We start from the raw sequence: 72,089 nt of genomic DNA on the forward strand, positions 1-72,089 counted from the left end.
ATCTGCACGAGATCACTACAGAAGAGGCGGTGAAAAGTGCATTGAAGGTGCACTGTGATCTGGGAGATGCCCCGATGTCAATCCGGATGAGGAAGGCGTACGGCGGCATGCAAACGGTTTTGGACAGTCGCAGCGAACAAGCTGTTGGAGACGGGTAAGAGCAAGGTTGGGCTGGTCGGTGAGCTCAGTGAAAGTCACTCCTCAAGTTACCAAGCAACTGGAGCGATGCTTCAAGTGCATGGGTTTCGGTCACCAGGCGAGGAATTGCAAAGGCCCTCCCACATAAACGCGAACCATACCATAACCTTACAGAAAATGATTTAACAATTGTTTATAATTCCTGCTAAACTTTAACTGAAATGGTTATGGAACTTTACATGAACGTTTGTGTGATAAAGTTTTAACCTAATGTATTATGGTTTTTTAGAAATGAACCTTAGAAATAATGGGTTGTTAAGAACCATTACCATTCAAAATAGTTGTTGTCTCCATACATTTTCGGAAAGAGAGCATACCTTTTTACTTATGGTTTTTTATTGATAATGGTTATGGAAGTCAGTAAGGTCCATTATTTTACAGGCAACCTATTCGCGATATATTCCGCATAAAGTTGATTGTTAATACAAAATCATCCATGGACCTTACCAAAAACATTACCAATAAAAAACTCAAACCATAAGTGATTAGTCCCGGTCCCTTTCAAAATGTATCATTATTTATGTATGGTCCTTATATTTGAAATGACTTTTCACATTCATCTAGTGATGGCCGATTTTAATTCGAATAATAGATTAATCGATTAACGAACCGGAAAGTAAAATATTTGTAATCGGTTATATCATGCCTATATAAGCATTATATTCTCCAGAGGATCATTACCCATCGTTTCAAACATGTGCTGCACTCTTATTGGTGGAAAAATGACAGCACAGCGAACAAAAAATAATCGATTAGTTGTTAATCGAGTAATTAAAAAATGGGACATCTCTGATTTTGGTGTGATTGTTTTGATAAAAAAAAGAGCGCAAAATTTCATCTCTACCGAGGGAGCAGCAAAACCACAAAATTACCTTGCATACGGTATCCATTGGATGTTATACCCCGTTCACATTACAGCGTATATCACGTGATATACGCTGTCTTGCAATGAGCACTCATACCTCTAGTTTTCACTGGAAATCCTATGTATGAGTGCTCATTCCAAGACAGACTATATTACGATATATAGGCTGTAATGTGAACGGGGTATTAGGGACCGTGAAAGAGGACACTAAAATAGCAAGTTTTTCTTCCGACTGTTTCGTCTTATACCCCGTTCACATTACAGCGTATATCACATGATATAAGCTGTCTTGCAATGAGCACTCATACATTTAGTTTTCACTGGAAATCCTATGTATGAGTGCTCATTGCAAGACAGCGTATATTACGTGATATACGCTGTAATGTGAACGGGGTATTAGTATTCTTATTTGAAAAACACGTTGAAAACACCAATTTTAGACATGTTTATCTCTTAACTGTAGCTAAATATTACTTACTAGAAGTAGAACTAATAAGTAGAAAGTTTTCTAAGCAATTCAATGGTGCCAACTAGAGTTAAAGTTAGAGCGAAGACAACAAATCAAGAAGACTGTCAACTCTTCCATTTTCTTATACGATCGCTATGAGACAGGTACAATCGCGTCATCTGCCGCTCAAACACGGATAGAAATCTCCTTATACCTTTGGCAAATTTCTATTGCTGATTATTCATAAAATGTATAAGTCAACTAATAAGCAGATGCCTTGCAAAAAGTGAATTAAGATCGTGTGTCAAATGAAATGTATATGCAGTCACACATATCTTTTATGCATTCTTATAGGACCTATGTGGGCTGTCTTATGTAATGTATAAGGCTGATGTTTTGGCAAAAATGTATAAGTGAAACACATGAATAAAATAATTGATTTTCGTTTCGTGAAGGTAAATGCATCCAACGAATTTAATAGCCAAGATTACATCCTCAGAAGAAAGGTTTGTGTATTTGCTCATTTTTCTAAGCGTTGCTTCCACCTTCATTCAAACGCAGCGCTATTGTGTCTGTCGCTTGGATTCTGGCAAAGTTTCCAGTCTTCTTGATATGATGTCTTCGGTTAGAGCCAATTTAAGGCAACCATAGACCAAAACAGAAAAAAAAGTTCAATCACTCAGTATTCTTTGAGATTTGATCATACGCGTAGACCTTTTTTTCTTCAACAAATATCACCAGGTATAAGTTGGTTTAATTTTGTTTTATTTTTTTCTTTAGTGAATGTTGGCACTGATGATACCTAAATGTACACTCAAAAAGTTCGACACATTTTATTGGCGAATTTCCATGTAAAATTCCACATGATTTTCATGTGTCCACACATATACAGTATCCACTCAGAAGTACACATGAAATTTATGAGTCAAATGAATAGTATGTGTGGTTACACATGAATTGTATGTGTACACATAAGAACTATGTATCCGACACATATATCTAGATAGAGCTGGAATTAGGGCCTACACAAACCAACATATTCATCGGGTAGGAGAAGTCTTCCTCTACTCGATGGTGATGTCGATTTGCCAGGGAGAGCCATAACTTCCGAGAAATCATCGAGCGAAGTCATTGTTTACAAAAGCTGTTACTCCCTAATTCCAGCTCTATCTAGATATAGAGCATTTCCAGCCCAAAACGCAAACCGGTTGGTCATGAGTGTTTCCGATTTGAATGAAACATTTCTCACGTGTTCGCTGCTACTAATGGTTGCATTTTTCATTTAAATATGATTTTTTCCTCCAGAGTAACTTTTGAAAAGGGCGTATTAAAAAATGGATTATTTTTTTTTCAAAAAATCATAACTTGAAAACTATTGATCTGATCAAAATGACATATCAGAAGAAGTTTTAGGTAGTTAAATTATCTTTGCGGAAAAAAAAACACTGGAAGAAAAACTTAGTAAGTTAGTATTTAAAAAACGTAAAACGATGATTATCTCAAAACACCCCCCCTTCGATCTTTATAATTTTTTTTTTCAAGAAAACTGAAAAAAATGCCCCTATATTTGGTGAAGAGTGTATGCTGGTAACTTTCTTAAAAAAAAATCTATAATTTTTGAAATTTTTGTTGGTTTTTACAAGTTGGTGAAATTGCATATTTTTTAGTAAAATAGTTATTTATTTGGATTCCACGCATAATTTTCAAAAACTTTGCATATAAAAACTTTTTTCCTAAGTCCAGCCGTTCTCAAGTTAATGCAATTTAAAAAAAAAATTATAATAATTTTCTACATTTTGGGCCATTTTCAAATGTTAGTCATGATGTCCAGCAACGAGATGTTTTTCCATGAATATATATTAAAAAACAAACAATTCATTATCAAATATGGTAGCTGTCAGACTTACCCGTTTCTATTTAGACGCAGCAGAAAAGAAACAAGTTTATAAGTAAATACTCTCAAATATACCCAAATAATCAACAAACCCACTCATGTGCCTTTTTTCTGTCCTCTATTAGTTGTATACCTGGATAGAAATGTGTATGTCATAACAGAGGCTCAAAACATAAACAGGTAAACAAATATGTTATTAAACCTGTAATTGAGATAAATTCTCTAGGTACTTCTCTGACGTATACCATATTGTGCCTTAAGAGCTCATCCCGCGATATCACAACTACATAAAAAGGCACCCCGTGGAGGCTTCTTACACTCACACTTAAAAAAGTTTGCTATAATCAATTTCACCTAATGAAGATAGGTATAATGTCAACATTGTAATTATTCTGCTACATATATTTATATATATTGGGACGTTCTTCACCTGTTCTGTATCCGCTGATTTGCCGCAGATCCCGCCTCTCAAGGGTGAACAAACTGGCTGTCTACAAACAAATCATAGCACCTGCGATCCTCTATGCAGCTCCCCTGTGGGAATCATGTGCACAGACTCACAGGAACAAAATCCAAATCACTCAGAATAGAGTGCTGAGGATGGTTCTTGATCGTCCTTTCGACACTAGAAAAACAAATTTACATGAAGAGGCAGGCATTGCCAAAATAGATTCCCGAATTAACGAAATTAAGAGTAAATTTGCACAAAAATGTATTTTATCAGAACATATATATAGTAGTTGTAGGTTAGTTGTAGTTGTAAATAGTCTCCTTTTTTCAAATTTTAAACAAACCAATCCCACCAAGGTGGTCATTCTTAAAACAGGCCTGATAGGACTAGGAACTGTAATTAATAATAATTTTAATTGAAAAGGAACTAAAGCTGAAAAGACGCATCTGTGTCACTTGATAAGGTATACATGTAAACCACACAATACAAGAAATAAAGATCATTTAAGTCAAGTTCTTCACCTGTTCCATTCAGTTCATCTCTTTTAGCGTTTCAAGTTAAAAAGCAAGTAGTTTTTTACGATGGATAACAATTTCAAGTGTTGTAAACCTCTACCTAAATCAATTTCAAAGCATGACACAGTAGCAGTTCAGTTGTTTATCTCAAAATTATTAGAATTTTTAAAGTCGCAAATAACAGTCCAGAAGTGTATTTTTATGTTAGATAGAGCAGCATCACAATACAAAAACATATAAAAATTTGCTAGCCTTTGTGGATTTAAAGATAAGCATAATGTAGAAATGGAATGGCATTTTTTGCAACTTCACACGGCAAAGGTCCTTGTGATGCGATTGGCGGTACCCTTAAGAGAATGGCAACCAGAGCAAGTTTAGCTAAGCAACACGAGCACCCTATAACGAACCCTAAACAACTGTACAACTGGGCAAATAGTCGTAAAGAAGATCTTCAAACAAAAATGTCATTTTGTTATGTTTCTACGGAAGAATACAAAAAGGCTAACACGGAATTTGATCCAATTTTTAAGAAAGTGAAACCAATTCCTGGAACTCGAAAATATCATTGCTATATTCCAGTTTCAAACAACCAAATTGCAGTAAAAATATTCTCTAATTCAAACGATACACCCAAATTATTCAATGTATTCAAATAATATGAGTTGTAAAATAAAATAATAAATATATACTGTTTCTTATCTCAATAAATCTTTCATTTGATCACATCAACGAGCTTCTCTTCCGCTGCCTCTAGATAGAAACGGGTAAGTCTGACAGCTACCATATCTGAGAATGAATTGTTTGGTTTTTAATATACAATCATGAAATAAAATCTCGTTACTGGACATCTCGACGAACATTTGAAAATGGCCTAATATGTTGAAAATTTTTATAATTATATTTTTTTAATTCGCATTAACTTGAGAACGGCTGGACTTAGGAAAAAAGTTTTTATATGCAAAGTTATCGAAAATTATGCGTTAAATCAAAATAATTTATTATTTTTTAAAAAATATGCATTTTCATCAACTTGTAAAAATAAACAAAAATTAAAAAAATTATAGCTTTCTTTTTAAGAAAGTTACCAGCATACACTTTTCACGAAATTTAAGAGTATTTCATCAATTTTCTTGAAACAAACAATTATAAAGATCGAAGGGGGGGTGATTTGAGATAATCATCGTTTTACGTTTTTTAAATACTAATTTACGAAGTTTTTACTTTCAGTGTATTTTTTCCGCAAAGATAATTTAATTACCTAAAACTTCTTCTCATATGCCGTTTTGATCAGATCAATAGTTTTCAAGTTATGATTTTTTGGAAAAAAAATAATCCATTTTTTTATACGCCCTTTTCAAAAGTTACTCTGGAGGAAAAAATCATATTTAAATGAAAAATGCAACCATTAGTAGCAGCGAACACGTGAGCAATGTTTCATTCAAATCAGAAGGGGTCGAGACAAAATTGACATTTTTTTTAACGATTTGAGCTAGAAATGCTCTATATCATTTGTTTATCACATTGCAAAAATTCATGTTTGGGACACATACAAATCATCATTGAATTTTTATTAGTGTAGTAGGCGAAATGCTCTACTTACTACATTCAAATTTTAGTGGAATTAAATGAAAACACACCCTCACAATGTTGCTTTAATTAACAGTCAGAACTTCAAGGGTGCAAAATTCGTGGCCATGCTGTGACACAGCACCTCTATCCCGAAGCTGAGAAGCGTGTTTTTTATAGCTTTGCAACGCACTTTTTACCCTTGGGGTTCTGAGTGTTAAGTATTCCACTGATAATCCCTTCTTTTAATTTCATAAAGTGAAATCATGGTATCAACAAATCAACAAGTGGAAAACAAAACAATATTGCCACCAATTACACATCAAGCCACAGAAAGCTGCCGAAAAACCTATACATTTCAATAAGCAACACAGTATTCTCCTCATTTGTGCGTTCAATCAACGTATAAAAAAAATGGTACATAGGATTTGAGGTAATTGGTAATTAGATAGGAATTACTTGGACAGCTTCTAATAATAAATCTTAAATTAAAACCTCATAACTGTAACTTAGCTATTCACTTATAATTAGTAAACTACGATCACATGAACATATTTATCATGAGCCTTCTCCTACCTTTTAAACCGTTTCGGATGCTATGTGGCCTCTATTGGTGTACTGATCCTCAAATGGTTAAACACATTTTTCAAGATCGGCTCGTAATAAAACCACATAAACGAGACGAATACTGTAATGTATGCATAACGAAACGTGTGAGCAGGCGAGAGAAAGTTGATTGATCTAATTAGTTGCTTTGTGTTTTGGGTGTTATCGAGGCGTCTGGTGAGCTGTAAGTGATGCATCCGACCGGAAGTTAATTAATAGCATATTGGTGGTGTAAGATGAATAAGTATTAGAATTTCTCACATTAGGCTTAGGCTGGATGCGAAGTAATTCTTTATTATTATTTATTCCAACTGGCTTTATTGAAAGGTATTCAAAGTAAATTACAAGCGGCGCCGGTGGTGTAGTAGTAAGCATGATTACCTCTCAACCCAGCAGGCCTGGGTTCAACCCCAGTCTGCGCCGCCGGGATGTTCTGAGGCATAACATCTCTGATCACGCCTTCTTTCGGAAGATAAGTTAAGCCGTTGGTCCTCGGTTCATGAGTTGAATCGGAAAACCTCGACCTTCTCCGATTTGCTTTGAATATTTTTCCTAGAAAGACAATATTTTTCTCTATAACTTTGTCTCAGATTTCGTTTGGTCAGAAATGCCGTTTCTTCTTTTTTTTTAATTTAAAAGTCGCAATTTTGAAAATTTTGTGAGATCCAAAATGGCCGAATTTTAGCGATAATGTGAACCATCCTCTAAAACAAAGTTTTATACGAATTGGAGGAGGTCGATTCAAAAATTCATTTGTTTTTCGCTATTTTGTCTGGAACTGCTCATGAGGTAAAATACCAAAGAATAGTACCAACAAATATGTACATGCAACATACTTTCTAAATATCAAAAATTGATATTTAGACATAAAAAAAATACCTGTGTGAGATCGTTTTGGTACTGCATTCGCTAAGTTTGGTGTTGGAATGAGATGGTGGAATTTTTTTTGATATTATTCTTTGGTATTTTACTTCTTATGTCAGGCTAATCCATATCAATAGAGATTAGAGAACGCACGCAAATTAGAGACTGCATTGCCATGTAAAGTTGATTACTATTTTCATCTAAATAACCTAAAAAATATGAAATTAGATAGGGTAAATGGATGTTATTTCGGCCTAATCGCCCCTAATTTGGGCCCATACATAAATTCAACAATCGACTAAAATTTCAATAGCGACCAAAAATATCCATTAGTACCGTCCCAATGACGCGTTCATCTAGATAAAATTGATAAATAGTAGATTTTTAGGGATGGGCCCAATCTTAGATCCATAGATTTGCTTTGTATTTTGCTCGGATTTTCATTAACACGATCTCACATATCTCACCAATACAACCGGACGTGAAAATCCCTATTTAAGGTAACGAGATATTCGCTCCTGCTTAGGTACTGATGGTGAGGCTCCCATACACGAGTACGGTTCAAGAATTCTCGACAACAGATTCCCATAAACAAGGTAGACGGCAACATAGCGATGTGTTTCAGTTCAGGGTCAAAACCAGCTTTAAATGACACATATGACATGGTTGTTACTTCCTATTAGCTTTTATTTACCGTTGACATACGTAATTCACCACCGAGTGAATTCAAAATAACAACAAACATTTGCTGTTCTTCATTCTAGTGAAGGAGAGCCACAACCGATCGTGATCAGTGATGTTGATGTTAATGTTCGACTTCACTTCATTCATATTCTGAGCTGAAGGTTCCAAAGTAGCTTTCCGCAAAGATCGTGATGCAATCACGAATACTATAGTGTAATTCATGTAATAATGCCATAGCAATTTGTTGCTCAACATCCGCAATTTCTTAAGAAATATCCCTAGCAGACCAGTTCCACACCAAATGTCAAATCGGAAAAACCCGACCATGTCCGATTTGCAGGAAACTTCGCATTATTTTTTTTGTTATGTGCAATCATTCACATTTTTGCAAAAAATTGGGTTTGCCATTTTGAATCTTGCAATTTTTTTTCAAAATGGCGTTTTTTTACATTTTTATATAAATTGTAGCACAAAAACGTCACTTTGTGAAATGTAAAAAATATAAACGGTATATTGTTTTAATAATTTTGCAAAAAAAAATCCCAACATAGTGATAAAAACTCAAAAATCTCAAAAAGCATATCTTCAATTTTAATAAATGTTGTATAGAAAAACTGCAATCTTTTGAAATATTTAAAACGATGAACACTTAAAAATTACCCTTTTTATGTAAAAGGAAACTATATTTGAGACATTTTACATTGTTTTATATGCAACAATTACATAAACAAGCTTGCTTACATGAAGTTTGCAGAATATTTCCTAGAGTTGATGTTCTACGATTTTCGTCAATCTTCAAGGGTACAAAAGTTTTCATTTTACGTGAGCTTTCTTCTAATAAAAATTTATTAAAAATGGAGATAAGCTTTTGAGATATCTGAGTTTTTAGCATTATTTTTTAAATTTTACTCAAAATTACTAAACAAAAAATACTGTCTTTATTTTCCCACGAAAGGCTTTACTTTTCTCACCAACTTAGTCTCAAGCGACATTTCGAGCAGAAGTAACGATTTTGTGCAACAATTTATTGAAAAAAGTCAAAGACGCCATTTTGAAAAAAAAAAATCGGAGAAGGACGAGTCCAAAATTAGGAATAGCTTGAGCTATTTGGCCAGGAAATGCTCAACAGTTGATGTAGATTGTAAGTCTTTAATTTCAGGCGTGCTTTATTTAAAAAAAATTGATGGATTCCTGATAGGCCACCCTCCAGTTCGATTCATAACCCCAAAATATGAGCCTGTGCAAAAACTGGCAAAGATTTATGAAGGATTAGAGGTTTCGCCAATGTTTTGAATTTTGTATGGAGATTTGGATTATTTATTATGGGAAACTTACATTGCTCTAACTTTGGCTTTAGTTGTTCAAACGTTTAAAAATAATATGTGGTTGTAATGACAATGATCAACAAGCCTGTTGGAAATTGGCATTGTGTCTTGCTCATTCAAAATTCATCTGTCCATTTACCCTAATTGACTGTAACAACAATAGTTAGAGCGATATAATTGATTTTTTTAATTCTTCCATAGTAAGTCCCATAAAAAATTCAAATCTTTGTGATTTAGTGGTGCAATTTACAATTATGGGATCACATTAAAGTTAGAGTCGGTGTATAATGAGTCACGCCAAGAGTGAAGCCAAGTCTACCTATTGAACTGTCAAACCGGCTACCTATCTTGCAAAGTACGCAAACATTACGATGCTATGAAAGATCCACGAAAGGTATTGCAATAACATATAAAATATAATCGAAGAAATGATCATAAACACGCAGTGAGCAATAAATTGTCATGGGATACATTTGATAATGATCACTTATGAGAATTTCTACTATTTTTGGTTAAGATAATCTGACTAAATCACTGATATAATGATTTACTACAGCCGCTATTTTTTTTTCTCGCTGGAAGTCATTTGAAGTTGATGTAGAAGTCCTCTGTTGCCAAGTGAAAAGAAAGGGAATCTTTCGAAAACTGTGATGCGAGTTCAACTGTTTTTCTCTTGGCGTGACTCATTATACATCGACTCTAATTAAAGTTAGTTCAACGCTTCATTTCTATTAGGTTCTTCAGCGTGACGTCACAAATGAACTCAGTGTTAATCGGCTGAACCTTTTTGACAGTTTAGTGGTACACAGCAAAAAAAGTTGTTGAATATTACATCGAAACTGCTGCAACCAGGTCAATCCATCGGTTGTGTAATATCACATTGCACGATGTACATCGATTTTGCGAACAAAATTACATCCATTGATGTAATATTGCATCTGCTTTTTGCTATTACATCATTATTTCATACATCAGCTTGAATAACGTTGATCGATATTACATTTTTTTTTTTGCTGTGTACTGTTTAGAAGCACTTAGTCGTTAAAAAAAAATATTTTAAAATTTTCGAATTTTAGCTTAAAAATTGTCGAGGAAATGTTCGGTGAAAAGATGTTGCTCGTTGTCATTACAGAAGTGTGGTTTACATCTCACTGCAGTCTGAAAAATTATCGAGAAAATCTGCCCAAGTAAAAATTGACTAAGTCCACGTAAACAGTACCACTGAACTGTCATCAGATTGAGGTTAACCCCGACGGTGCAAAACCAAATAACGCCTAGCTAGACTATCAGCAAGAAAAGAAAATGAAAATGAAACACGCTTAGAAAGAAAGGCTGCCTGTTGATCTTCTTGTCGTTTCTTTGCTCATCGCTTTCAATGTAAGTAACGTCGATTTAGTTAAACGAAGCCTCATTATGGCTATCAATCTCTTTTACCGACACTCATCACCGCTCTTTCAATTTGTTTAATACGCGTTATGTCCTGTTTTCGTTAAATTTTTTTAGATAGATATGTGGATGGAAGATAAATTATGTCACGAGAGAAATTTTGTCACGAGAGAAATGCTTTAAATATGTCTTTTCATTTTCCGTCATATAGGGTTTTTGATCTAATTTCCGTCCTACTAAGGACATCCCGCACTTTACCACGCTTTTTGGAAAGCGTTTGAACAAAACATGGAATGTTTTCATCAAATATAACTTCTAAATTTATCCACCTTTCCATACGTACCGTTGGATTTGATAAAGAGTCAAACAATTTTGAGATATTATTAAAAATCTAACACTGCTTCTTGCTTCTAAATTCGTCCTACGCGTTTCAATTCCGTCCAAACGCATTGAAACGCCATTAGATTTTCTTCGTCCTACGGATAAACGGAGAAAAAGGGGATGCGCTAGGAGCGCTTCTTTTGTTTTGAGAACAATGAGCGTAAATATGCATACAATGCGCTCTAACAGGGTTTATGTCGTAGCTAATGAACTAACGCATCGGAACAAACGTATTATTGTTTTGTGCATGGTGAAATCATTGATATTATTGATGATTTCTGCTCGATAGAACGGAAATGGGCGATTACGACGAAGTAGCGCTCTTCCCTACGTTTTGAAACCTCTGTTGATGTGTCTCATGAAAGACGAAACTATCAAAGTCGAGCGCTCTTTCGTTCGTCCGTTGCACCGAATCTTGAAAGAAAGACCATTGCAGCGATGGAAGAAAGAGAGAGACAAGCGATTGAACATATGTTTGTGGACGCCGACTGAGGTTCTAGAATGCTCGAAGATGGTCGACTTTAACAGAAAAAGAAAGCCAGCAGGCTCTTCGTCTCATCGATTTAGTCGATTGAAGCTGATATTGTGACGCCCTGCCTACGAGGCTCTCTGTTGCAGGAAAATACATTCACGAGTTTAAACGAACATGTATACCAGCATACCGCGCTGTTTCGGTGGTAGATCTTACCACGAAAAGGTAATGAGTTGAATTAGTCGAGTTTTTTTTTTATTAAATATGATTTTTTACAATAAAAATTACCAAACAAAATTACCCTACCTTTCACCATAATACCACAAACGAAGTGACAGACGACTAACTGGCGAAGAAATCAATTAAAATAATGTGGTTCGCTGTAATAGAATTTTCTTAGAAGCTTGTGCCATCATCCACCAGATGGGATAGTATTTTTGTTTTGGTTTTGCACAAAGTTGATTTTGTGTACAATGATTCTTTGACAGTGTGCAAAGAGTGTATATCATTTTGTATTTTTTTTATGCATTCCAGTTTTGAGTAGAGTGAAAGAGATAGAACCAAAACATTCTAGTACATTTGGTGAAAATGCTAGTTCAATCCAGTAGTAGTGTTGCCATGTGGTACAATCCAGTGGTAGTGGTGTTGCCATGTGGTACACTGAAAAATTGCAATAGCAGGTTAGTCACCAAAGTTTTCGAGCCGCTCCGTCTGTCACTTCGTTTGTGATAATACCACTATGTAACTTTGAGGCTTTGGTCAAAATTTGAGCAAAATCGGCCAACATTTACCCATTACCAGCAAATTTTCCGTGTTGAAGTTTATACGGGAAAATGTATAAAGAAACACAATTTATAAAGCTTTGCGCCTCGCTTTGCGCTAGGTGGCGTGCAAACGTCCCAAATATCACCAATATTCCTGTAGAAACTTATATCACAAACGAAGTGACAGACAGAGCGGCTCGAACCCTTTGGTGACGCACCTACTATTGCAATTTTTCAGTGTACCTCATGGCAACACCACTACTACTGGATTGTACCACATGGCAACACTACTAATGGATTGTACCACATGGCAACACTAAATGTACTAGAATGTTTTGGTTCTATCTCTTTCACTCTACTCTAAACTGAAATGCATAAAAAAATGACAAAATGATACCACAGACGAAGTGACAGACGACTAACTGGCGAAGAAATCCATTTAAATAATGTGGTTCACTGTAATAGAATTTTCTTGGAAGCTTGTGCCATCATCCACCAGATGGGTTAGTTTTTTTGTTTTGATTTGAACAAAGTTGATTTTGTGTACAATGATTCTTTGACAGTGTGCAAAGAGTGCGTATCATTTTGTCATTTTTTTATGCATTTCAGTTTTGAATAGAGTAAAAGAGATAGAACCAAAACATTCTAATACATTTGCTGAAAATGCTAGTACAATCCAGTAGTAGTGTTGCCATGTGGTACAATCCAGTAGTAGTGGTGTTGCCATGTGGTACACTGAAAAGTTGAAATAGCAAGTTAGTCACCAAAGTTTTCGAGCCGCTCCGTCTGTCACTTCGTTTGTGATGATACACTCTTTGCACACTGTCAAAGATCATATTGCACACAAAATCAACTATGTTCAAATCAAAACAAAAATACTAGCCCATCTGGTGGCTGATGGCACAAGCTTCTAAGAAAATTCTATTACAGCGAACCACATTATTTTAATTGATTTCTTCGCCAGTTAGTCGTCTGTCACTTCGTTTGTGCTTATATGCTCAACAATTTTGCCATATACCGGTTGAGTCTCGTTCATAAAAATAATGATCAGTCACTTTTAAGGATCAACTCGAATCGTCTTTCGGTATTTGACGCACCATATTTGCGTGCACCTCCAGGTATAAGTGCGTGATATTTAAAATGTTTTGTAGTAATTTAGGTAGGTAGTTTGAAGGCAGGAATAATTTGAATTTAAATACTTTTATTATTATTATTATTATTATTTTTATTATTATTATTATTATTATTATTATTACTATTATTATTATTATTATTATTATTATTATTATTATTATTATTATTATTATTATTATTATTATTATTATTATAGTCACTTTAACGCTCTTGGGTCATTCGTGACTTAAATTAATGAAAATTAATCTAATGAAAATAATTTAAATGTATTGAAAATATTTGAAACATCAAATGTTGTCAGTAACGGCGCCGGTGGTGTAGTGGTAAGCGTGATTACCTCTCACCCCAGCAGGCCTGTGTTCAATCCCAGTCGGCGCCGCCGGGATGTTCTGAGGCATAACATCTCTGATCACGCCTTCCTTCGGAAGGGAAGTAAAGCCGTTGGTCCCGGTTCATGAGTAGATGGGTCGATAGGTAGGGTCCAGGTGTGGGAGCTGCTTCCCTTGCGTCGGTAGCATTAGTGCTCAGCACGGAAAACAAGATCGACGGAAAACAAATGCAGGAAAAAAAATGTTGTCAGTAATTAAAATATGTAGTTAAAGTAATGAATGCAGTAATGGCAAGATTTAAAAATCGTGCTACGTAGTATTGAAAGACTAGTGCGTGCCCCTTGTGATGAGCATATATTTTCCCATAGGAATATTGGATTTGGCAAGGTTTGGATTGTTTGCAACGCCACCTACAGACAAAACTTTTAAAATCGGGTTTTAAACAATAATTTTAAACTTTGTGGATGTGTACTCAAGCCTGTCCATGTTAAATTTTTGACACTAAGATAATGTCGGGGGAAAATCATACATAATACAACAAAACCGATTGATATTTCTGTAAAATATACTTATATCGATAGCAAACGTACACACATTTAGAAATATCTAATTTTACACGTGACAGAATCCATCTTTCACATAAAGGTTCAGAAGTAAACACATATTTCATGTAAAATTGAGTGCTTCGAGTGAGTTCATTACTAGATGAAAAGTACGTTTGATTTGGTTGAATTTCACGTCTGTTATGACTCAATTTTATGGCAAAATCGACGCTCGTATATGTCACTCTCAGAGCACCTAAATTTACATGATTTTTTAAAGTGTGTAGCTTATTTTAATGGTAATTCTTTTGTCTGTAAAATTCTTGAACTTTCTGTGGGATACCCACCATCAGGTTCCGTACAGTATTCTCAGATACCTTAGTGGCGGCGTACCTCCATCTCCTCTTGAAATCATTGATGCCAATTCCTTGTTTCAAATAGTTTCCGCTTAACCATTGGTGGATTGGCTGTTTTTGGCACATATTTGATCTCTTGTGCATTATACAATTCCAGGACGGTTTTTGCATAGTGACAAGAGGCCAAACCAGTTCAAACCGGCTGGAGTGTTGTGACTTCTGATGAATGGTAGCAACAGCATTTGCCAACATTCTTTCAGGTACACATCTTTGTTGATAGTGCCGGTATATATGAAACTTTTAGATTACCGGCCACAACTACATATGGCCTTCCAAACCAAATACTTTTTGGGGAATTTCCAAAGCTTTTTTGTCCGGAAGCACTTGGAAATGGCATTCCTTTGCATTGCAGTATAAAAAGTTAAACCCGGAAGCTGTTGAAAGTCTTCGAGTACGTATATTTCGTCGTCCATTGTGTTATAAGATTTTTTTTTGCAAGATCTATGTTTAAAGCTCCTTAGCACGACTTTTACAGTGAAATGGTGCTTATCATTACGATTGGGCTCCTTTTTCACGTTTTTTTTTTACTTTCCTTTGCACTTTCAGTCCATGCTTCACTTTTTGTACATATGATTATGATTTTCCAAATTGGCGAACCCCATTTCGAACTGAAAGGTTTGGATGTTTCTCAATAATGGCTACCACCTTGTGGTCCATTTGTCGAGAGCATACTTTTCGATTTGTTCCACTTCCAAACTTCCGATCCATAGCTAAACACTGGTCAAACGATTTGCACACACTAAACACGTTACTCTTCGGCAGTTTTAGCTTTTTGGCGAGATCACGTACCGACAACGTTGGATTTTGCTGCCGTTCGTATAAAATGCGTTTGCCTCCACTTGATTCGACGCCATTTTAAAAAACTTAACAAGAATGTAATCATATTGTACCACGAATTGAAGTAAAGAGCTTCAGCTGTCATATAAGTGAAACGTTTAAGCGGTTCGTGAAATATTTCAAAAACTACACTGAAAGAAATGTGTCCGAAATTTAACGTGGACAGACATTAATTGGAACAATTTCAAATGTGATTTCACGTTGTACTCGACTAGACCGGACTAGACTTATAACCAACAGAAGGTCACTTGAAAAGTTCACTCATTTTTTTATATTTGTTACACTGTGTAATCATGAAAATTGACTTTGACGCTAAAACCGATTATTTTCGATCAAATTTACGAGAAATCGAGACGTTTTACCACGGAAAAAAGTAAAAGCGTAAACGTAAAGGCACTGTACCCGAGCAGGAACGAATATCTCGATACTTTAAACTGGTATGGATTAGACTTACATAAGAGGTCAAATGCCAAAGAATAATACAAAAAATAAATCCCACAATATCAGTCCAATACCAAATTAAGTGAATGCAACACCAAAACGATACCACACAGCTATTCTTTTGGTATCCCAATCAGGAGTAGAGTTAGATATTCATATCTTATTTTCTCTTGCTTGGGTACACTTTTCACTTCAACAAATATATCTAATGTATTATTATTTAGCTTTATTAAGGAGGCTTTCAGCCTTGGGCTGGTTCGCCTCCAATCTATCTAATGTAGAAAACAACATAAAAATTCAACATTTGGATAAAATAATAATCATTAATCAGTTTGGTGATCACTTCAATGTGGATTGATACGATCATTGTCTGTTCGGTTCCATTAAAATTATCTTTGAATCGCCAATCCATTGATGCCAAGCAATGTTTCGTAATAGCACAGCGATAACGGCAATCTTTCTGATTCATCTGATTTAGTTTAAACACACTTATTATAATGATCGTAAGAAACATGTTGTGTACCAAAAGAGAAGAATAGATAAGTCAAGTGTCAAGAATAATTGGAGTAAAATAACCTTTTATTTTCACAGTTTTTATTATCACACAAGGCATTACGTTTGAACGTGTGTCAATCATGTGAACATAGCACATCACATCACAATTAATTTATACGTGTGTCACTTAGTTTTCACTGAAGATGAGTTGCAGGAGGTGTGTTCAAAAGTGAAAGGCAGATAAAAATGAGTTGATTTTAGTCGATGCTTAGCTCGCTAATGTACTGTAAAGGGTGATACGGTCAAAATTTGGTCAATATCAACTTGACGTATTTCTTTCAATTTTGCATTTAAAAAACCTGAACACCCCTGATTTTGAAGGTGTGTGTGTGTAGAATGTTGCTCCTATTTTGATTTTGGAATTCACTCTTCAGTTGTCAAAATGCCGTCCAAGCAAGAAGAGCAGCGTATCAAAATTTTGCTCGCGCATCGCGAAAATCCGAGCTACTCGCACGCAAAGTTGGCAAAATCGCTAAAAGTTGCCAAATCAACCGTTACAAATGTAATTAAAGTGTTTGGGGAACGTTTGTCGACAGCCAGGAAGTCTGGATCGGGGGAAAATCGAAAACCGGAAGCCGCTGAGACGACAAAGAGAGTTGCCGGTAGTTTCAAGCGAAACCCTAACCTCTCTCTCCGAGATGCCGCAAATAAGCTGGGTGTATCGTCTACAACCGTGCATCGAGCCAAAAAACGAGCCGGACTATCGACTTACAAGAAGGTAGTGACTCCAAATCGCGATGATAAACAAATACGACGGCCAAAGCGCGATCCCGGAGGCTGTACACGACGATGCTGACGAAGTTTGACTGCGTGGTAATGGACGACGAAACCTACGTCAAAGCTGACTACAAGCAGCTTCCGGGACAGGAGTTTTATACGGCAAAAGGAAGGGGAAAGGTAGCAGATGTTTTCAAGCACATGAAACTGTCAAAGTTCGCAAAGAAATATCTGGTTTGGCAAGCCATCTGTACCTGTGGCTTGAAAAGCAGCATTTTCATAGCTTCCGGGACTGTCAACCAAGAAATTTACGTGAAAGAGTGTTTGAATAAACGTCTGCTGCCTTTCCTGAAGAAACACGGTTGTTCCGTACTGTTTTGGCCGGATTTGGCATCTTGCCATTACGGTAAAAAGGCCATGGAGTGGTACGCCGCCAACAACGTGCAGGTGGTTCCCAAGGACAAGAACCCTCCCAACACGCCAGAGCTCCGCCCAATTGAGAAATACTGGGCTATTGTCAAGCGGAACCTAAAGAAGACCAAAAAAACTGCTAAGGGCGAGCAGCAGTTCAAGGCAAACTGGCTTTCTGCGGCGAAGAAGGTGGACAAGGTGGCTGTACAAAATCTGATGGCAGGGGTCAAGCGTAAGGCCCGGCAATTCGGATTTGGAAAAGCGGAAGCCTAACTGAATATTTTTCCTGAATTTTATACTAATTGAACTTGAAAAAGAAATTTAATTTGATTTTTTAAATAAACGATTTCACCGATTTACACGCGTTTTCCCTTGACCAAATTTTGACCGTATCACCCTTTACTGCTTTCGATCAATGAAAATGTCTAAATTGAAAAATTAAGCCTTTACAACAATGAAGCCTCATAAGATATTTGTATAAGCTCAAGCACAGGGAATAACCATTGGCTTTAAGGTCGAGGTTCAAGCCGCCGTTTACCGAAGTGTTTGTATGTGAAGACTAATCACTTTTACATCTTCGTCATTATATGAATTTATAGAGTGGGTCATCAATTGTTCATTTTTTAAATCAATCCATACTTTATACTTACACGGCGGTGATGGTTGTGTGATAAGCGTCAGGCTAAGTCGTTATGATTTTTAAAGGAAAAACACCTCTGTTCACCTCTTCCTTCCTGGGAGATTAATCACTTAATCCCGGCCCATACATTTATGAGTTCAACATGTATGGTTTATGTGGTGTTTACACTTACGCTATTTCACTAGCGCTAATGCGCCAGCTGCTAGCAAAAAAGGTCACCAGCATGATATTTCAGGAACAACTGAAATTCGTGCTAGTTGGCTAGTACACTCATAGAGGTAACTCTAAGACCACTGGGTCCCGAAGAAAATCATTATTATTTTTGGCTCACTCAGTACCAGAACAACGGTCCCAAGCAGTCCCAAGCTATTTCACTCACCCCTGCATGTTCTGCATGAATCCACACACCCCTGATGTTATCTGTCAAACTTTCATAGCGAATCAAAACAAACATAGTGTAGTAATAGAATTTCAACTAGAATAGGGTACGTTAATCGTTTGCTTGGGACCAATAGGCTACTAAAGTGGTGAGCCAATTTAAAATCGTTAGTTTCGTATTGATTGTTGGTACACTTGCGCTAGCAAATCCGCATAGATGTAAACACCCCTTTAAGATGAGCTGCCTCACTGTAGTTGGTGATTGGTTTATAGGTGGTAGAATAGGTAACGATGAATATCTAAGTTGAGAGCAGTGTTGTGAAAATATCAAAAGATCTAATCTCACCAATGTGCATAATCTCATTTGAGTATCGTAAACCAAAAACTCAACACGCAAACAACAGCCGATGATATTACAAGCTGTGATACGGTTACTATGATATCATGCTAACAAAACTCCCCGGCTACAATTCTCACCCAACTGTGTTGCTTTTGAGCTTCAAGATTTTTGCTGTACATCCGAACACGAAACGAAACTTCCATCACTGCTGGCAGCAGTAACTTCGTGTCTGCCATCTGTGAAGCGTAAAGAAAGATAGCAAACTATGCTTTCTCTTTCTAAGAAAACGATGTGCAAAGGAATCATTTTTTTTTGTAAGTCAACTCGTGGCTGCAATTTTACATGTTCTGAATAGACTCGCAATATCAAAGGAGCTTGTAAAAACAATATCATGCTTGATATTTTATTCCAATATCATGCGTGATATTGTGAGCCCTTGAGAGCGAAACAAAATCATTTGAGTGAGGATTATGCCATCACTGGTTGAGAGTACGCAATAAGCTAATATGCGATAAGCAAAAATCTTGAAATGCATAGACTAAGAATAAGAAGAAGAAGAAGTACTGTAATAGCTACGTTACAATTACATATTTAAACAAAATTTATGTTTGGCCAAATGTTATGGGGGTTTCATATTGGTATATTTTTTGTTTAATTTTAGTAAAATAATATGAGCATTTCTAGCTCAAATCGTTAAAAAAAATGTCAATTTTGTCTCGACCCCTTCTGATTTGAATGAAACATTGCTCACGTGTTCGCTGCTACTAATGGTTGCATTTTTCATTTAAATATGATTTTTTCCTCCAGAGTAACTTTTGAAAAGGGCGTATAAAAAAATGGATTATTTTTTTTCCAAAAAATCATAACTTGAAAACTATTGATCTGATCAAAACGGCATATGAGAAGAAGTTTTAGGTAATTAAATTATCTTTGCGGAAAAAATACACTGAAAGTAAAAACTTCGTAAATTAGTATTTAAAAAACGTAAAACGATGATTATCTCAAATCACCCCCCCTTCGATCTTTATAATTGTTTGTTTCAAGAAAATTGATGAAATACTCTTAAATTTCGTGAAAAGTGTATGCTGGTAACTTTCTTAAAAAGAAAGCTATAATTTTTTTAATTTTTGTTTATTTTTACAAGTTGATGAAAATGCATATTTTTTAAAAAATAATAAATTATTTTGATTTAACGCATAATTTTCGATAACTTTGCATATAAAAACTTTTTTCCTAAGTCCAGCCGTTCTCAAGTTAATGCGAATTAAAAAAATATAATTATAAAAATTTTCAACATATTAGGCCATTTTCAAATGTTCGTCGAGATGTCCAGTAACGAGATTTTATTTCATGATTGTATATTAAAAACCAAACAATTCATTCTCAGATATGGTAGCTGTCAGACTTACCCGTTTCTATCTAGAGGCAGCGGAAGAGAAGCTCGTTGATGTGATCAAATGAAAGATTTATTGAGATAAGAAACAGTATATATTTATTATTTTATTTTACAACTCATATTATTTGAATACATTGAATAATTTGGGTGTATCGTTTGAATTAGAGAATATTTTTACTGCAATTTGGTTGTTTGAAACTGGAATATAGCAATGATATTTTCGAGTTCCAGGAATTGGTTTCACTTTCTTAAAAATTGGATCAAATTCCGTGTTAGCCTTTTTGTATTCTTCCGTAGAAACATAACAAAATGACATTTTTGTTTGAAGATCTTCTTTACGACTATTTGCCCAGTTGTACAGTTGTTTAGGGTTCGTTATAGGGTGCTCGTGTTGCTTAGCTAAACTTGCTCTGGTTGCCATTCTCTTAAGGGTACCGCCAATCGCATCACAAGGACCTTTGCCGTGTGAAGTTGCAAAAAATGCCATTCCATTTCTACATTATGCTTATCTTTAAATCCACAAAGGCTAGCAAATTTTTATATGTTTTTGTATTGTGATGCTGCTCTATCTAACATAAAAATACACTTCTGGACTGTTATTTGCGACTTTAAAAATTCTAATAATTTTGAGATAAACAACTGAACTGCTACTGTGTCATGCTTTGAAATTGATTTAGGTAGAGGTTTACAACACTTGAAATTGTTATCCATCGTAAAAAACTACTTGCTTTTTAACTTGAAACGCTAAAAGAGATGAACTGAATGGAACAGGTGAAGAACTTGACTTAAATGATCTTTATTTCTTGTATTGTGTGGTTTACATGTATACCTTATCAAGTGACACAGATGCGTCTTTTCAGCTTTAGTTCCTTTTCAATTAAAATTATTATTAATTACAGTTCCTAGTCCTATCAGGCCTGTTTTAAGAATGACCACCTTGGTGGGATTGGTTTGTTTAAAATTTGAAAAAAGGAGACTATTTACAACTACAACTAACCTACAACTACTATATATATGTTCTGATAAAATACATTTTTGTGCAAATTTACTCTTAATTTCGTTAATTCGGGAATCTATTTTGGCAATGCCTGCCTCTTCATGTAAATTTGTTTTTCTAGTGTCGAAAGGACGATCAAGAACCATCCTCAGCACTCTATTCTGAGTGATTTGGATTTTGTTCCTGTGAGTCTGTGCACATGATTCCCACAGGGGAGCTGCATAGAGGATCGCAGGTGCTATGATTTGTTTGTAGACAGCCAGTTTGTTCACCCTTGAGAGGCGGGATCTGCGGCAAATCAGCGGATACAGAACAGGTGAAGAACGTCCCAATATATATAAATATATGTAGCAGAATAATTACAATGTTGACATTATACCTATCTTCATTAGGTGAAATTGATTATAGCAAACTTTTTTAAGTGTGAGTGTAAGAAGCCTCCACGGGGTGCCTTTTTATGTAGTTGTGATATCGCGGGATGAGCTCTTAAGGCACAATATGGTATACGTCAGAGAAGTACCTAGAGAATTTATCTCAATTACAGGTTTAATAACATATTTGTTTACCTGTTTATGTTTTGAGCCTCTGTTATGACATACACATTTCTATCCAGGTATACAACTAATAGAGGACAGAAAAAAGGCACATGAGTGGGTTTGTTGATTATTTGGGTATATTTGAGAGTATTTACTTATAAACTTGTTTCTTTTCTGCTGCGTCTAAATAGAAACGGGTAAGTCTGACAGCTACCATATTTGATAATGAATTGTTTGTTTTTTAATATATATTCATGGAAAAACATCTCGTTGCTGGACATCATGACTAACATTTGAAAATGGCCCAAAATGTAGAAAATTATTATAATTTTTTTTTTAAATTGCATTAACTTGAGAACGGCTGGACTTAGGAAAAAAGTTTTTATATGCAAAGTTTTTGAAAATTATGCGTGGAATCCAAATAAATAACTATTTTACTAAAAAATATGCAATTTCACCAACTTGTAAAAACCAACAAAAATTTCAAAAATTATAGATTTTTTTTTAAGAAAGTTACCAGCATACACTCTTCACCAAATATAGGGGCATTTTTTTCAGTTTTCTTGAAAAAAAAAATTATAAAGATCGAAGGGGGGGTGTTTTGAGATAATCATCGTTTTACGTTTTTTAAATACTAACTTACTAAGTTTTTCTTTCAGTGTTTTTTTTTCCGCAAAGATAATTTAACTACCTAAAACTTCTTCTGATATGTCATTTTGATCAGATCAATAGTTTTCAAGTTATGATTTTTTGAAAAAAAAATAATCCATTTTTTAATACGCCCTTTTCAAAAGTTACTCTGGAGGAAAAAATCATATTTAAATGAAAAATGCAACCATTAGTAGCAGCGAACACGTGAGAAATGTTTCATTCAAATCGGAAACACTCATGACCAACCGGTTTGCGTTTTGGGCTGGAAATGCTCTATATCAATTTAACTCAACCATTTCCATGACATTCGTAAATATATAATTGAGGAATATATTCACATGCTTAAATTGTTTTCGTTGCTAAAATGTGAATGCTGAAAGATAGGGAACAAAAATCACGATTTTTTGGCCCAATGTCACCCCCACTACGATACCCAAGCTTTTTCGCCAAAAAAAAAATTTTAGAAATTTTCTCTCATTTCGTCATTTGTTGGCCAATTTTGATGAAACAACTTCCAACCGATCGGGAATTACCGGTCAATTACCACTAACAATGCACAGCAATTAAATAAAAAAAATGAGTTATTAGGGTTTTTGATCTAATTTCCGTCCTACTAAGCACAACCCGCGCTTTACCTCTTTTATTTTTAACGGGTTTGAACAAAAAATAGAACATTTCTCTCAAAGATGATTTCTAAAATTATTCATCTTTCCATACGTACTGTTGGATTTGATAAAGAGTCACAAATTTTTGAAATATTATTTAAAATCTAATACTGCTTCTTGATTCTAAATTCGTTCTACAAGTTTGAATTCGGTCCTAATGTATTGAAACGCATAACCTAAGGCAAACGCAATCGGAAGGTGATTACGTCGAAAAGCAATTTGACTGGTAAATAAATTTAAAAATGGAATTTGATCCTATATTCGGACAGTATATAGTGTAATAGCAGGAGAAACTGATAGCTCGACTTTGTTTACCTTTGTTACATTCGACGTAATGAAAATTTGCTCTTGAATTTATTTATTTTGAAATACTCTGCACAACATACACACACTGAATGGTCCTGGTTGAGCAATGGTTGTGATTTGATCCAGAGATTTAGCAGGATTGCAGGAAGGCGGTACCGGTCAGATCACGACGCTTTTTATCAAAGTGTATGTTTGTGTCCGTTATTCCATATGGTTCAAAGCCTGTCAAAAATCTAATGTTAAAAATTATATATTTAATAATAGTTACTGATTACCAATTGACATAAACAGATGGATCAAGCTCCTGATCGAGAAAATTCTGCTGTTCCGGTATTTCGTCTGCTTCCACATAAATAAACCTTCATTAAATTAAAATTGTTTACCTTTAATGAGTTTTACCTCCACAACAACAATGATTCCAGGAATGATCCAATAGTTCAACTTTAGCTGCCACTTTTATCTGCAACCTGAAAAATACCCGCTGATACGCACTTGTCGAATGAGATTTTAAAAAATGGCGATCATGCAATAATCTGTTTTTTTTTTTAACTCTTTATTTGTTCCAAATTCAAAATAAATTACATTTCATTTTTAACCTAGGTGCTCCAGTTACTGCAGTAACGTACCAGCCTTAATTGTTATGATATATATCTAAGTGTTTTTACATTGTTCATGTCTTGGCAATTAAGTATTTTAAACAGGTTTTTTAACCTGCATGTCAGTATAACAATTGATATCTTAAAACTAAAAACTAAAACTAAATCTTATCTAAGTATAAAGGGAATTAATCGTTGCAATTGAGGATTGCAACGATTTTTGCCTGAAATTATTAATTATTTTGTTGGACATTTGTTCTAAAGTCTCAACATTCGAAATTCTATGTACCTCGGTAGTACTGTACCAGGGAGGCAACTTCAAAATCATTTTCAGAACTTTGTTCTGAATCCTTTGAAGTGCTTTTTTCCTGGTAGTGCAACAACAAGACCATATTGGCACAGCGTAAAGCATGGCCGGTCTAAAAACTTGTTTAAATATTAGAAGTTTATTCGTCAGGCAAAGTTTGGATTTCCTGTTTATAAGAGGATACAAATATTTTATATATTTGTTACATTTGGCTTGAATGCCCTCAATGTGATCTTTAAAAGTTAATTTTTGGTCAAGAACTAATCCAAGATATTTCACTTGGTTTGACCAGGAAATTGGAACTCCGTTCATAGTGACTATGTGACTACTACTAGGTTTCAAAAACGAAGCTCTGGGCTTATGTGGAAATATTATAAGTTGAGTTTTGGAAGCGTTTGGAGAAATCTTCCATTTTTGTAAATAAGAAGAGAAAATATCTAAACTTTTCTGAAGTCTGCTGCAAATAACACGAAGACTTCTTCCTTTAGCGGAAATGCCTGTGTCATCAGCGAACAAAGATTTGTGGCAACCCTGAGGCAAATCAGGGAGGTCCGAAGTGAAAATGTTATACAATATAGGCCCAAGAATGCTACCCTGAGGAACTCCTGCTCTAACAGGTAGTCGATTAGATTTGGAATTTTGATAATTTACCTGCAGAGTTCTGTCAGTTAAATAATTTTGAACTAATTTCATAATGTAAAGTGGAAAATTAAACTTTTTCAATTTAGCAATCAAACCTTCATGCCAAACACTGTCGAATGCTTTTTCTATGTCTAGAAGAGCAACTCCAGTTGAGTGGCCTTCAGATTTGTTTGAACGAATTAAATTGGTAACTCTTAAGAGTTGATGAGTAGTTGAATGCCCATGGCGAAATCCAAGATGCTCATTTGCAAAAATTGAGTTCGTATTGATGTGAAGCATCATTCTATTCAAAATTATTTTTTCAAAAAGTTTACTTATTGAAGAAAGCAAACTTATTGGACGGTAGCTAGAAGCTTCAGCTGGATTTTTATCCGGCTTCAAAATTGGAACAACTTTTGCATTTTTCCATTTATCAGGAAAGTATGCCAAATTAAAACATCTGTTAAATAATTTTACCAAGAAAGACAAGGTACTCTCTGGGAGTTTTTTGATGAGGATATAGAAAATTCCATCATCACCTGGAGCTTTCATATTTTGAAAATTTTTAGTTATAGACCTTACTTCGTCCAAATCAGTCCCCCAGGAATCATCAAAAATATTTTCCCGAGAGAAAATATTCCGAAAATCCCGAGCAACCTGATTCTCAATAGGACTAGTAAGACCCAAACTGAAATTATGGGAACTCTCGAATTGCTTAGCAAGTTTCTGAGCTTTTTCCAAATTTGTGATCAAAATGTTACCACCTTCTTTAAGCGCTGGAATTGGCTTTTGAGGTTTTTTCAAAAATTTTGTGAGTTTCCAAAAGGGTTTGGAACTCGGGTCTAATTTAGAAACATTATTTTCAAAAGTTTTGTTCCTCAGGGCAGAGAATCGCTTTTTAATTTGTTTTTGCAAATCCCGCCAGATAACTTTCATGGCAGGATCACGTGTTCTTTGAAATTGTCTCCTACGGACATTTTTAAGACGGATCAAGAGCTGAAGATCGTCGTCTATTATAATCGAATCGAATTTAACCTCGCATTTTGGTACTGAGGCAGCTCTTGCTTCAACTATAGAAGTAGTCAGAGATTCAAGAGCATATTTAATTTCATCTTTGGTTTGCAAAGGAATGTTTGGATCGAAGTTATATTCCATAAATGTTCGATATTGCTCCCAATCAGCTCTATGGTAATTGAAAGTAGAGCTGTTGGGATTAGAAATTATTTCTTGGGATATTTCAAAAGTTACTGGAAGGTGATCAGAACCGAAGTCAGCATGGGTAACCAATTGGCTACAAAGATGACATGAATCAGTTAAGACCAAATCAATAGTTGAGGGATTTCTTGCAGAAGAAAAGCATGTTGGGCTGTTTGGATATTGAATAGTGTAATAACCTGCAGAACAATCATCAAACAGAATATTACCATTGGAATTGCTTTGAGCATTATTCCATGAGCGGTGTTTTGCATTAAAATCACAAATAATGAAGAATTTAGACCTATGACGGGTAAGTTTCTGGAGGTCACGCTTGGGAAAATTCTTTTTCTGGCCTACGCATTGGAATGGCAAATAGGCAGCTATAAACGTAAGTTGTCCAAATTTTGTTTCAACAGAAACTCCCAAAGTTTCAAAAACTTTGGTTTCAAATGAAGAAAGAATTTTATGTTTGATTCGTCTATGAATAATGATGGCAACGCCACCACAGGGTCCATCAAGACGATCATTGCTATAAATCATGTAATTTGCGTCCTTCTTAACCTTATGGTCAGGTTTAAGGAACGTTTCAGTTATAACGGCAATATGCACGTTATGAACTCGCAAAAAGTTAAATAGCTCGTCTTCATTATCTTTAAGAGATCGAGCATTCCAATTTACAATATTTAATGCTTTAAAATCCATTACTGAATTTTAAAGTCATGACAATATTATTTGCAAATTTTACTTCAGTTTGAATAGCATCAAACATGGAGTTAGATTTAAGCATATCAGAAATCATGTCAATTAATGATTTCTGTAAAAATTCCATTTTAGGAGCAGTAATGCTTCCTAAGTCAAAATTGTCAAAATTTCCGTTAGAATTACTTTGGTTAGTATTTTGATTTCTACCCGCTGAAATAACAGCATAGGTAGCTCCATTAACTCGCTGAACATTGTTAGCAGCGAGGGGAGTAGGTACAGATGAAAAATTTGAAGCAGGGGTGATATTTGTACCTACGGGTACGAATGTAGAATTTGTTCCTCGCAGACCGTTGTTAACAGCAGAGGAATTTGTACCTGGTCGGAAACGTGGAGCGTTTCTTACCTGTCGGTTAGAACGAGATTGTAGGATCGCTTTGCGAGTCTTACATTCCCAAAAATTGGATTTGTGGTTTTCACCACAATTTGAACATTTAAATTTCTTAGGATCTTCCTTCACAGGACAGTCGTCCTTTGCGTGAGAGGAATCACCACAATTCATGCATTTAGCTGGCATGTAGCAATTTTTAGTTCCGTGGCCCCAACCCTGGCACTTACGGCACTGAGTAAGGTTTTGGAAATTTCCTCCAGTCTTCCTGAAGTGTTCCCACTTCACTCGGACATGGAGCATAAGGCTAGCTTTTTCTAAGGCCTTAAGGTTGTTTAGTTCACTAGACTTGAAGTGAACTAAATAAAAATCATTAGAAATCCCGTTGCGTGAATCACCAGGACGGGATTTCATTTTCATTTTGATTACTTGGAGTGGCACAACTCCAAGTAATTTTGCCAGTTCATCTTTGATCTGATCCAGGGATTCACCACTGGGCAGTCCTTTCATGACAACCTTGAACACACGTTCAGTTTTGGTGTCGTAAGTAAAAAATTTGTGCTTCTTCTCAGTAAGATACTTGAGAAGACATTTAAATTCGTCCAAGGTTTCAGCCAATACACGGCATTCACCCCGACGTCCAATTTGTAGAGAAAACTTAACTTTTACGAAGTTCAAAAGTTCCATGCGAAGAGCATGGAAATCGGAAGTGGTTATCACAATAGGGGGAATCTTTTCCTTCTTGGCATTAAGCCGGGAAAGTTTACTAGAATTTTTCTTGGATGATGGATCATTCTCATCATCCGTGAGCAAATCAAATTGATTACTCAAATTAATTTCTTCAGAAGGGGGTTCAAGAGTTTGCCCCTTTCTTTTGCGTTTAGGCGCCATGGCGGCAGTAAATTTTTATCCAAATCGACTTCCAAGCAGATTACTATAAGAATCTGAAGGATCGAAGAGGAATTTTCCAAATCGATATCCAAGAAGGATTACCTCGGGTAGGGTCCAAACAAGGATCGAAGAGGAATAAAGTTGAACAAGGTAGAAATTTTACAGGTTGAGCACTGAAAAGTGCTGTTTAAATTTGTTGTAGCTTTAGGTAGTAGTAACACTTCCTTCAGCAAAAAGCAAATAGATCCGCACGGCAAGAGAGCACGATGCGGACTGATGCAATAATCTGTGATTACCACCGTTGCGTTAGCAGAGCAGTGAAATAGTAATGGTTTTGTTTTCCAACCAAAAAGCATTTCTGTTGATGTTACCATATTCTCAAGGTAACATGGTAAATTTGAAGTATTTTTTAACCATAAATGTTATTAATAATACTACATGAAATTCTATGGGGAGCATAGTCAAATGTCAGATAATCACGTTTCACCGTACATCCAATTTTGTTTGACTATCATATCGACGGCGATACTCTTACCAGAGTTACCAGTGTGACTGATCTAGGGGTTTAACTAGACACAAAAATGACTTTTGATTTACACCGTTCAGCGCTCATATCGAAAGCAACGCGACAGTTGGGTTTTATTTCCAAAGTTCCGAAGGATTTTTCGGATCCACATTGTTGGAAGTCATTGTACTGTGCACTTGTCCGTGAAATTTTGGAAAATGTGTCCGTCGTTTGGCATCCTCACCATGTCACGTGGTGCCTAAGGATCGAACGGGTTCAGAAACGGTTCATTCGTCTAGCACTGAGAAACTTGCCGTGGAGTGAGCCTGACAATTTGCCGCCGTATCCTGATAGATGCCGCCTGTTGGGCTTAGACACACTGGAACAACGACGGAAAGTACAGCTGTTGAATGGTAAAACTGATGCCCTCGACCTGCTTGCGATGTTGAACTTTCGTGTGCCGAGCAGATCTCTTCGGAATACAACGCTACTGCAACCAAGTTTTCACCGAACCATGTTTGGGAACAACGAACCAATCTCAGCGTGTATTCGTGCGTTTACGGCTGTCGAAGAGTTTTTCGAGTTCAATGAACCAACCGAACGTTTTGCAAATCGGATTAGGTCTTTGTTAAATTAGCTCTAATTTATTCATTAAGACTAAATTGTCAGATGAATTATTTTAAATACAAATACAAATACAAAATAGTAAATAAGTTAAAAACATAATAGAATTGAAAGAAGTATCGGTTGATTTTACTATGAGCTGTCATGGTATAATTAAACACATTTCAATGGTACGTGATACCGTACTATTTTTATCAGTGTATGGTTCTGTTATGATTATGAACAGCTTTTCGACTTATTTAAAGCAACATGTATGATAAGACTAAATATTAACATCTGTTCGGCAAGTTCTGTTCGTTTAGCATTTATTTTTATTTGAAAAATAGATTTTCCCATTTTCAATAAACATGCCTACATGCTGATTTTTGTTTCAGGGCCTAATGTTTTTTTTTTTATTGATTCAAACATGTTATATCACTATTTCAACAAAACATATTTTTTAATCAACAAACAGATTATTGACTCTACAACCGGTTTGTTGATTCAAAAATATTTTTCTTTGAATGGACCACTTTGTCAAGCAGTTTTCCCGTGACTTTCTACCAGCGATTTCACAAAATTGGGCCAACAAATGACTATTTTAGTATGAAACGCACTACTGTTGGCTACTTTTCTCGTGGTTCTAGAAGAAAAACTCTCAAAATATTGTGTTATTTCGAAGATCGAGTGGTAGGAAACGTAATTTTCAACTGCTCGAATTAAATGGTTAATTAACCGAATAATATATTTAAATCAATACCAAAAATATATTAGGCCTTGAGCCAAAAATATATCCATACGATTTTGAAAATCATTTCTCTTCAACATTTTTGTCATTTGTTACTTTTTTACATTTTCACTTTATTCCGATGTTTTGGTACACGGACTTTGAATTGGATATTTATCTTTTTAAGTCTCGTGATTTTAGTACAAAAATGCTTATTTATTCAGTTTAGTGAGTGGCAAGCAATTTTATCCAGCTTTCCATGCTCGGTAATGGTGGCCTGTTTGTATGAATAAATGTATCCTTCACTGTGTTTATTGACACTAACTGGAGGGCGTATACATATATGTTGTTCCATTTTCTTCTGTTCCTGTGAGAGGGAAATGTACACTCAAAGATAAATTAAATCATAAAAGCTTAAAAAGTATGCAGTTTCCCGCTTCACCTTATTGAGTCCGAGCCATCATTACCTCGGCAATAGTCATGCATGATTAAAATCGAAATAATCTTTCCAGTATTAAATTTTTATTCATTTTCAATACTGATATATAATCAAAAAAGATTAAAATTCAATCAAAAATTATTAAAATAGAATCTAAAATGATTAAAATTTATTCAAAAAAAGATAATCTACAATCTAATCAACCATGATTAAACTGGGATTAATATCAGATGCTTATTTTTTAGAAAGAGAGGATTAATTTTTAATCATTCCATATGATTAAACTGAGTTTAATGTCAAATTGATTAAATTTCAAGCAAAATAGGAATAGTTCAATTTATCAGTGTAGGGGTCACAATCCGAACCTCCAGATAGTGTCAAAAAGGATACAGTGAAGGATACATTTATTCATACAAACAGGCCGCCATTACCGAGCATGTAAAGCTGGATAGCCAAAATTCATTTGTAAATACGTAATCACCCTAATAAAAAATAACCATAAACGAACGATAACCCAAATCATTGAACTATTCCACAAATGGTTGGGATGATACCCAGAACACGTCGTTAAGCAAATTAACCATACAATTTTTATTAGGGCAGCAATGCAGTGATTTTTTCTAGTGTACAGATAAATACAGACATATTTTTTTTACACTCATACAGAAAAATTCATCTGGCATTCCTGCTTGCGATGTTATTTTTTCTTTGCGATGTTATATTTGACAGTTTTGATGCCGGACGCTGTTATTTGCCATGGCATCAATCCAAACATAAAAGTGCTGACCATTGTTAACAATTTTTTTTTTCAATTGTCCCGCCAGCACATCGTAAATTGAATTATTTAAAATTTGTCTAGTTGGTGATTATTCTAAAAGATGGATTTTATAGAACAGTTTAAAAATACAACCCTCAACCTACCAAAGCTTCCCGTCCACTACATTGAGACGATCCGTTCAGAGAACGGCCAAGTGGTGAGTGATATAAACTCGGTTCCGTGAGGTTGAGCGTCATTAGGTTCACAATATTGTTGTCGGTAATCCTTTAAGGTAAAATGGGTGTTTATTTTCAATGTAGATACCTGACCACTTGCAATGCAACTCGAAGCAGCCGTTCGACTCAGGTCCAGTGTGCAAGACTGGAATCCTCAGTTACAAAGTGCTTGCCGAAGGAGAAGGCGTGAAGACCGTTTACGAAGTGTCGATAAAGGAACCTCCGGTAAGTCCTTCGTATTTGTTTTTTTTTGTAGGATCAGTCATTATTGATGGTTTTTATTTCCCGTCAGAATATGGTTGACTACTTGCCCGGAGATACTATTGGGATCCTTACGCAAAATCTAAGCTCAGACGTAAGCTTCGTACTGGACCGTTTACATCTGGTTGAAATCGCGGATTGTGTTTACGAGGTCAAATTGGCTAAGCCAATAAAGAAAAAGAATCCGGAACTACCGCCATATGTTCCGAAATTCATCACTCCACGAAGATTATTGACAGAATGCTTGGACTTTAGAATTATTCCACGAAAGGTAACAAAAGTGGCTAATAATGTCGAGACAGAGAATATTGAAAATAATTTTACATATTGTAATTTGTATTACAGATAACTTTACAAGTTCTAGCCAATTACACTTCCGATCCATGTGAAAAACGACTTCTCGAAATTTTGGCTTCTAAAGAGGGTGCTTCCTTCTACAACGAATTCATTCTGAAGAATGAGATGACCTTTTTGCATATGTTGAAAATTTTGTCCTCCTGTCGTCCATCGCTCGCTATGTTGATTGAGCATTTGCCCCGCTTGCTGGCAAGACCATATTCTATAGCGAATTATGATAAGGGCAGCCATATTCGGATTATTTTTGCGATGTTAAACGATGGCAAAATCGGAATCACATCAACAATGTTGGAGAACAAACTACTCTATGCAGCCCGATACGACAAGTACATTTACATGTACCTCAGGCAAATAAAACCTGTTTTCCAATATCGAGAGGAAGATCTGGAGAAGAATATCATAATGATAGGCCCCGGAACTGGAATATCGCCATACATGGGTTTCCTCGAGTATCGCAAACGTGCCAAACAGGTCAACAAGAAAGTAAAGCTTGGTTCAGCACTTTTGCTCACAAGTTGTCGACATCGAGAACGCAATTACTTGTGTGAAGATGAAATACAACAGTACGTACAGCTGGGACTGCTGGACAACGTATATGAAGCATTTTCACGGGATGCCGACAGTAGATACAAGTTTGTGCAGGATATCATTGAAGATAAAAAGGAAGAATTGATCAAGCTTCTGCTAGATGACAACACCAAGCTATATCTATGTGGTGAAGGTCGGACAATGCTACCAAGAATACAGGACACCATTGCCACATGTTTGAGCAAAATAAAAGGCATACCCAAAGTGGAATCCGACGCTTTGATGGGTGAGTACAAGAAAATGGGTAAATATCTGTACTATTCAATGATACGTTACTAGTACTGCGTTGTAATAAACGTTTGAGTAATAGGTTCAGAAGTAATATTTACATGAGAAAGACCATGAAAAGCAATGAAATAATAAGACTTGAATATTTTAGTCTGCTCTACGGCCAATCAAACCCAGGGTTAATTAGTACATAGCTCGGTACATCATGTAGTATAGGCAATCTTGCAATGAGCACTTATACAGCTAGTTTTCATTGGAAATCCTATGTATGAGTGCTCATTGCAAGACAGCCTATATTACATGATATAAGCCATAGTATGTACGGGGTATAAGGATCATCCACAAATCATGTACAGGGGGGATGGAGCACATTTCATACAGTTGTTTACAATTGGAGGGGGGCGAGGGTTGACATTTTCTTACATAAAATTTAATAGTTCAAGAAAATTATTTTGTCTACCGGTTTCTATGCCAAAAACCCTAAACATTAAATGATCAAAAGAAAAAGTGATCAATGTTCCAACGATTTTATTCAAAATTTTGAAATCTTACAAAGCTTTAAGGGAGGGAGGGTGGCTCAAAAATTCACTCAAAACACCTTAAATAATTTGAGATGCTATTTACCCTGGTGCGTTCTCCAAAAATTCAAACCCTGCTTCTTTTCGGCTTATCAGATTAAAAGCAGCTATCGTTGCATTTTTCTGCCTTTTTTCATGAAATGATTACCGCTTTTTGCTATATGAAATTGCCAGAACTTCTGTTAAACCACTTGTTTGACCGATCTGTTGATAAGGTTAACATCATTGGTGCTTCATCCAGCGTGTTGATGTAAAACAACAATAAACATTTAACAGATAATACACACAAACGTGGACAAACGAATAAACACCATGAAAATTTAAGTTAAATTCTTAAATTAATCGTAAACTAGTAGAAAAGTAAGGCTTAATTCTAAACTTCAGGCTAATCAATGAAAATTGCGATTCAGTAAAAACAATGTGACTAGGTAAATTATTATTTAACTTGCTTTCTATAAAAATACTATAATAATACATGTGTTATAATAGGTGGCAATTACTTCAGCTTTGCACTGGGCGACATTTTGCCTAAAAATAGAAACTTAAAAGTAAGTATTGCGCATTTCACACCAAATTGGACTAATAAGCGCGTTTTCACTTATTAAAAAGTGTGATAAAATTGCAAGTTTACGTCTAATCGTCTTGGTGTCTTCGGTGCACTTATTCCTTATGATGCAAGCAATAAGTGCTCCCAAGACATCAAAACGATTTGACGGAAACGTGCACTTTTATGACACTTTTTGCATTTTTGGAACAGTCCAGTTTCAGATGCAATCAGCAATACATAAGATATAATATGAAGTGAAGTTAAACTGCAAATTTAAACTATTATCACAGATTGTTATTTGTACGGAAATACATAATACGATTATAATTTCTCAATTCGGAAGATAGTTTCGGGTTAAATGGAAGAACACGAAAATGTAAGATGAATTTGTTTGAACTCGATTAACATTATAATTTACACATTTAGGCTGTGTTCCATTTGGTGAATTTTCACTTAAATTTGATTGACAGAAAATTTTCAAATAAACCTGCTATTGTACTAGGCTTATTTCTGACAGGCCGTAAAAAAAAGAACGATATAGGTACAATGAAATGTATTGTAACCATACAATAGAATATAATGTACTTAAAATAAATTGTATCGTCCACAACTATAAAATAACCATAGAATTTATTGTTTTCACAATATAATCTATGGTAAATGGAGAAATCTACAATAGAACAAGGGGGTTGTTATGTATCTTAACCATACAAAAAATCACTTTTTCCCGAACAAACTTGAGCCATTTACCATTTATTTTATTGTTTTTCTATTGTTGAAAATTCATACTAAATGGGACGTATTGTACATCTAATGTAATAACAATATGTTAAAATTTGTTGTACAATATACGCACAATAAGATTGATTGTTGGCAATAGATTTGGATGTATTTGTATTTTATTTAATGGTAATTGTATGGTTATTTTTTTCCGGGTAGGAATCAATTTTGAAGATAACACCTTCTCGAAAATCAGACGATCAACAACAGAGGGATTTTCAAACATTATAATTTATTTTCGAAGTGTCAAATTTATGTGAGAAATTCACCAAATGGAACACAGCCTTAATATATTACACCTTTGAAGCTGCGTCCAACTTGCTATCGGGACGCGTTTCTCTCTCAATCCGAAACAAACTTCAAAGATTTTCTGATGATCAAGTCTATCGAACGGAAGATGGATAACGGCGCCGGTGGTGTAGTGGTAAGCGTGATTACCTCTCACCCCAGCAGGCCTGGGTTCAATCCCAGTCGGCGCCGCCGGGTTGTTCTGAGGTATAACATCTCTGATCACGCCTTCCTTCGGATGGGAAGTAAAGCCGTTGGTCCCCGGTTCATGAGTTGATGGGTCGATAGGTAGGGTCCAGGTGTGGGAGCTGCCTTCCTGGCACGTCGGTAGCATTGGTGCTCAGCACGGAAAACAAGATCGACGGAAAAAACAAACCAAAGAAAAAAAAAAAAAAAAAAAACGGAAGATGGACGGAAAACATTGCGTCAAATTTTGTAATACCTGTGCGATGATGCACCTTGGATGCGCGGGAGTGAGTGACTACATGGCCGAAGTTGATCGCAGTTGGAGATGCGATCAGTGCCGTGAAGGTGATTCTGCGTTGCAGTCCCGAAGTTTGTACAAAATAATCCGTTACAAACTTCGTCAAGATACATAGTTTGTCAGTTATTAAAAATTAATTCATTAAAAAATAATAATTAAAAGACAGCTGCAGCGCAATAGCTCTTAAAAACTGTAAGTGTAGTTGCACGTTTAATGTGTCTAGGCACCGAATTGAACATATTTATGACTTTAAAATACAGTGAATTTTATAAAGTACAGGTCAAGAAATGTGGTGTTCTTATTTCATGCGCGTTTCTAGTATTATATCTATGAAAGTCACTTCCTCTTTCAATTCGATCACACAAATATCGAGGCAGCAAACCGTTAACTACTTTAAAAATGAACACCATAATCAAATATACAATGCTTTGCTTCACTGACAACCATTCCAAAGCGTCTAGCATCAGAGTTGAGGAAGTGAATCTATTACATCTTAAAATCAAACGCATTATTTTATTCTTCAAGCGCAGTAATCTCGATATTTGTGTTGCATTGGCCAAAAATTAAATGGAAGGACAAAAGTCTAGATGAGGAGAGATGATTGATTTGTATAGCTGTATTTTACTGGTAATAAATAGTTAAACCGTTTTCCAATCTACATAAAATTGGTGACACTGTCAATGTGAGAGTCAAACTTAAGTTTATCATCAATAATCACGCCAAGATAATTAATCTCCCGAGCGCGATCAATAGCCTCATCATCATTTACTCGATTCCGGGAAATTACCATGAATTTAGTTTTACTTATATTCAATCTCTATTGCTTATACTTAGCCCTGTTCTACCTGCGGCTCTGTTTAGAGAATGCAAATATTCATTCAAGTGTAAAACTGTATCATCTAAATCCTTAGCTGCAATGAATAACACAGCATCATCTTAAAAAAGATGAATGTCGAGCAATTGTAAATCACGTCGTATTTCATTAATATACATAATTAATAAAATGGAGTCTTAATACACTTCCCTGGGGCACTCCAAGGTTATTCCACATGTGACTTGAAACACAATTATTAAAAACAGTTCGTTGAGTCCTGTCACAAAAATAGCTTTCAAACCATTTAGTACTCGTAATCCCAAAGCGCTTGATTGATCGTAACAATAACGGCCTAGAAATTGTTTCAAAAGCGCGTTTTAGATTAGAAAATAGCAACAACCGTATCTTTACGCTCCAAGTTATCTTTCCACTTCGCTAATACCAAATTCAACGCACTTTCACAAGAATGACCTTCCCGATATCCCGATTGTTCTGGTATCAACAAACTATTACTATTTAAATACTCCAAGAACTGGCCTTTCACAACAAGTTCTAAAATTTTCTCTAATGTGTGCAACATGTTGATGGGGCGAAATTCTTCGGCTTTAATCGTTCCAGCAACTTTTTCAATAGGAACCACCAAGGACTAGGTCTAGGACTGTGTCTCTAGTCCTCTGGACTTTGTGTCAATATGTTTTGTTCGTTTCTAAACATTGTCGCCTTCTACCATCTTGATGCAGCTTTGATTATCCTCAAATGTAGGTACAGGGCATGATGCATCTTCGTCGAAATCCTTCAACAACTTGATTATCCAGCACTGCTCCATGCATAACACTGACAGCGCAAAAAACTCTGCATCAATAGATGTTAACGAGACCATCGAATCGAGTCTTCGTCATGCTCTCTCCTCCAAATCGATCTAAACATCCGTTTCTAATAGATCTTATAATATCTTTGTTGTGGGAGCATATTAGTTGATAGAGGGGACAAGTTGCCCCGCCTAATTGAAGAATTAACAATTTTAGTATTGTCGAAAAAATATACTGCTGTGTTAACTGCCACTGAAGAAATATAAATGATTACAGGTTACTAGAAATATTCCCAATGCAATAGATATATGTACGTGATTGTTCGGTTAATTAAAGTGAAAATGGTAAAAACATAACTGTTTTTCCCTAAGTGCGGCGTGTTATACTTGTTTACCCTATTAAATTTACCATTGTATAAAGGGCCAAAAACGGAGCGTGGACCCGTAGACAAACCCTAATAAACGGGTACCATACTCTAACGATATCATAGATGGTACGACCATCCCACATAAAGTTGGGATGATATCCCGAATTGGTGGTTATGCGCTTCTTATGGTTATTGTTTATGCGGGAAGACACTTACCCATAATCCACGGAAATAAGAAGACTGGACAGATCTCCTTCTAATGATGAAAATGTTCCAACCCGATACCGAGCCCGATACAGAATACGCCATCATACGAGGAAATATCCTAATAAGTGGGAAGAAGAGTCCACCTTCAATACAGGAAATGTTAATTTGTTTATATGTATATCACATTTTAATATTACCTTTTTTAACTTACCATTTCCTAACCTACTTACCTCTGGATCGAAAAGACAACAAAACTCTTTTTAATAACATAAATAAAATAAAATAATCATTTAGGCCGACATCGATGAAGATACGTAAAATTACACAACTTATGGAATGACCTGAGTGCAGCAATTTCGATGTAATATTCATCTTTTTTTGCTGTTAAGTCTTCCTCCTCGTCTTCCTCTTTAATAAATAAATGCCAACAATCAAACAAAAAGAAGTTCGTTATTTTCATCAGTGCATCAACTACCAAACTCGATCCACCACCTCCTCCATGCACTTGATGCATAATCAAAACATCGCATGCATAAATATTTTTGTTCTGAATTTTCGTACGTGTTGTGTTCTGTTGTCCAACGTGTTTCGGAAGATAAGTGTTATTTTCTGCAATTAAAATGGACATAAGTGAAATCATCAGCCATTATCAAAACATCGAAATTAAATTACCACCTGCCCCTATATCGTTCATAAATATTACGGAAGTCAGTAAAGATGTGGTAAGTATGTTATTTTAGCATAATGTTTGTGTGGTTTTATCATTGGCGTTCATAATTACAGTGTATCGAGAAATTGCCTGTAACAACTGTCCTTATATTATAGAAATATAATGTTGTAGGTATACATTTGATCTAAAAAGATAGGTTTCTGAGTTTTGGGTCAACTTAACAACCCCCTGCTCTTTCGATGTGTATTGAGGTTTACAACAACTGTGCCAAATTTGGTTATGGTCTGGATTTCCGGGAGAACTTGAAAGTTTGTATGGGAATATGTTAGGTAAACGGAACAAAACTATTCATTTGAGTGTCAAAAAATCAAAAATTGCTCAATTTTTATCAAACCTGATTGATATAGTTGTTGGGGACCTGAACACAGATTGAAAAAGCACTGGTGAGCAAGCGGTTGTGATCCGCCATACAATCTTGGCCCACCCTAATGTACACAGATTATGTACCTAGTATCTAGGGGCCATGCATTAATTATGTCACGGTAATATGAGGAAACATTTGAGCTTACAATGCTTCACGATAGATAATAACAATAATTGCATTTGTTGTAACTGAATGTTTGGCCCCCGTTCGACTGTTTGCACTGGCTACCAAGTGACAAGCACATTAAGTTGGTCCGCAATACCCAGGTTCAGACTAAAGAGTTATAACATGTTATAATGCCAAGATAGCCCTTTGACATTTTAAACACTGGCTAGACAGAGCTGTTACAACATGTGATAAACCTATATTGATGACATTTTTCTTGTCAATATGTAATTATTAAAACATGTTCTAACTCTCCCTCCCCTTGGCTAGTTTTTGCACCTTGATGCTGGTGGGCGGGCTTAATTTCATGCTTTTTAGTGGAGTGTTGGAGACGGTAGGTTTATGGCCGGCGTTGCTGGCTCATGCCGCGATAGAATGGCGCCATGGGCAGGCAATGGGAATTACTAAACTTACCCTCTCTGATAAACCACTGCATGAGAGAACCAAAGATTTAGTCTAGCAGTGATAGTATCACACTTGTTACTCCTTCGATTGAGAGCCGCGTCGTAGTACGCTTACGTATAGGCACTGACGTTGGGTGTGATACTGGCGGGTTTTGCCGCAAATCACTCTTAATTTATTTATTTTTACGCAGATAGATTTATTTTGGTTTGCAAGGGAATTATACTATTGAAATATTTCAGAAAGTGCCCATCGATGCTCCTTCTATTTGCGTGACAAGCTTTCATTGTTGTTTTCATTGAGGTATTACTCAGGGAACAATGTTAAACGCCATTTTTGTACATGGTATTGTAACTAATCTTATATGTGCTTCATTTTGATTTGGGATAAGTGTTTGAACTATGACTCGGGATTTCCACTGTGGTGTGCTTCTATTGTGACATACCCATATGTATTTTTTGTGGTGCGACATAGTGGAAACGTGAGAGCGTAATTTGAACATTTACCCTATACAATATACACTTTAAAATTAGCTTGGAAACTTACTTCAAAGTGAAGCATTTTAGTCACTTGAAGGTCAAAGCCAGAAGTACTTGAAACACGTTAAATTTAAGTTTAAAAGCATGGGTTATGATTGTGTAGGTAGATTAGAGATTTCAGTTATTTATTAAATAAACTTCAATTAGAGAATTCAGAAAGTTAATTAACATAAGAGATAGGACGCGGGGGGTCCGCTTAGGGAGGCGACTAGCCTTTGAAGTTGTATAATAAATCTTCCTATTTAGTGTATTTGTTAATTACAGGCAATGTTAATAGCGAAAGTCATATCTTCAACCAGACGCTTACGAACAAGTAAAGTTTTAGGAAAGATGTGTTAAATATGTTGATAGGTTTGAAATAAGAATTAGGATTGTTGTGCTTTAGGTAAGGTATGATGTGTCAACAAAACCCTTTTGAGCAAATTTTCAGACATCAAAGTGATTGAGTGATTTATTGAAAGACATTGCGTTGCGAAAATTGACAAGTCATACCATCTAACATAGTAGTAGTAGCAGTGTCGCATAATCTTATCATAATTGCTGCAAATAGTACTGGAGGGGCCGGCAGGACTGAATACGGATCAAAACTAACATAACTACTAACACTAAAATCATCCCGGAACTAACACTTATCCATTGCACTAGTTATATATTAGTTTTATTTTCCTACTAAGTTATCTATGCTTCTTTCTAGTGTTTGGATCAAGTACAACTAATACTAATCTACCTTTATGTATGTTTTACTCCCTTTTAACCCATTATCTTTATGAATGGCGAATCATATGACGTGAGACACGGGGATTTCAATTGACTAAGGAGAAGGAAAAGAATAACTTCGAACAGGATATCAAACAAATTCAGGACCAATCCAAATGAGACCAGAAATCAACAAGGCATCGGGGCGTTATATACTCGGAGAGGTATTTGATAAATAATCAAAAAGTGGTAAGTTAAAATCATAGTGGACCCAAGGATCATGAGAGGTAATTGTCTATAATTCATTAATTAGTAGAAATCTCGATAACTTTTTCAAGGGAGCGTATCGGCTTTTGTAGGCGGTGCGTTTGGTCGTCGATTTGGCGTAGCTGGTGGCTCGCCCACGCATGCTAGCACTATCATCAGATAGGGAAATTTTCCTCTACCTGGTAGTGGTGTTGGTAGGCGTGTGCGGGCTGCCGGTTGCGCCAGGTCGACGATCGGATGCATTGTTTGCAGGAGCTGGTGCTTCCCTTTGAAAAAGTAATCGAGAAACAACCATATTATCCTGTAATTGATATTACTATTTTTATATATCAATGAAATTAGTCATGACAGAGTAGGAAGTACAATAGACACAAGTTGACACAATAAACAAGAAAAGTGGGGGCTAATACACAAGACAAAATGACAAATTAAGTGACGACAGAAGACAAGACTGGGACAAAAATCAACCTTAAAAAAAAAAATGCGCAATTATATTATCAAAACTATTTGGATCAGCACAAAAACAACAGTGACCAAACGGGCACCATAGCCTAGGAACGTCTGTGTGTTGATTTAAAATAGAGGCTCATAGAAGCAAAATTTTTCAATAAAAGGGGTCCAGTGTAGAGTTTAAGCAAGTGCTGTCACTGGATCACTACAAAAAAAAATTAAAGCATGTTCTAACTCTGTAGTCTAAACAAAGCATTACTTGTTGATAATTATTATAAAATGTAACCAAGGTTGCTTCCACTCACATTGCTATAAAAAATGTTTTTCGGAATAATTAAATCGTTAGATGTCATAATGATATTTTGTTTGATTGACAGGTTTCATGTGAAAAATTCATTCTTTACAACCTCTTCTTGTAATTTACATATAAAAAATATCATCAACATCTAATGATTTCATAATTCCTAAAACCTTTTTTTTTAATAGCGAAATGAGTGATAGCAATCCGGCATGTAACTCTGCAGTCTGAAAATAGCATTTAAATTGAATAAAATATAATATGAGAAGTAGAGTGCTTCTATCCTGAACGTCTAACCACACATGTTTATAGTGCCGTTCAACGCATAAGTGTGCTACGGTTTACATAGAACATGTGACTGTTATGCATATAATGGCAGTATATAGATGTACACAAACGGTTTGATTGCCGAACAAAACCCGATTTCGTCCCTTAATTGTACAACCAATTGTAGTAATAATGGTAATAAACCTAATTACATCAATTTCTAGGATCATTTCGATGAGAAGGTACATTTACAAGCAGCTTGTAGTCAGCCCTTTGAAGCGACTGGTGTATTCAAATATGCCATCGAGAAGTATAGGATCATCGCCCAAGGTGACGATATCAAATCCGTATATGATCTGACGCTCAACACTAAATCCAGCATCGATTACATGTTCAACCCCGGGGACACTGTGGGAGTTCTAACCAGAAATTCCGAGGAGGATGTGGCTGACCTGTTGAGGCACCTGGATTTGGAGTCTGCCAGTGATCAGATCCTTCGGGTTGAGATTGATCCATCTACCAAAAAGAAATCTGCCAAGCTTCCTCCTTACATTCCTCCTATCGTACAGATCGGAAAGCTTATACAAGAATGTCTGGATTTGAAGGCATTTCCTAAGAAGGTTATTATTTGTTTCAAGTTATGATTTCAAACCAATGATTTTTTTTTTACAATTTGCAGCTATTTCTTCGAGCACTGTTAGACCACACAACAAACGATTTGGAAAGAAATTTACTTTCGTTATTATGCAGCAAAGTAGGACATGTTTATGACGATGTCATCCTTGAATCAAGGTTGGGCTTCGTTACTTTGCTGAAAAGTCTCCCCAACTGCAAACCACCGATATCAGTACTTATCGAGCATCTACCGCGCTTGATGCCACGACCATATTCGATTGGAAACTATCACGATGGACCTGGACTGGTCGGGAAACTGAGAGTAATTTTCTCTCTAAACGATGAACGCCCAGGATTAACAACCACAATGCTTAAAAATTGCTGCATTAACGGAGACCCAATATTTCTGTACTTCAGAAAATCAACACACTTTACCTACACGGAGGATGATGTACCAAATGATATTGTAATGCTTGGAGTTGGCACAGGAATTGCTCCGTACCTCAGTTTCTTAGAAAAACGCTCGAAAGCTATGAATTCCAAATCACTGGGGAAAACGTGGCTGTTCGCTGGATTCAGATATGAACAATGCAACTATCTATGCCGCGATGAGCTCGAACAGTACATGAAAACGAAAATGTTGAACAACCTTTCGGTGGCATTTTCACGAGACCAAGGCGCACAGTTTCGATATGTCCAAGACCAGATTGAGGCCAATAAAGAAGCGTTAGTGAAGATGTTGTGCGGATCCGAATGTAAATTGTTTGTCTGTGGCGATGGCAAAACGATGCTACCTCAAATTGAACGTAAGTTTGCGGAAATCGTAGGTAGTGTACAAGGTATTGGGCCAGATGAATCAGCAAACCTGATAGCTGATTTTAAGAAAAACCAGAAATATGTGGAGGATATATGGTTGTGAGCTTTCGATATAATAGATATTTTGTTTAAACGCGCACATTTTGGTCTAATTATTGTTCAAGTGATTTCACATGCCCCTGTAACATGACAACAATATTTCTGCCAAATGTGAAGCAAATATGTACAAAATTGGTTCGACCGAAACCTAGATAATAATCAATATTACCGTGCATGCATTGTGCATTGTGAACAGCTCCATATTCTGGACGGCAAAAGATATACCTTAAATCAAGCTGAACATTGCATTAGGTCCAAAGTAACAGATTCTCTTCGTCGACTTTCTCTTTGCATCCCCACGGCCATGTAAAAATATTCCTAGGTAGGCGAACAAGGGGCAAGTGTGCCACCTAAATCGGTTTCGACCTGAAAACATTCATTTTGTAACAAAAAACTATCAGCAGCTGGTACGTTTATTTGTAAGTCAATGGTTATTTACTATTTACGAGATGAACTAGCCTCAGGCTAAAAATCTCAAAAATATAAGTAAAAAAAAATATATTTACCATTGATTCATTATGACTTTCAATAACTTGGAAAATTTATACTTTTTGGGTAGTAGATTAGGTTGTATATAGTAGTTGTAGGTTAGTAGTGTCACTTGAAAATTCATACATGTAAACAACACTAATTCGAGAAATAAAGATCGTTTAGTCAAAAAAAATGCTTATTTCGTGGTGGAGGAAGTTTCCTCTACCAACAAGTAATTTTTGAATTCATGATGCATGGCTGTTCATGGCTAGTCAATATGGAAATGTAAACAATCGAATTAATAATCTAATTTAAAAGTCATCTTATCTTTAAATTGTTGTTCTCTGAGCCCTGTATGTTTTACAGCTTATTTTCAAATAAATATTATCCTTTATTTGGCGGACAGTCATATGGATGCTCATCAGTTGATGACGAATTCAAGCATAATACCCCGTTCACATTACAGCGTATATCACGTGATATACGCTGTCTTGCAATGAGCACTCATACATCTAGTTTGCACTGGAAATCCTATGTATGAGTGCTCATTGCAAGACAGCCTATATAGGCTGATATAGGCTGTAATGTGAACGGGGTATAAGGAAATCATCCGAACTTCGACAGCATATTGTTAAAGGGCTCGAACAATACAATAATCAGTCGAAGTATTGCGGATGTTTTCGTTCAGTGTAGAGCATGTGTATAAGAGTCACGTCAAATGAAAAACAGTGCAACTCACATCACGGTTTGCGAAAGATTCCTTCCCTTTCACTTGGCAACAGAGGACTTTTGCATCAACTTCAAATGACTTCTAGCGAAAATGCAAATTTTCGGCTGTAATAAATCATTATACCAGTGATTTTGTCGAATTATCAACAAAAAATATTATAAACTCTCATCACTGATCATTACCAAACGTATCCAATGACAATTTAAAGCCCACTGCGTGTTTATGATCAGTTCTTCGATTATGTCTTATATTTTTTGCAATACCTTTCGTGGAGCTTTCATAGCATCGTAATGTTTGTTTATTTTGCACGATAGGTAGCTGTTGACAGTTATTAAAACAAAAAGTCACATTCCCTACATTATTTGTGGAAATAATAAATAAATAAAAGTAACGTTTTTTTTTATGCCGTATGCATAAGGTACACTGAGGCAAAATATCTTAAGTATTTCATGTCTTATGAATCTGGACAATTTTGATTTCATAAGATATTTATGAATTTCATAGGTATGAGATATTCATTTCATAAGTACGACTTATAAATGATTATCGTAATACATGAGGTACTACGAGAGGTTCTTATACACCTTTCCTATTATAATACCCAAGGGTTTATAGAAGTGGGAACAAATCACGGAGTCAACCATCTGAACGCTCAGAATTCGATTCTGGTCTGCTATATCTTATATTACTTTTTTAAGTTTCATAAACAAGCGGTGCCGGTGCTGTAGAGGTAAGCGTGATTACCTCTCACCCCAGCAGGCCTGGGTTCAATCCCAGTCGGTGCCGCCGGGATGTTCTGAGGCATAACATCTCTGATCACGCCTTCCTTCGGAAGGGAAGTAAAGCCGTTGGTCCCCGTTGGCCGTTGGTAATCACCACCGGCGCTGGTGAAATTTCGTAAGTGGTTCTTATAGGATTCTAACGTTCCTTTGTCTAAGAAATTAGAACATGAATAAAACAACAATTAATATATAAAATGTTGGCTGAAACCCTTACCCAGCAGAGACATGCAATTTAGCCGCTATTTGCCTAATTTTTGCCCACACCCTCCCCTTGACTACACTGAAACAAATTGACATGTACCGTTTATTGGATCCATCTTATAACATAGCAATGTCAGCAGATTTATTCATTCTATGTGATGATTGATAGATTCCATTAAATTATCACTTAAAAATTATGACTGCGATATGGAATGATTTCTATCGTAATTTCACATACTTAGTACTTGATAATACTTTGCTTCGAGCGTGGTTAGCGATAGATAAATTGTATATGAATATTGTCTGATATATTTCATGGTGAAAAACTAGTGATATGTAAAGGGTGGGAACAGACATCTAGAAACTAATGGAAAATCATATAAGTTTGCACTATGAGACAATTCAGTAAAATATACCTGTTCTCATGATGAATATTGCTCACTAAAAGATATATCTTATAAGATAACTATGTTTATTTTATTGGAGTTGCTTTTAACGATTTTTGACGTTTGTTGATATGTCGCGTGTAAACAGACATGTAGAAACTATTGGACAGTCATTCAACTTTGCAGTATAGGAAAACATGTATATCTCATTGTAATAGCTTCCTTTGATTTTTGACTTTTATAGATTGTAAACAGATCTATCCCAATCATTATATAGTCATAGATTTGCCTTTTAAGAAATCCAACAGCAAACATTTGTTTTGGCATGGTTTTCTGGGATGAATATCGCTCCCAATAAAATGATTGTTCTTCATAAATTATTGAAACAATTTTCAATGATGTTATCGTACACTCATTAAAATGATTAGTCGAACTAAATATAGCTGGCAACAATGATACTGTATTGAATAATCCTTGTTTGTTATTGTTCCATAAGATAAAGGGTTCCGGAAAAATATGTATTGAGATTGAAAAAAATGATTCTACTGCAATATTTGCTTTGCTAAGATTCTATGTACGCCTTCTACATACGGCTAATTCTTGAACCAGTTCCATGAACTCATATAATGTAGTCGTTGTTTTATTGCACACAGGAGCATTAAGAAAGATTTGAATACACGACACCACCGAAACGGAGCATAAATTTGTCAGTGCTGTTTTTCTTCACTAGCAAAACGAGCATAACGTTGCACTACATTCCATGTCGGGAGTACTGTTCTTACTTCATGCTAATTGAACGAGCTCAATACTGAAGTCAGCCGTGGCCCAGTGGAATCGAGCGCAGACACCGAAAGCATCACACCTCAACAGTTCTTGATCGAATCCCAAATCAGCTACAATAAGAAAAGACACAACTGTGAAAGCTTCCACTGCCTGATGTTTATTTTTCGATTTATTTTTAGAAATCGATTAAATATATGTGTCAAGAGAAGAAGTAAATTTCATTTGATTTTTACATAAACTTTACTTCGATTGATTAATGGCACATAGGGTTAATTACCCCATTTCCGGTCTATTAAGCACAACCTGCACTTAGTCTTTCTTAATCTAGCGCAGTTTAGCACCAAAAGGAATGTTATTACTACTGATGGCTTCCAAATTTATTTACCTTTCCGTACGTACCGTAAGATTTGATAAAGAAAAACCAATCGTTGAGATATTGTCAAAAGTCTAACACTGCTTCTTGACGCCAAACTCGGCCACATTCTAAACTCGGTCTAACGCATTGAAACGCCAATGAATTCACTTCGGCCTATCGGATGAAGATAAAAATTGATTTGGTAGGAGCGCTTCTTTTGTTTTTGGGAATTATGGGTGCAAACTTTCATATCACGCGTTCTCATTGACTTCGTTCGGTAGCTTATTAACTAAAGAATCGCAACAAACGCATAATTGACTTGTTAACTCTGAAATCATGTATTTATTTGAAGTTTTCTGGTCGATAGGCCCAAAATGGGCGACTAAGCCGAAGTAGTTCTCTACCCTATATTATATTGTGGTGAAAAGTGAAGCTTTTGCTTATGTGTTTCAAATCCATTTCAGTTAATTATTATAATTTGACCGATTTTCATTTATCATATGACGATCATATAAAAGTTACCAAATTATCAGCATTGTAAATGTATCAGATATTCATATAGAATTTACCTCACATATTTTCAATCATATCATTTTCATTGGATTATCTTATAGCGCAAATTTATTAGACTTCCACATAGCAGGAATATGTCATATTGGTTCAGTGTAGTTTTTGCACCATGCTGCCGGTGGGCGGGCTATTTGTACCATAGAGCTCCTTCTCGAAACGAGTGTATTGTTAATGGACCTACGGACCTTTGAATTGTCTACGATTCAAAGTTGGCTTCTGTGATAATAAGTAGGGGAAATGGGTGTAATGTCGACCTAAATGCCCCTAATTTGGGCCCATACATAAATTCAGCAATCGACTAAATTTTCAATAGCGACCAAAATATCCATGAGTTCCATGAGTACCGTCCTAATGACGCGTTCAGCTAGATGAAACTGATAAATAGTAGATTTTTAGTCATGGGCCCAATCTTAGATCCATAGGCCAACATTAGAGCAATTTCCCCTATCACATAAAATGTAAAACAGGTAGCATCATCTTCATCGAAATGTAAGCATTATTAACAATAATCATAACAATCGACTCGCATAAGTGATGATTCATTCGAGGATTCATTATATATATAACATATACATAAACATTTAAATACATATACAAAAGGGAAGGAGGGTCCAACAGGGCACCCGATTGAAGTTATTTGGACGGGGAGAGTGGGAATACCAACTCCCTGTTGATAACATTTCGTGGATAAAGGTCGGGCTTCTCCCTACTCAATGAGGCATCTTCCTGTTTGGGGGCTCGTCTTTTTGACCAATTGTGCGATCATGCAGGAGATTCTTAATTTTATGCTTCATAATGGAGTGTTGGAGACTGAAGGCCGGCGTTGCTGGCTCATGCCGCGATAGATTGGCGACATGGGTAGGCGATGGGGATTACTAAGCTTCCACTCTCTGGTGAACCACTGTATGAGAGAACCAAAGATCTAGTCTGGCACACACCAAGTTGTTTTTACAGTTGTCGGTAAACATTTTACTGACTTTCAAACAGCTGAACATTCGGTAATCAGTTCGGTAAAAGTTTGGTTTACTGAACGATCAGTAAACTTGCAATGTATACTCAACTGTCAAAAAATACCGACTAGCTCATCACTCAATACCGAAGTTCGGTAAAATTTACAAAATAATCGGTAAAAATAGAAAGCTCGTCATCTGCCAAAAATTACAGTTCTTTCGATAGTTTTTACTGAAAAACCGTGAAATATAGGGAATTGTTCCGTTCAAATCATGCACAATATATTGTTTATATCTTTTATTAAATGCAATTCGTCAATCTGTTTATCCAACGAGTCAGCGGTCGCCAGCCATTTTATTTGAGTGCTAAAAAATGAAAACATTTAGATAATATAAATGGTACTTAATGAAAAGATCCCTTACTTCCGCATCGGGCCGCTAGCACATCTAATCTCATCGAACACGTCTTCCATTTCAATGGTTTACAAGTTTTTTTTTCTGCTAATATGCGCACGATTTTCTTAAAATTTATTTACACTTGAATTTTACACCGCTTAACATGTGAAATTGACGAAGATTTGACAGGCGTGATTTTAACTGAAGCGTTCAGTAATAATTACTGAACTCCTGTATTGTTTACATTTTTCGTCAGTATTTATAAATTGTTCACTGGAAATCGGTAAAACTTTTACTGAACAGTTTAGATTAAATGACATTTCATGGCTTACAAACTACATCGGTAAAATAGAAGCAAATTTTCAGTAATATTTTCATGGGAATTACCGAAAACTTGTATTTATTTGACAGACAGAAGAAAATTAAAGCAATTTTACAGATCACTCAATAGAAATTAAATTTTACAGATCAAAACCGTAAAAAAAATTACCGAACATCAAAACTAGAATTTGGTGTGCAGTGATAGTATCACATTTGTTACTCCTTTATTTGAGAGCCGCTTCGTAGTACGCTTACGTATAGGCACTGACATTGGGTGCGCCGCAAATCACTCTTATTTTATTTTCTTTTATGTTATTTATTTTCACACATATAGATTTATTTGGTTTGCAATGGAATTATGCTACTGAAATATTTCAGAATATGTCCAACAGTGCTCCTTCTAAATGCGTGACAAGCTTTCATTGTTGTTTTCATTGAAGTATTACTCAGGGAACAACCATTTTTGTGCATGGTATTGTAACTAATCTTATTTATGATTTATTTTGATTTGGGATAAATGTTTGTACTATGGCTCCACTGTGGTGTGCTTCTATTGTGAATTGTGACATACCCATACGTATTTTTGTGGTGCGACATAGTGGGAACGTGTGAGCGTAGTTGGAACATATACCTTAGACTGATGCAAAATTTGACTTTTTCGCTCCACAGTGCTTAAATGGTTTCAAATCGGGTCCTGATTAGCCTCCCAAAGTTATAACTCATTTGGTTAGAAACAGACTTCGCACAAGCCATTTGAAGTTTACATGTAAATTACTATGGGAAATCTCAACTTTTTGTTGATTGCCTTCTAGTCTTTTTTCATATTGAGCTGCGAAACAGTTTGATAGCCATTATTAAAGAAAATTTTCTTAGCTACAACTTTGCTCAAGATCGTTTCTATGTAAAACGAGACAGGAAAAAGTTATTAATTATTTAAGAGATTGGTAAACTTATGACATGATCAAGCAGCTGCTCTGTAGGGAACACTGTATTTTGCAGTGTGACATAGTAGCCAAGATTTTGGTGTCCTATTCAACGCCCCAGAAACACCAATGTTGCCTGCTGAGCAGTTGATTGAGCATGATCATAAGACATCAGTGCATTTGTTGGTTATCGGCTCTTACCTCCTTCGATTGGCAGTGGATATCATCCGCCGACTCCAACACTGCTTGGGGGGCGAGACCGGTTGGTTAATTACCGCCTGTGTTCTGGTTGGCTGCTGGTAGTTTTCCTTGGGGGAGTGAGGTGCGGGGATACTGGACGTAATGGCGATTGGATTTCCTCTGGTCTCTTCGGAACCATCCGGTTGATGTTTCTCCCAAATTAGTACACTGGGCAATCACTTGGTTTGGCAAACTCGCGACACAAGTATAAAACTACATTTATTCCCTTTACTACATTTACTACACAGAACAACAACTTAACTCTAACAATTTAAAATGTTCGTCCCCGATGGGAGCATCGACCGTCTTCAACGGCTACCGAAACCAACTAAATTCAAACTCGCTATCTGGTCATCGCTTGACCCATGATCGCGTAGACCAAATCTCCCTCTCGCGCTGTACAAATCTCCGTCCATTCGGTCCATCCTCGCTTCGAACAGTTTTCGCTCGTCTCATCTGCCGCTCTCGATGCCGACCGACCGTAGGTAGCTGGATGATGATGTTGGCTGCTATCCCTTACGTCTGCGCTGCGGAGACCGGACAATAGACCCATCTCGACTCGTAGTCCATTCCCTTTGTTGCCTGCAGATCAGCTGTAGCAGCGACGGTGGTTAACAGCCAGGGATGTAGTGCTCTGGGTGGTTCAGTATCGGACATCCTCACCCACCCAGAAATTCGTAAAAATTTCTGAAAAGAAATAAGAAAACCTCTTCGGAAGGATGGGAGATTGGAAGGGATTTGGATTGGGATTTACAGCGCGACATTCTGGGTGACGTGTTCTTCTTCATCGGTTGGAATAGGAAGAATACAAATCCTTTCCACCGGACGCCTCAGCTCACCGGTGGCAGTCTTAACGGTCACGACTCTGGTAATGTTGTCATCGCCAGGGTGTAGAGCAATGATTCTTCCCATCTTCCAACGGATCGGAGGGAGGTTTTCATCCTTGATGATAACTAGTTTTCCTGGTTCTATGGGAATTGCAGGCTTCCATCTTTTGGTTCTGGCCTGCAGTTGGCTCAAATATTCCCGTCGCCAACGGACCCAGAAATGCTGCAGTTTCTGCTGGATCACTTGGAACTGATTCAGGCGGTTCACCGGGACGGTGAGATGTTCGACATCAGGAAGAGCTTGAAGCGACGAGCCCACAAGGAAGTGCGCCGGTGTCAACGGCTCCAAGTCATCTGGGTCATCCGACATTGGGGTTAACGGACGGGAATTCAGGCAGGCCTCAACCTGCGTTAGCAGCGTGGTATAATCTTCCAATGAAAATACCGCTTCTCCGATAACATTCAGCAAGTGTTTCTTGGCCGACCGGACAGCTGCCTCCCAGAGGCCTCCGAAGTGTGGAGCACTCGGGGGATTGAAGTGCCATTGAATACTGTCCGTGGCGAGCTCGGTAGCGATTCGTTCGTTGTGTTCTCGATCCTTCAGCAAACGGAAGAGTTCGGTCAATTGGTTCCTAGCGCCGACGAAATTTGTGCCATTATCTGAATAGATATCTGAGCATTTTCCTCGCCGCGACACAAATCGTCGCAACGCTTGCATGAATCGCTCTGTTGAAAGGTCAGAAACGAGTTCCAAGTGTACTGCATTTGTACCGAGACAGATAAACACTGCCACGTAGGCCTTCACGGCCGCGCGTCTCGGAGCTGGTCGTATATAGACGGGGCCAAAGTAGTCCACGCCTGTTTTCGTAAACGGTCGGGATACTGTTACACGAGGTGATGGCAACTCTCCCATGAATTGCTGGACAGTAGACGGTTTAGTACGGTAGCATCTCAAGCACCGATGTGCTACCTCTCTTGCTACGTTCCTCCCACCAAGAGGCCAGAATTGCAGCCGAATCGCTCCCAATAGTAGTTGGGGTCCGGCATGTAACAGTCGCTCATGAAAATGTTTCATTATCATACGGGTTAACTGATGACGTGCTGGTAATACTGCGGGATGTTTGGTACCTTCCAGTTCATCGGAATTCTTCAGACGACCTCCTACTCTGATGATTCCATCCTTGCAGATGAACGGATGAAACCACCTCAACGGTGACTTCCTCGATACGTACTCTCCTTTCGATAAAACCCTCCATTCTTCTGCGAAGACTTCTCGTTGGACGTTCCGCAGAATAGCATTTTCAGCAGCCTTCAGCTCCGCTGTGGTTAGGAATCCGTTTGGAGAACGATTTGCTGCTGGGATTTGTAGAAGATTCATCAGCCGTAGCCAATAAGCTGTTCGTCGAATCAGGTCAGCGTACGATCCAAATTTGCTGAGGTACATTTCATTGAATTCCGCTACGGATGATCCGGTACACGCAACTACGGCGCGGCGCCTTTCTTCCTCTCCTGCTTCTAGGTTTTCTTCAACAGCACCAGGCCATGATTCTGGAGCTTGCTTCAACCAATACGGACCTTCCCACCAGAGTTCGTTGTGGACGATGTCTTCAGGTGACACTCCACGTGATATTAGGTCCGCTGGGTTGTCTGTACCGGGTACGTGTCTCCATTGCCATCCTTCCGTTAGCGTTTGAATTTTTGCCACCCTGTTGGCAACGAACGTGGTCCAAGTTGCTGGTGTAGATTCGATCCAACGCAGCACACATGTGGAATCCGTCCAGAAGTACGTCTGAGCCGCCAACCGAATAGAGTTTTTGACCTTCTCGTATAGCTGGGACAATAAGAGCACACCACAGAGCTCTAATCGAGGGATAGACTGACAACGGAGTGGAGCCACCTTGGATCGGGATGATAAGAGTCGAACCTTGATTGCTCCGCTGGAATCCTGACTTCGTAGGTAGATGCAACCACCATACGCCCTTTCAGAAGCATCCGAGAAGCAGTGCATCTCCACGGCCGTGGCATAGGGTATGATAACACAACGATCGACACGAATTTGGTTCAGAAGTGGAAGTTTTTCGTGGAATTTCCGCCAGTTCTCACCCACCGTTGGAGGTACTGGTTGATCCCAATCCAACCGGTTACCGTTTCTGTCCTCTAGCGTCCACAGGTGCTGCATCAAGATTTTGGCAGATGCTGTCGTAGCTCCGATCAGGCCAAGAGGATCAAATAACGTAGCGATGAGTGATAGGATACGGCGCTTCGTTAGTGGGATATGAGGATCTAACTGCGGGACTTCGAACTGGAATCGTAGGGTATCGGTGTTGGGCATCCATGTCAGGCCCAACGTTTTGACCGATTGGTTCGGATCTAGGTTGATTCCGGTACTATTGGGAATAGCCAGATTCTCCGTGGGTACGCCTTCCAAAACTGCGGGAATATTGCAGGACCATTTCCTGAGCTTGAAACCACCGCTTTCCATAATCTCCGTTAGTTGGGATCTGAGGGAGATAGCTGTTTCTAGCTCATCCGTGCCAGTGATTACGTCGTCCATGTAGACGTCCTCACGAATTGCCTTTGCTGCGAGCGGGAAACGGGTTTCTTCGTCAGCTGCCAGCTGCTGAAGAGTACGAGTTGCTAGAAAGGGAGCGGGTTTGGTTCCATACGTGACGGTTTCTAGCTCGTATACCGTAACGTCCTCGTCGGGTGAAAACCGGAAGAGTATCGACTGTAGTGGTCGATCCACTGACGAAGTAAGGATCTGCCGAAACATTTTCTCAACATCCGATACGAGGAGAATCTGCTTTGTCCGGCTCCGTAGAATGATTGCTCTCATATCCTCCTGCACAACTGGTCCCACCAGAAGCACATCGTTCAAGGACACTCCGGATGATGTCTTGCATGAGGCGTCGAAGACAACCCTGACCTTGGTGGTGGTACTCGCCTCCTTGACCACCGGATGATGAGGTAGATAACACCGTTTGGTTGACTCCGTTGCGACGTCTTCGACCCTTCGCATGTGCCCCAATTTCAGGTATTCATCCATGAACGCGACGTACTGTTCCCGTAAATTGGAATCCCTTGCCAACCGTCGTTCTGTTCCAAGAAGACGTCGGAATGCGATGTCCCGTGACTCGCCAAGAGTTGGAAGAACCTCTTCATTTTTTGGTAAGGGAACAGTGTACCGACCGTCCGAACCTCTTTGGACCCCACGTTGGAACAGCTCCTCACAGAGTTTTTCTTCTGGAGAAAAGGAATTGGAGAATTCTACTTCTTCGCATAACCAGAACCGTTCCATCAGCTTCTCCAGTTCCATAGTGGCTGAGAAATGGCAGCTGATTTGAGTGGATCTGCTTGGTGTTGAGCAGCCACCATTGGCTACCCATCCGAATACCGATTCCGCGAGGTTTGGGAGATGGTTCTCGATAGAAAGTCTTCGCCCAGTTTCGAAGAACTCGAAGAAATTCTCGATGCCTAGGATGATGTCGACTCCCTTGGATTGGAAGAAAGCTGGATCCGCCAATTGGATTCCATCCGGTAACTTCCATCCTTCCATGTTGATTGGGGTTGTGGGCAAATTCACGGTAACCTTGGGTAATACTAGGAAGCTCATATCCCGCGAATATTCCGAAACTCGCGAGCGAACCATCATTTGAACCTGGTACTTGGCTTTGCTGGTTGTCTGCCCTATACCAAGAACTGAAATGTCGACCCTTTCTCTGGATAATTTCATTCGTTGGCTCAGTCGCTCCGAAACGAAGTTACTTTCAGCGCCAGAGTCCAGAAGAGCTCTAGCGTTGAACCTTGTACCAAAGTCGTCCTCGACGATGACCACCGCAGTCGCTAGTAGGACTGGCGATGAAATCTTCTGAGCCACATTGCATGTCGTGGTGTTCGTGGTCGCCCCGCTAGCCGGTTGATTCGAATTGGAGCTCTTGGAACCTTGAGAGTTTGAGAGATTATTCCTCCCAGCAGCTGCTGCGGCCATGGTAGCGCCCTTCTCCGGTTGGAAGCACACTAGGGTATGGTGCCGACGATTACACTTCCGACAGGAGAACTTGGATTGGCAATCCTTTGCCTGATGACCGGATCGGAAGCAATTTCGGCAGAGTCCGTTGGATTTCAATAGTGAGTCCCTGTCCGCCACGGATAGTCGTTGGAATGCGGAGCATTGATATAGAAGGTGGTTGTCCTCACAAGCCACACATCTTCCCCCGCTCGATTGAACGGAATTGTAACTGGCCTTCAGCGCTGGAAATTTGGGTTTTGGAGCCGTTTGTTGGTTGTGGACGCCCTTGGAGTCTGCTTGCCTTGGAGGGAGTGATTCCAGTAGTTGGATCCGCTTACGAAGGAATTCCGTGAGCTCCTCCAGCGAATCTTGTTCCTTGGAGGCCGAACATTCTTCCCAGGCACGACGGGTGTATGGATCCAACCGCATGGTGATGAGATTTACCAGCAACAGGTTCTTGTAGTCCGCTGGTTCGATGATCTGATCGAGGGTTTGAATGTTACGTTCGAAGCTTTCAACAAAGTTGCGCAGTTCGGATACGGATTCCTTACTTAGGGTCGGAAGCTTCAATAATGATTGGACTTGCTTCTTCTTCAGCAACTTGTTGTTGTTATATCGCTTCAATAGCGTGTCCCAAGCGATCTGGTAATTCGCCTTGGTGATCTTCAACGAGTCGATCAGGCTTTTCGGCTCCCCTTGAAGACACCCTTTAAGGTAATGCAGCTTCTCCACCTCGGGCAAGTCGGTTCTCCAATGAATCAACGAGGTGAATAGATCCCGAAAACTCAACCAATCGTCGATGTCCCCGCTGAACGTCTGGAGATTGATTTGTGGTAATCGGACATGATCAACCACACCTTGCATTTTCGGCTCATGGGTAGACTTTTCCAGTTCAGACGGTTCCCGAAGCAGCTTACTCTTGTCCAATAGGAAAGTTTTGGATTCATAGTACCGATCGCTCAACTGTTTGCGAAGCTTTGCATAATAACCCTCTTCATCCTCAAAATCATCCTGAGATTTTAGCTCAACCAAGTTCTCGCTAAATCTCTCCCACAATTCTTCAATTTTTGATAACCGAACTTCTACCTGAGTGGCGGTTGTTTCATCAGAGAACTTCTGAATGAAAGACGAAATGTCATCGAACGAAGATTTCAAATCGTCCAATTGAATCTTCAGCTGCTTCAGGGTTGCTGATCCTTTCCGGGTGATGGGCGGCATGATGATGTGATGTCGAGCAATCGGTAAAAGAAGTAGTGGTGTAGTATACCGCGTATAGTCTCCGCTTCGGCGGACATATACTGCTCGCTTTTACTGACCTGACAGAACAGGTAACTGTTCTACTGCAAATCCAAGTTGAACCAAAAGTAGCAAAAGGTCCGGTGACGTCACATCAATCTTGCCTCGGTAGGGATCGCTCAGTTCAGGTTGAAGTTCAAAGAAGAGGAGAAAGCGGGGGTGTAATATCCAACGAAAGCCTGGCCTCGGCTGGGCATATACTGTGGCAACCTACCTGGAGGTACCAACAGCAGTACCAATACAAATTGCCCAAATTCGGTGGATTCGGCGGATCGGTGGATAATGCGACTCCAGAACGTAGGTGTGTATAGGTTGTAGTACGAAGAGGAAAATCGATATGTAGCAATCGTATGGCTAGCTTCGGTAGGACATATACCGTAGAACTAACCTGGAGGACTAACGGCTTCACCAACCGAAACGAAAAACCAGTCGAGGATGCAAATTGGGATTATCAGCAGACTTGCTCTAACGAGCAGTTCAAATTGCAGGGCTTGCGTGGCGTTAATTGAAGAGGTTTTTACGGGAATTCCAATTAAAATGGTGTATTTCTGTATAGCCTAGCTCGGCAGTAACATATACAAAAAGGTTCACTCACCGGGGAGGGAGTAAATGGCCGCTCCCTCTTCTGCCACCGTTCACAGCAATCGTCCTTCAGGTCCAACGGCTTATGCGGAATGCACAACCGTTTCGTAGTCGAACTGTCCGTTGATAGCCGGCTGGATAGCCGTCCTCAGCTCTCGGTACCACCGAATAGAGCTCCGTTCATGTAACGAATCCAATAGCATGCGTCGAAAGGTTTGCGTTAGAATCATGCAGTCAATGCTTCGGCTAGACATACACCGAACTTGTGAATATTTACCTGGGCAAGCAGATATTCCTGCTGATTCGGTACTCCAGCTCAGCAAGGGATAGCCAGGGGTTGATCCAAAATCGGCCGATGTTGACTGCATGCAACGAAAGTCCTCCAAAGATTCACAGCATCCACCAGCATGTATTCGCACTCCAAATCCAATAATCCAAAATGGGTTCGATTTTCCATCCAGTTTGCTGATCGGTGATGGCGCAATGTGTCTCCGAACAAAGCTGACAATTGTCCTATTATCACCGACTGGCAATGGCGATCCACCAAAGGAGCCTGGGATCCGCGATGGCGATGTGTCGATTGTGCACTTGCCTCGCGATGGCGATTTTCCGCGGGTGCGATAGCGCTCACAGTTCGGCGCTGTTGGTTTCGGCGTGGCGCACAATTATTCCGTCCAACTGGTCCCCGGGTTAGGGATCCGGCTCGAAGGACCAAATGTTGGTTATCGGCTCTTACCTCCTTCGATTGGCAGTGGATATCATCCGCCGACTCCAACACTGCTTGGGGGGCGAGACCGGTTGGTTAATTACCGCCTGTGTTCTGGTTGGCTGCTGGTAGTTTTCCTTGGGGGAGTGAGGTGCGGGGATACTGGACGTAATGGCGATTGGATTTCCTCTGGTCTCTTCGGAACCATCCGGTTGATGTTTCTCCCAAATTAGTACACTGGGCAATCACTTGGTTTGGCAAACTCGCGACACAAGTATAAAACTACATTTATTCCCTTTACTACATTTACTACACAGAACAACAACTTAACTCTAACAATTTAAAATGTTCGTCCCCGATGGGAGCATCGACCGTCTTCAACGGCTACCGAAACCAACTAAATTCAAACTCGCTATCTGGTCATCGCTTGACCCATGATCGCGTAGACCAAATCTCCCTCTCGCGCTGTACAAATCTCCGTCCATTCGGTCCATCCTCGCTTCGAACAGTTTTCGCTCGTCTCATCTGCCGCTCTCGATGCCGACCGACCGTAGGTAGCTGGATGATGATGTTGGCTGCTATCCCTTACGTCTGCGCTGCGGAGACCGGACAATAGACCCATCTCGACTCGTAGTCCATTCCCTTTGTTGCCTGCAGATCAGCTGTAGCAGCGACGGTGGTTAACAGCCAGGGATGTAGTGCTCTGGGTGGTTCAGTATCGGACAGCATTGAACCATTGATAACTTTCGATCCTTGCATTTAATCAAAAAGTAAAGTTGTAACTGGGAAAATTTCCTACAAGTACAGTTGAAATCTTTTGAAGCAGACCGATATGGTGAATTATTAGATAGACATGAACAAAAATCTTGGTTTTACCATAGTAATTCCCATATAAACTTCAAATGGTTTGTGCCATCTCAGTTTCTCACCAAAGGGGTTCAAATTTTGAGAGGTTAGTCAGGATCCGATTTGGAATCGTTTAAGTATTGTGGAGCGAAAAAGTCAAATTTTGCATCAGTCTAAAGGGCGAACACGAAATTATTGCGACACCGAAAATGTCATGCCAATTTTTTTATAATGTTTAGAATCAAACCAAAATTTTAGGGTAGTTTTATACATATATTTACTTCAAAAATCAAAAGAAAAGTTAATCGATGGAGCCTTGAGTGTAAAATTGAACGCATTTTCGCTTGATGCCCTCCATCAAAGTCTTTACAGTGTCATCCGGTACCAGTTTCTCAGTTTTTTTTTTCCATTTTCTTAACATGTCCTTCTCGTATTTGACTGTCTTCTTGCTCTTCCGAAGTTCCCGTTTCATTATTGCCCAGTACTGCTCCACCGGGCGCAGCTCCGGACATTTTGGCGGATTCATGTCCTTTGGAACAAAATGGACAGAATTGGCCTCATACCACTCCAGGACACTTTTAGAATAGTTGCATGATGCCAAATCTGGCCAAAATAGCGGAGCTTCGTCGTGCTGCTGCAAGAACGGCAAAAGGCGCTTCTCGTGGCACTCAGATTTGTAGATCTCGCCATTTACTGTGCCCTTTGTCACGAAAGGCTCACTCCTCAGTCCGCAAGAGCAGATGGCCTGCCAAATGAGATATTTGGAGGCGAACTTCGATATTTTCTTCTTCTTAAATTTGTCGTCCACATCGAACTTGCTCTTGCCGGTGAAAAACTCAAACCCCGGAATTTGCTTAAAATCGGCTTTTATATACGTTTCGTCGTCCATCACACAGCAGCCATATTTTGTCAGCATCTTCTCGTAGAGCTTCCGTGCCCGAGTTTTAGCCGTCGATTGTTGCCGCTCATCGCGGTTTGGGAAGTTCTGTACCTTGTATGTATGTAGTCCAGCTCTCTTCTTTGCATTCTGGACGTAGCTCTGCGACCTGCCGATCTTTTTAGCCAAATCACGGCTTGAGACGTTGGGATTTGCTTTAATCATCCGCTTCACCTTTCCCTCCGTCTTTTTGTTCTCCGGTCCCGGTTTTCTTCCAGCTCCTTTGCCGTGGTCCAACGTCAACCGCTCCTGGAACCGCTTCAACACTCTGGAGACGGTTGAATCATAGAGGTAACTCTAAGACCACTGGGTCCCGAAGAAAATCATTATTATTTTTGGCTCACTCAGTACCAGAACAACGGTCCCAAGCAGTCCCAAGCTATTTCACTCACCCCTGCATGTTCTGCATGAATCCACACACCCCTGATGTTATCTGTCAAACTTTCATAGCGAATCAAAACAAACATAGTGTAGTAATAGAATTTCAACTAGAATAGGGTACGTTAATCGTTTGCTTGGGACCAATAGGCTACTAAAGTGGTGAGCCAATTTAAAATCGTTAGTTTCGTATTGATTGTTGGTTGAATGGTGAATGTTCAACATTTTTCCCAACTGCCGGTGCGACAGGTCAGGAAATTCCAGGTGTTTGGAAAGAATTTGTTCTCTCAACTCGCGTTGGTTCACCTCCATTTTCGTTGAATCGAAAAACACGATTTCGAGTTTGACAGCATGTACACAATACACATAAATGAGAAAGTGTGCAAAATTTGGTTGATTTTTACCCAATGGTAAAAAAGTTATGCCCTGAGTGGTGCGAAGTGAAATTTTCTTCATGTTGGTAGTGTTGAAATAAACGTTTCATCACCGTCGGTTGGTAGAGAGAAGTGTCAAACGGCTTTTTGTGCAGAGCCGATTCGTGACTTTGTGATTGTTTGGTAACATTGTTCATAGCTGGAGTTTTTACGGAGTGGAATAAAATTCAGAATGAAGTGTTTTGCTCACTTTTGCAATTATAAAGATGTACACGACGAAAAGCGAAGCTTATTCAGGTTTCCCAAGGATTCAGCAGTACGAAATATACAAAATATACTTTTCATTTCAGGGAAGTCAAGAAAGAATAAAACCCTGACACATCCTCTACCTGACTTGCAATCAAACATAGTAATTTTTATTTGTATAAATTGTTGCAAATCAGATGCAAATTTTATGTGGCCGACGATATCTATGGAAGTGCTGTCGAAATTCCCTGCGACCTCCAATGGCAACGATTTGACTTCCCTCCAAATCGTGTGAAACTCGCTGGCAGCAACTAAAATATCCACTGAAACCTCTTCTGTCGCGGGAAAAATCTGTTGAAATTTCCTGGAACTTTTGTACTATCATCACAAATCTCGTTAGAACGTTCTCCGAAGTCACAGTCGTTCCTGAGCGAAAAAAAATCGGAGGGGTTTTTTTCAGCGCAGGAGTCTACTTTGGTCCAAAATACGCAATAATACTGTTATTTTTAATTGTTTGAGTCGTTTCGAATCACGTTTTTAAAAAGATCAAAAACATTACTGAAAAATATTTATTTTTTATTTTGGACGATAACAATACTTCTATCTATTTCAACGAACCACAATGATAAAAAAGTGGTTCGATTTGACAGCTCGAAAGTGGTTCGATTTTGAGGTCCGTCTTCGCACCACTCAGGTTATGCCCTGTTGAATGTGTCGCAATAATTTTGTGTTCGCCCTTTAATATACCTCTATACAATTTAAAAATCAGCTAGGATACTAACTTCAAAGGGAAGCATTTTAATCACTTGAAGGTGTCACCTGGGATGAAAAAAGACATAATAAATATAGGTCAAGGTCAAAAGTACTTGAAACTTGTCAAGTCATACAACTCTCGAGCTGAATGCATTTTGAGAACATTTTCGGGTTTAACAATTTTTTTACATTTTATTTTTATTCAATCAAAGTGTTTTGTTACTTTACACGTAAAAAGTTTAGGAGGGAATGCTATACTACACTTATAAAAATTCAATGATTATTTTTATGTGAACCACACATGAATTTTCGCAATGTGATAAACAAATGATATATATATATACATATATGTGTCGGACAAATAGTTCTTATGTGTAGACATAAAATTTATGTGCAACAACATACTGTTCATTTGACTTATAAATTTCATGTATACTTCTCAGTGGATTCTGTTTATGTGTGGACACATGATAATCATGTATAATTTTACATAGAAATTCGCCAATAAAAATGTGTCGAATTGTATGAGTGTAAGATCAATATGAAGCTTTATTGCGATAATTTATTAGCTAGATAAAGTTCTGAAGATAATAGATTAATAGTTCCGCTAGAGTGTGAAAATTTACTAGAGAAGCAAACCAATAGTTGAATAAAGAAGAGTTGCATTATTACACATCATCGCCTGGAAATGCTTTCGGCAACGTGGGAATTTAGGTAGTGATAAACGTCGCTAGAATTATTCCAAAGCCGCAGAAAGTATACGAGCAAGTCAATCGCGCACTCTTTTGCCTGTGTATTTGAGGACATACCTTAAATCCCCTCATCCATCAATGTATAAGCTAGTGATCGCATTAATGGCTCTTCGCTCAATTTCAACTTCTGTTCAATTTTCACACTGCCGCACAGTGGGGCAGCGAAGCCATTCACATGGCCAAAACCTCTAGCTTTCTACAGCGATACAATGTTCTACAAAGTTGCTCAATATTAAAAGCGCCATCTTTTGAAAGTTTCATATTAGTTCGAGTCTATCTTTTGAACGGAGCATCCTAGCCGAATGGTTTTTACGGCAAAGTTGTGTAATTTGAAGTATTGAGAATATTGTGGCAGACATCGAAACTCTATGACTCACATTAAGCGAGATATCGGGCAATTAAGAAAACTAACCTCCAAAATTGCGTTTTTCCTTTTTTTTCACCTATACACGTCAAATGTATGAGTTTTATACTCTGCTAATTATCAAAATGGTTTGACTCATCCAATAAATACCCATTATTTTATATATCATGCTTTATTATAAAGTTATTAACTTTATAATTTATAAAAATAAAGTTGAAAATGATAAAAGTAAGTTTGAAAGTAAAAAACTGAACAACCGTAAGGCTTGCCCGGTCATTGTGATTAAACCTAAAGAGTCCAAACAAGATTGCGAGGAAACTCGCAAGTTTTTGAAAACAAACCTGGATCCAAAAACACACAAAATTAGTAACTTTAGAAACGGGAAAGATGGCTCCATTATTGTTGAGTGTGCAACAGGATACAATGTAAATGAGGTGAAAAAGGGCATTGAAAGCAATTTGGGTGGAAACTACAACGCTGTTGTTCCCACATCGGTGCCAATGTTAAAAGTGGTGGGCATGAGCGATCAGTATTCCTCCGATGTCTTCATTGACTTCTTAAAAAGTCAAAATGAAGACATCGCAATTAATGATGTAAAAGTAGTTAACATGTTTGAAAATCCACGCTTCACTTACAACAAGTTTAGTGTTGTGATTGAAGTCGATATCGAGACGTATAAATGTTTGTTATGTGCGAAAAAAGTAAATGTAGGGTTTGATCGGTGCTCGATAGTTCCCGCGATTAATGTTTTGCGATGCTTCAGATGTGGAGAATTTGGGCACAAAAGCACGGATTGCAAAAATTGCGAACGATGCTCTAGATGCAGCAAACAACATAGCACCTCTAAGTGTACGTCAACTGTATTGAAATGCGTTAATTGTTTAAAAACTAATAAGGAGCGTAAATTAAATTTGGACGTCAACCACGCAGCATTTAGTTCTAATTGTTTTGTGTATAAAAAACTATATGATCAGAAAAAAAGCAGCTTACATTTCAATAAATAGCAACCAAGTTCCAGTAGTAATGTGAGTAAATTAGAGATTTTATATTTAAATATTGCGGGGTTATCTACAAATTACGTAACATTACGTCAGATTGTAGAAGAAAATCGTCCACTTTTGGTTTTGTTAGCAGAAACACATATTGTAGAAATTGAATCTTTTGATCAGTATAGCATTCCGGGATATAAAGCTGCTGCTTGTTTGTCACATTCGAGGCACACTGGCGGTGTTGCTATTTATGTCAAAGAATCAGTTCAATTCAATATTCGCCAAAACGAAGTTATTGATGGCAATTGGTTCTTAGGCATTACAGTTGAACGTGGCATGAAGATGGGTAATTATGGTGTTTTGTATCATTCTCCCAGTTCAAGTAATCAGCGTTTTATTGAAATTTTAGAGAACTGGTTCGAGACATTTTTAGATTCTAGTAAATTAAATATACTTGTGGGTGATTTTAACATTAATTGGCATGATACTAGCAATTCGAACCATCTGAAGCAATTAGCTGATTTCTTTAATTTAAAACAATTAGTAAGTGAATGTACGCGTATTTCCCGGCACAGTAGAACTTTGATTGACCATGTTTATTCTAATTTTGATTCTGTCAGTTCAGTTACTCAAGCTGATTTGAAAATAACCGATCATGAAACTTTAGTAATTAATTTCTTAGACAGTGTTAACGATAACGATAATTTTGTAAAATTGAAGTGCTGGAGGAAATATTCGAAGCAAGCTGTTTCGAATCTTGTTGAGAGAAGCGTGGATTTTCCATTAGTTACCGGAACTTTAGATGAAGATGCAGCTGTTCTTACTAACGTTTTGAAAACTTGTACCAATAAATTAGTTGAACAAAAGTTTGTTTCTTTGAAAAACTCGAACAGCTGGTACAATTTGGATCTTTTGCGTCTTAAACGTAAGAGGGACAAATGGTACAAAAAGTTTTGTAGATCTAATAGTGATAATCATTGGAATATATATTCACAATCGATTAAGAAAACTCGATGTGAATATATTCAGAGGAAAATTGATCAGCATCAAAACAACAGCAAAGAGTTATGGAAAATTTTGAAATCTTTGATGAAGCCTAGTAATTGTAAATCGCGGACCATAACTTTTGATGGCATATCAGAACAGTCAGAACAAGTAATTGCTTCTAAGTTTAATGACTATTTCGTCGAGAGCGTTTCACTGATCAATCAATCTATTGAACTGATCAATGAACCGGACGAAATAAAACAGCCGATTAATAGTAATTGTAGATTTGATGGTTTTCACCCAATTACATTAGATGAACTTAAAAATATTTGCTTTTCATTAGGAAAAACGGCTGGAGTAGATAATGTTAATGCTAGAGTTATTCAAGATTGCTTTCATGTCATTCGACACACTCTGCGGGACCTTATTAATCAATCATTGCAATCTGGGCACGTGCCGCATATTTGGAAAGAATCTTTAGTTGTTCCTATACAAAAAGTTGCTGGGACGATTAAAGCCGAAGAGTTTCGTCCCATCAACATGTTGCACACATTAGAGAAAATTTTGGAACTTGTTGTAAAAGGCCAGCTGTTAGAATATTTAAATAGTAACTGTTTGTTGATACCGGAACAATCGGGATACCGGGAAGGCCATTCTTGTGAAACCGCGTTAAACTTAGTGTTAGCTAAATGGAAAGAAAATTTGGAGCATAAAGATACGATTGTTGCTGTGTTTTTGGATCTAAAACGCGCTTTTGAGACAATTTCTAGGCCCTTATTGTTGAGAACAATCAAGCGCTTTGGAATTTCGGGTTCTGCATACAAATGGTTTGAAAGCTATTTATCTGACAGAACACAAAGGACTGTTTTTAATGATTTTGTATCTTGTCCCGTTGACAATGACCTTGGAGTGCCTCAGGGAAGTGTATTAGGGCCCCTTTTATTTATTATGTATATTAATGACATGCGACGAGTTTTACGGTTTTGTGATATTAATCTTTTTGCTGACGATACTGTGTTATTCATTGCAGCTAAAGATTTAGAAGAAGCCGTTTCACGCTTGAATGAAGATTTGCGTTCTCTAAGTAGATGGTTGAAGTATAAACAATTGAAATTGAATATAAGTAAAACTAAATTCATGGTAATTTCGCGGAATCGTGTAGATGATGATGTCTGTGTTGTTATTGATGATGAGACACTTGATCGCGTTCAGGAAATTAAATATCTTGGCGTGATTATTGATGACAAACTCAAGTTCAATTCTCATATTGACAATGTCATCAAGAAAATTGCCAAGAAGTATGGAATCCTATGTCGCTTGAAAAACGATTTAACTATTGGTAGTAAAATACAGTTATACAAATCAATCATCTCCCCTCATCTAGACTTTTGCCCTTCCATTTTATTTTTGGCCAATGAAACACAAATATCGAGATTACAGCGTTTGCAGAATAAAGTAATGCGTTTGATTTTAAGATGTAATAGATTCACTTCCTCAACTTTTATGCTGGACGCTTTGCAATGGCTGTCAGTGAAGCAAAGAATTGTGTTTCTGACTATGGTGTTCATTTTTAAAGTAGTTAACGGTTTGCTGCCTCGATATTTGTGTGATCGGATTGAAAGAGGAAGTGATTTTCATAGATATAACACTAGAAACGCGGATGAAGTAAGAACACCACATCTTTTGAATAATGCTTCACAAAATTCATTATTTTTCAAAGGTATAAATGTTTTCAATTCGATGCCTAGACACATCAAGCGTGCAACTACACTTACAGAATTCAAGAGACGCTGCATTTCACATGTAAAAGCTGTTTATTGAGCAGTTAAATTTTTATGAATGGATAAATCATGTATCTTGACAAAGTTATCTCTAACGGATTATTTTGTATGGAGACTGTCATATAGACATTTTAGTAATTGGTGTAGCATATACAAAAAACTACATTGTTTGCCTCGATGGTGATGATGGATTTTTAGTTTTTTGATTTTGTAGTAGTAATAGTAAAAATAGCTTTGAGTAGTCTACGATGGTTTGAGCCTCGCGCGCGGAATACAGGTATAAATGACTAATACGTGGAAATTGTGGCAAAAGCCTTGAATTAGTAAAGGGTTGGCTGGAAGTCGTTTCCTTGGATATAGTCCTGGCACTGCGGAAGCTTAAACGTGTAAATCCCAGGTCACGTGTAAATGGAAGTATTGTCGAGGACTATACTTGGACTTTTGATAACTAGTTACACCTTTGAATGTTTTTGGTTGATGCCTATAGCATATTTAACAGGACATTTATATCTGTAATTGTAACCAGCTCGATTTTGTTTGCAAACCTGGTTAAAATGTTTATATTTAATTATCTTAAAGATAACTCGTCCAGCTCAAACCTTTGTAGGGGTAAGAGGTGGGACCATCATCATCATTAAAGTTTATAGTTATGCTTAAAAATGTCAATTACTCAAAATATAGCAAAAAGTAGCAGCCATTTTTTTTACAGTGAATAGTGTAGACCTCAGGCAACTGCAGGCATTTTCATATAACATCACTTGAATATTGCATATGGTAAATTCTTTAAATTTTGTTGAAATTTTGCTTTGTGTGTAAAATAAAAATATTTTTAAATTACCGAACAAGGGGCCGTCACTTTGTATGTACGGTAATCCATTGACATAGAATAATAGGGTTAAGATCTAATTTCCGTCATACTAAGCATAAAGGTCCAAACGCAATGTGGGCGGCTTTTCCGCTGCCGCTGCCGTTCCGCTTCCGCTGTCTTTGCGCTTGGGCCTTAACCCATAATTCTCTTTTACGAACGGGTTTGATAAACAATTCATGTTTCTATCAAAGATGACTTCTTAAACTATTTACTTTTCCATACGTATCGCTGGATTTTTTTCTGTCGATCTTTTTTTCCGTACACGAAACGAAAATCAATTATTTTATTCATGTGTTTCATTTATACATTTTTGCAAAATATCATCCTTATAGGGAAAATGGCTCTAATGTTGGCCTATGGATCTAAGATTGGGCCCATCGCTAAAAATCTGCTATTTATCAATTGTATCTAGATGAACGCGTCATTGGGACGGTACTAATGGATATTTTTGGTTGCTATTGAAAATTTAGTCAATTGTTGAATTTATGTATGGGCCCAAATTAGGGACACTTAGGCCGACATTACATACATTTCCCCTACATTCCATAAGACAAACCACATATGTCCTATGAGAATGCATAAAAGGTATGTGTGACTGCTCATACATTTCATTTGACACATGATCTTCATTAACTTTTTGCAAGGCGTCTGCTAATTAGTTGACTTATACATTTTATGAATAATCAGCAATAGAAATTTACCAAAAGGTATAAGGAGATTTCTATCCGTGTACTGAGTACCAATGCTACCGACGCCAGGGAGAGACAGCTTCCACACCTGGACTCTACCCATCAACTCATGGACCGGGGACAAACGGAAGACGTGATCAGAGATTTTATTATACCTCAGAAAATCCCGGCTGCGCCGACTGGGGTTGAGAAGCAGTCACGCTTACCACTACACCACCGGCGTCGCTATCGCTGGATTTGATAAAAAGTCATAAATTGTTGAGATATTGTTAAAAATCTAACACTGATCCTTGATTCCAATGCCGTCATACGAGTTTCAATTTCGTCCAAACACATTGAAGCGTCGTTGGATACGCTTCGGCATACGGATGAAGGCATTAACAATGGATTCGCTAGGAGCGTCTCTTTTGTGTCTGAGAAGAATTAATGTAAATATTCATATTATGCATTCTTATAGACCGTGTTTGAACTAAACTATCGTACCAAACGTATGATTGATTCGTTCACGTCGAAATCATTTATATAGGTATTTGATGTTTCTGCTCGTTATGACGGAAATGGTCACTTATGCTTAAGTAGTTCTCTACCCTATCACCATAACACGTGTACTGCTTTCAAACTACAATGTGATTTTCCTGTCCTGTGTCCTTGTCATGCTTAGAAGTACTGCATAATGCTGATTAAGGAATTGTTAGTACTAGCAGTGTTGAATTGAAGCTGATTTAATACTGGGCTACTTGTAATCATCGATTGCAAATATGGCTTTCGGATATATCTGCGTTGAACATTACACATGTCGGGTAAATTACATTTTATATTGTCGCATTGGAACTTAGGAGCAATACATCATTCTTATATAAGTAATTTCGGTAAAACCTTATTGCTGTGATTATATCTTATAGTTTACTACCGCCTATGTGGTAATTTGTCGAAGTAGTATCATACCCAATAATATAGTCAATTTATATAGAATAGACAGAAAAAATCGAACAAATTTACATTTTTGACAACTTTAGGATTATACTGCGTTCCGATTTGATTTTTTTATACTAAAACATACTATTTACAATGAGTCATTGACAAGAGTTTGCAGAATGGTGTTCGTTCTATAGCTAAATTGCTACATATCTAAAATATGACTAAGATTATTGAAAAGTTACACTACATACGTGGAATTTATTTGTTCGTAATGTTTGTGCTTTGAATAGACGGGTTTTAGCTACGCTTTCTAGAATATACAAAAACTGATGGATTTTCGTATAAATGCATGATATATATTGCGATCATTGATCTACTGCTGTGATTGTTGCGTACATTTTAATGCTTACGTTCTGATTATATGTGTATACTGATCGCTGTCTAAGCGAAAAAGTTTTATCAAAAATACTTATACTGCAAGTTTTACAAAAAAAAAGTATCTAAGGGACTGTTCATAAACTACGTAGACAGTTTTTAGGATTCTTGACCCCCCCCTCCCCCTACGTAGACAATTGTTCATACAAAAAATTTAAAATTTGTATGGGCCGTGGATAATTGTCACCCCCCCCCCCCCTAAACTGTCTACGTAGTTTATGAACAGCCCCTAATTGTCTGATAAAATGTGCTCTTTCTGTTGCGTTTTGTGTGCTGAATCAGTCAATGAGTTCTTTTTTATTTATTTAAATAAGTATACAAAAGGATGTTTCTATTTCCATGTGTGGGTAATGTTGAGACTAATAGGCGTTATTATTATAAGTTTGAGCTTACTGCTTTTCGATTGGATGTCAAATGTATTTGCTTCTAACGTTTAATGCAAATTGGTTATTCTATAGGTAGGGAAATATGTGCATCTTTTCAATTGATGCGTCAAATCAATGACTAGACCAGCCTTAACTGTGGATTTAGTTCCGTGAAATTGAACAGAATGTTGTTAAAAATTTCGTAAGGATAAAATTGGTAGAATATATACATGGCCGCTATCATGGCTGATTGTAGAAGCCAAATCAGCCATGAAAACTAAAAAAAACTAGATAAAAATCGACCCCAACATTTCAAAAGAACGAAACTGCTGTTGTAAACAATAACTAATCGCCGATTTCTCGCAATAAAAAAATCGCAAACTAACAAAATCACCAGATGGATGAATGTTTACTTTATCATAGTTATAGCTTGTTTGTGATATCGTTGAATGAAAACAATGTTTACAAAAACAGTTTCGCATATCATATGAAATTGGTAATGAAATGTTAAAAAATGATGAGGATAATTTGCACGTAAAGGTCAATGTTGATTTATCTTTTTCTGTAATATTTAGAAGACTGCACGTCTTAAACCGGTGAACGGTGATGATCATGCACAACAAATTTTAAACCTCAGAGGCAAGTAGGTTTGGTAAGTTTTGTAGGGGCGGCAGCACTAAACCGAAGTGCGCTAGTCGGACTAACGATTTTCGACGTCATTAGCGACATTAGATGCATAGGGTGATCAGTGATGCCAGCGAGAAATGTCACTTTGATTTTCAGTCAGTATCTTGTCAAAGAACTTATATTTCTAAACGCAATGATATTTGTTCGCACTCGAAAATGCTACTTTTATCTACATCAATATATTTATAGCGCACGTTTACGTCAAATCATTTTGTTGTCTCCGACGCACTTATTCCTTACGAAGCAAAAAATAAGTGTTCCGAAGTCAACAAAATGATTTGACGTAAACGTGTACTTTTATCACACTTTAGTTGCAACCAACAATACAAGATTTTGTTTTTACGCGGTTGTTTTTGGTACACGATTTTCACGAAATAATGCAGTAGGGCAAAATGCGCCCCCTCTTTTTTTATATTTTAGCTGTTAGTTGATAATATGAGGTGTAAAAATTACAACCATATGGTGAACTTTAAACGTACCGTAATTCAAACGCAAATTGATCGCTTCATAATGTAACATATAGAAAAAAATGTTGAAATTCATAAAACTGGAAAACGATTTTAGTAGAATATCATTCAAGAATACTTATTTCTTAAAACAGCTGGTATCTCTTAATACTACCAAAATTAACAATTTGATTGATGCAAGATGTTAGGTACATCCTTCATATTTCGGCTCGATTGAATGGCATGGCAGTTATTTTCAACATTACTATTTGGGACTGTAAGTGGGGAATAATGCGCTCCCGGAATTGTAGTGTGGAAAGCATAATTATCAGGCGTGATCCTTTGAATTTCAATAAAGAAAGAAAAAAAAAATGCATGCTCCCGTGGCATGAAATAAGTAAGTGCATTTTGCCCCGCAGTATTTCGAAAACAGTGTTTACCAATTTAAACAAGAATTTAGCAATAGTCTAGTCCCATCCATATGTTGGAGGATGGGATTGCATTTAAATATCAATTCACTTTGGCATGGACATTTTACACCCATCATCCCTACGATTGCTGGATTGCCCCCCCCCCCCAATTCCTGTGCTTGACATTGCAGCTTTCTATGGAGAAGGAGATGAGAAAGATGGAGTCTTCCAAGAGGATGAGCCAGGAGTTCCCGACAAACTCACTACGACTCATGATGAGATGGTCGAGTAATATCGCCTCCTGAGCCTCACTCCTAATGCAAAAGAGGCCCTTGTATATCAGCCGTTTATATGAGTTGGGAATTCGTCATAGTGACTTCCAGAAGCACGAGCATGGTGTGACGCCGAGCCAGTATTGAGCTGACGCACCGTCCACACAAAGTAGGATCATATCTGAACTCTCACCCTTCCAGGTTCTGTGGACATGCTGTACACGGCTATCATCTCTCTGGAAAAAGAAATGTTCCTGGCCACGGAGGAATCAATGGAGAAAGCTGTTAGGAAGATCTCCCTTCTTGTGGACAATATAAACACTACTGCCCAATAACATTCAGAGGCCTTCGAACTACGAGGAAAATAAATAG

General features: G+C 37.5%; 3 protein-coding genes across 3 annotated transcripts; 2 read left to right on the plus strand and 1 right to left on the minus strand.

The window, feature by feature from the left end:
- The first annotated feature begins 31,444 nt into the window (after positions 1-31,444).
- Positions 31,445-33,191, plus strand: LOC135714397 (methionine synthase reductase-like). The gene is made up of 4 exons (XM_065237744.1): positions 31,445-31,657; positions 31,761-31,901; positions 31,969-32,208; positions 32,283-33,191. The coding sequence occupies exons 1-4, from the start codon at positions 31,562-31,564 to the stop codon at positions 33,159-33,161; spliced, it is 1,356 nt and encodes a 451-aa protein (XP_065093816.1). The 5' UTR covers positions 31,445-31,561; the 3' UTR covers positions 33,162-33,191.
- A 5,239-nt stretch (positions 33,192-38,430) lies between these two features.
- Positions 38,431-43,721, plus strand: LOC135714396 (methionine synthase reductase-like). The gene is made up of 3 exons (XM_065237743.1): positions 38,431-38,706; positions 42,387-42,782; positions 42,842-43,721. The coding sequence occupies exons 1-3, from the start codon at positions 38,605-38,607 to the stop codon at positions 43,694-43,696; spliced, it is 1,353 nt and encodes a 450-aa protein (XP_065093815.1). The 5' UTR covers positions 38,431-38,604; the 3' UTR covers positions 43,697-43,721.
- A 7,829-nt stretch (positions 43,722-51,550) lies between these two features.
- On the minus strand, positions 51,551-56,854 carry LOC135714401 (uncharacterized). Its single transcript, XM_065237747.1, has one exon. The coding sequence runs from the start codon at positions 56,852-56,854 to the stop codon at positions 51,551-51,553; it is 5,304 nt and encodes a 1,767-aa protein (XP_065093819.1).
- Positions 56,855-72,089: the final 15,235 nt, after the last annotated feature.

The sequence above is a fragment of the Ochlerotatus camptorhynchus genome, unplaced genomic scaffold (genome assembly GCF_037179485.1).
Source record: "Ochlerotatus camptorhynchus isolate MF236.1 unplaced genomic scaffold, CSIRO-AGI_Acam_v1.1 ptg000640l, whole genome shotgun sequence".
Classification (NCBI taxonomy): Eukaryota; Metazoa; Arthropoda; class Insecta; order Diptera; family Culicidae; genus Ochlerotatus; species Ochlerotatus camptorhynchus.

What these genes read in the sequence shown, in the direction of transcription:
- LOC135714397 (XM_065237744.1), top strand. Translation starts at nt 31,562, where the DNA reads ATGGATTTTATAGAACAGTTTAAAAATACAACCCTCAACCTACCAAAG. An exon ending in TGTCGATAAAGGAACCTCCG is followed by an intron (nt 31,902 to 31,968) that starts GTAAGTCCTTCG and finishes ATTTCCCGTCAG; the next exon opens with AATATGGTTGACTACTTGCC. An exon ending in TTAGAATTATTCCACGAAAG is followed by an intron (nt 32,209 to 32,282) that starts GTAACAAAAGTG and finishes TTTGTATTACAG; the next exon opens with ATAACTTTACAAGTTCTAGC.
- LOC135714396 (XM_065237743.1), top strand. Translation starts at nt 38,605, where the DNA reads ATGGACATAAGTGAAATCATCAGCCATTATCAAAACATCGAAATTAAA. An exon ending in CGGAAGTCAGTAAAGATGTG is followed by an intron (nt 38,707 to 42,386) that starts GTAAGTATGTTA and finishes ATCAATTTCTAG; the next exon opens with GATCATTTCGATGAGAAGGT. An exon ending in TGAAGGCATTTCCTAAGAAG is followed by an intron (nt 42,783 to 42,841) that starts GTTATTATTTGT and finishes TACAATTTGCAG; the next exon opens with CTATTTCTTCGAGCACTGTT.
- LOC135714401 (XM_065237747.1), bottom strand. Translation starts at nt 56,854, where the DNA reads ATGCCGCCCATCACCCGGAAAGGATCAGCAACCCTGAAGCAGCTGAAG.